The following is a 72,089-nucleotide window of genomic DNA, read 5'->3' as shown; positions in this document are numbered from 1 at the left end:
GTAGCAAGGTATTGATCCAAGAGGTGGACCTCCTCAAGGATTCTGCCCATCTGTAGCACTCTGGGGCTACAAAACCAAGTCACTCCACCTCACTCCTGGAGGTATATCGACAAACATGGCGAAGTCTTCCTCTAGACTGGAGGAAAACCTATTGATCTCTGTTGATGATACCTGTTGGTCCTGCTTCTCCTCCTTTTCCTTCTTCCTGAGAGGAAACTTGGTATTGTAGTGATCGAGCTCATCACACCTGAAGCACTTGACCTTTGACAAGTCCTTCTTCTTCTTACCTTGATCCCCTTATCCTCGACTAGTACGCCACATTTTCCTCCTCTTTCACCTACTTCAACCTGCTACTATTTCTACTAATGGAGCTCTTCAATAAGTCTCGTATCACTCCTTCGGCTGCAAATCATCCCACATACTGTCCCACCTTGGAAAGGTTTCTCTGTCCAACATGCTTTGGATGAATGCCTGCCACTCTTAGGAGACAGTATTGAGTACCAATCGCACTATCCTTTTGGCTTAAGGCACTACCCCGACAACTAACAACTGATCCTGGATATCCTGAATCCTAGTGAGGAAGGGTTCTATGCATTCCCCTTTCTGCATACTGGTGTATCTCAACTTCTCCTCCAAATAGATCTTTCGTTGCTTGGAAGTGCCTTGGTATAGTGTGGAAAGTGTATCCCACATCTTCTTGGTCGTTCCCTGGACCGCTATGTGTGATTTAATGTGATCTCGAACACCGTAAAGTATCGACCTCTTTTCCCTCGTAATTTCCTTTGTATATTCCTTCAACTCAATTGTATCCTAGGGAATAGCTACCACCGCATCAATATATGGCTTTAGGTCATATTCATCCAAAAGTAAGGACATTCTTGCCTTCTAGATGACATAGTTGGAAGCACTGCCCAACCTATCCTGATCTCATAACCAGCAGTGGCCATTTCAGATGATGTCGAAAATCTCCTCTTTCCTTTGCTCAGTTGTTGCTAGGCTATTCGCACTCCCTTCTGGAGTGAGAAAAACTACTCACAATGATTGTTGATATGCAAGGGAATTTAAACTTCTTAAGACTAGAAGTTCCCTAAGGAAAATTTTCCTTTAGTGTGTTCTCTTCTTCCACCTAATGATAGCTCTACACTAGAAAACTGCTACAAAATTGTTCTGTCCAGATAGCGATCTTCTCTGTGAAAAATATTGGTTGCTCCCTTTGCCTCTAGAAACCCTCGATTTGGAGAGATCGAATTTTTTTGTCCCTCTCACAGAAGAATCGATTCTCCTCAAGAATTCAACCTCTTGGCAAAGGTGACTACGCTGCCTCTGGGGTTTCAATGTACCACCCCTCAATGAACAACGAAACTCCCTCTTCCTTCATTACTAAGCTCTCCAGATGATAATTTATACCATGTGAAAAATCGGAAACCCGATTCCTATTATAGAAACTGGAAATAATTCTTCTAACTGTTATATTAATTCTTAACAATTTATTATTGTTTGCTACAACAAATACTAAATCAATTACACTGCAACCTACACAAATAAAATGTGGAAGAAATAAACACGGGAAGAAATACTAACTCACACATAAAATAACACAGTGATTTTTGGACCAATATCCTTGGAAAAACCCAACTCGGGAAAACTGGTGCAACAATTGATGTTTTTATTATTATGCACCGGTGAAATAAATTTGAGTACAACTGTATGTCAGAACTTGCAATCCTACAGAGAAATAATGGTAAGAAAAATCTAGTGAGGAATTTCCTCACTCCATGGGAAAATCCAAGCACTCACCTCAGCTCAAATTGAGTCTTCCAAATTTCCTTTGTGCAATCACTTCGTCACCCTAGCATAGTTGTTGTTGCTCTTAGCTTGGAACAAATTATCCTCAAGCCATATGACCAAATGTTGTCTGGGAAAATGTCTCTTCTGGTCTCTGTTCTAGTCATATTTTTTCTAAAATTTCACAGAAGGATCTCAGTTTGTTATAGTTTCATAGGCTCTTTTCTACTGGATTTTTGGAGTGTTTAGATTGCATATTTTCCGAAATAAACTACTCAAAAAAAATAACTCAATTTAATATTTCCACCAAGGTATTATGGGTTTAATTTTGTGCTCTGTAGCCTGAGATATTGCCTTTGGAAGATAGTGTCCTATAATAGCTCAACTACATTTTGGGGAATGGATAGTGCATTTTTTCAAACAATTAAAGTTACCAAAAAGTTTAATCCCACACACATGGGGAACATAAGAGTTTTGGTGTTTATATAGTTAAATGGGTATGGTGTGAGTTGTGTCCATCTCGGGACGGAAATCTCAGGGAAATTCAAACCCGCTCATTCAAAATTTGGTGAGATTTGAGATGACATGGCACACTGGCTTATGTGTCAATAGCACTGAGAGGTGCCATGTAGTAGTGACATGGAAAATAATTCTTATGTGATGTTTATATGGAGGTCCCATGTGTCATGTTGATGTGGTCAAGATATTGCACATGGTGATGATGTTGAAGTGCCATGTTTTATATTTTTCGAAGTCAACACCATCATGTTAGCACTTCCATGTGGCATGCCACCTCATTAAACCAATGGAAAAACTCAAAAATTAAAATGGACATAACTATTGATATCGGAGTCAAAATGAGGAAAATTTTATATCGTTGGAAAGGTCTCGACAAGACAAAGATAATGGAATTATAAAAAAAATGAAAAACTATGAAACCCAAATATCACTAAAAATAGGAAACCAAAAACAATTCAATGCAAATTTTCCAAAAATTTATATGGGGGACTTGTTGGGCTCCCCATGTGTTTCGTGACATGTTCTTAACCGCCTCTTGAGGATCCATTAACTTTGGTGATGTGCCCTTTTACTAACACCTATATTTTTTGGTGTAACGACAATCATGATTCCAACTTGTGGTATCAGAGCCAAAGGTCTCGAGTTCAAATCACACTTGCCTCACGCTAGGGGGAAGATTTTTAAGCATTAGATAATTCAACACTCATGTGTTTCGTGACATGTTCTTAACTACCTCTCAAGGATCCACTAACTCTGGAAACACACCTATTTACTAACACCTGTGAGTTTTGGTGTAACGGAAATCGTGATTCCATCAAGATCCTTATTTTTGAGAATAATTAAGGGGAGGTGTTGAGGCCTCAAAAACACCCTAGGATCCTTATATAATTACACTATTTATTGCATGGATATTGGCATGGTTTGTAAATGGGGGGGCATATATAAGATGCTCTTATAAGATTGATATGTAGTATTTTGAATCGGCCATGGAAAATATTGACCTAGATGAGGGTGTTTAGTAAATGATCAAATGTTATTTATTATGCAAACTAGATACACACTCTACCATGTTCCCATGTGGAAATACTATTTCATGGTTCATCCACCAAGTTGATGTAGGTAATACGATAATCAACGATACTCAAGGCATAGCCATTACATCTTTCCATTCATTTGTCATGCATAGGTATTATAAGATCCCTATAGAAGAGGTTGAACTCATTGATGATTGGATGTTGTAGTTCTTGTATGACTATAGATAAGTAATAAAGAGTCGGTGGGTTCCCAGGGTAATGTTCACGATGAGGAGAGTAGAAAATTACTCCATGAAGTTGTTAATAATTACCTATAATTTTTTGTGCCCCCTTATGTTGATTCTATGGAAAGGAAGATGCCTTAAAATTCAAGGATTCATGGGTTCATTTGATGTTCACAATCACTAAAATCAATATTATATTCAATTGGGCTACCATTCTCTTTGCTACTTTGGAGGAGGCCATATCAACAATTAAATGTATAGTACCAAGGAAACACCCTAAAATGCACATGTATTCTTACCCAACAGATGTTGTGTTTTTAGTACATGATTTCCTAGACATGGGCTAACAATGTTAACAAAGCGACCATCCTATTCATGTATATTGTCAATACATATAGGAACATAAATACTGCATTCACTATCCTAATATTGTGAACACTTTACGATTCCCTTATAGATTTTTCTAATTTGTGTCGAACACTAGTCCTATCAAAGAAATCTATGTAGGAAGTGGGTAAATTTGGAGAATGTTATGTGTTACATAATGGAACATACATTATAATTTACGAGGCATTTATATTAGACAATTTAGTTCTACAAAAAGTTGTATATCACACTTTGGTCCATGGAAATGGGAAGCCCTATCCCAAGATAAGAATTTTTCATGGCCTTTAATACCTTTCCATGTAGTATCTTACAGTTCCAAAGATGGTAAAGAGCCATAGGTATAAGGTTACATTTTGAAAAAATTCGATTCCAGGAAGAGAAATTCCATAGGCATGATCCTCTAAGAGTTTTCAACCAACACTATAAACTTTGCGAGTGCAAATAGTTATATCACAATGAAGCATGGAAGGAAGATGAAATATACAAAAGGGTCATCGATTATGATGAAATCATTTTCAAAATGTGAGAGACAACTCCAAATTGAAAAAGGATAGATTAGAAAAAGGGAACCAAGAAAAGAAAATGGCTACAAAAGAAGATATAACAAAGGTAATATCTAAAAAAAATGGTTAGAGAAATAAGTTGAAACATTGAGATTTTAGCAAGAATAGGAAGTTGCACCCAAGGAAACAGGAAAATATGGAAGAAGAAAACAAGAAGCTAAAGAACTCAAGAACAACTAGAGGAAACAAGATAAAGAAAAGAGTAAGAAGAAGTAAGAAAGAAGTAGGAGAAACAAGAAAAAGAGAGAAATAGGAAAGAGAGAGAGGGAAAAAAGGAACCACTTTAACTAAAGGTTATTTTCCTCTAGGTGAGCTAGGATCAGGTGAATTTACCCCCTCTAAATCTAATAGAGTGGCTAGCCTCAACTCTTTCATTTGCTATAAAACTAAATGAAGGACTGTGAGACAATATCATAAGAAGTTGAGAATATCAGGAACATTATCCATAACCACAAAGACACCATCCATCATGGGCACTAGGATAAAGATTTGGTTTCAATGGAAGTGGCCTTCTCAAAACTTATCGAACAAAAAATGTGATTGAATAGATAAAAGAGTATAAAGAAATGATCGAAGAACTTGAAGTAGAAGTGAAGGACTACAAGGTGGATATAAATAACAATACCGAATTTAGAGTTCGTGCCCATGAAGTATGAGATGAGATAGGAACTACTCTAAGACAACTGTAAAACTTGAAAGAATTATAGGACTTGTCCACATAGCTTATATTGAAGTTGTGAAACATAATCCACCCGCACCTTTACAGCCAATAGTTGCTGTTGGGCCTTTCGCCAAATGGGGCATCGATTTCATGCAATGTAACCCCACCTCGACCGGGGGGCATGGGTATATTATAGTCGCTGTTGACTATTTTACCAAATGGGCCGAGGCAATGCCTACATTAGATAACACTGGTGAAACAGCTGCCCTTTTCTTTTTCAATCATGTAGTCGCCAGGTTCGGCATACCACAGGCCATAGTTACAGATCATGGGTCACATTTTCACAATCACATGATGGTTGAATTAGCTGCCAAGCTAGGGCTATCTCACGACAGCTCTACCCCATATTATCCACAAGCCAACGGACAAGTTGAAGCAATCAACAAGGTCCTGAAGCGTATGCTGCAAAGGATGATCGGGGTTAATAAAAGAAGGTGGCACCTAATCCTGTACTCAGCCTTGTGGGCTTACCGAACATTGGTAAAGAACGCGACCGGGTTCACACCTTTCCAACTGGTGTATGGCCTGGAAGCAGTCTTGCCAATCCAGTGTGAAATTTCGTTTCTTAAACTCGCAATTGATCTCCTCCCCGGAACTTCGGAAGAAGAGACTCGTTTCTTGGAATTAATCCAATTGGATGAAACCCGTCGTGACGCCGCTTTGGCTAACGAAGCCCATAAGAAACGAGTCAAGGCGCAGTTCGACAAAAATGTCAAACCCCGTGTCTTCTCAGAAGGTGACTTGGTCTTGCTTTATGACCAAGAATCCGATAAATTGGGAGCAGGTAAATTTAACTCCTTATGGATGGGCCCCTATATTGTTAAACGAGTGTTAGCAAAAGGAGCCTACGAGTTAATGGATTATGATGGAATTCCATTGGCGCAACCCCGTAACGGGTTGTACCTCAAGCGTTACTATGCTTAAATAGTAACCTATATGCTTTTGTTGTATTTTGTTTTCGCTAAAGTATTTGTTTTGGTCGAGTAATCCACCTTTTTAAATTTATTGCAGATGTCAAACCTTCTAGAGACATGTGTTGGATATGCAGACGGAGCGAGTCGTAGTTCGCGGAACTTGTCCTCCGCAGCCTGGGCCATTTTTGATCCAAGCGGCGAGTTGGTAAGTTTCAGAGGTGTATGTATTGGGCAATCAACGAATAACATCGCTGAGTATAGCGCGTTGATAGAACTACTCTCTGATGCCATCACCCATGGTATACGCCGACTAATTGTCAGGCTAGACTCACAACTCGTAATACTGCAACTCAATGGTATATATTCCGTTCGCAATCCAGCTATTTATCGCATGTTCCTAAGGGTTAAGATTTTGGAAAGACAGTTTGATTCAATTCAATACCAGCATATTTCCAGAAACTTAAACACATTAACCGACTCATTAGCAAATTATGTGTTAGATAGACATTTGCGACATTTATAAAAAGAGACACATCATCAATGTTGTACATATGGATCATATAACTCAACCAGAATAAAACTCAAAAATCAAAATATATATATGTAAGCTGTTTATCGTTCATACATAATGTTCTGTAACCAAGACAAAAATTGGTCATATGACCCAAAAACTCAAAATTCTAGGGGGCACCCTAGCCTAGTGATGCTCATGATAGCACGTCACGGCCTGTGCAATCATGCGCAAGAGACGAGTCCATCGTCTAGGCACGCCAGTAGTATGCCGCTGCAACTGTAAAGATAACTCATCAATCCTCACATCGGGAATGCCGAGAGTAAGGCTCTCAACCTGCTCCTGCACAGCTGTAAGGGTCTCGGCTACGTCAAGGTCGCGGAGAATAACTCTCCCGGCAATCTCCCCTGCTGGGGCAGCAACTGGCGCTCTCGGACGAACTGCTGGACGAATAGGACCAACATCTGCATGCACACATGAGTTTGATTAAAGTCTTGATAGAATAAAGCACAAGGACATTATAAATAAGAATAGTAAACAGTGATATGGTCGAATATTTTACCAATAGCCCCCCATTGTTCGCCGTCCGGCAGTACCAAGTCCGGATCACCTTGGAAATCCATACCAACATATGGATACTCGGAATAGACCATCTCCTGATGCTAGAACCACCTGAAGAAGGTATCAGTGAAAGAAATCTGAGATTGACCAGCATGCCTAGACATGTGATCAACCCATCTCTGCATGCGTGGCTCGGTAGGAGAAGGCAAGTCGAGTGCGATATACTGAGGCTGCATCAGTGGTATTTTCTCCAAGGCAAAGGCAGTCAGAATAGAACCGAATCCAAAGTTCTTCAGCTTCCCATCCTTTACCTTGTTGAACTGACTTTTCATCTAAAGAAGTACTGCATCACACCAGTTGAATACTTTCGGTTGGAGACACTCCAAGGCGTGCTGCACATAAGATCTGTTGGCAACATGTAGAGATGCGCTACCGGCCATCCTACCAATATTATATAGAATGGACCTGAGAGACCTGTCAGTAATCTCAGGATAACAACCTTGCCATCTCTGCTCGGCTGGGATCCCTCCCTGCAATACTGGCGGACATAATCCCTCACGGAGTCATTCCCTCGGGCCGAACCAGACAAAGAAATGGGGGCACCCCGCCTCGACAAACCAGTCAAGAAGTAAATGTCTACCACGGCCAAAGGGATGGATTTGCTCCTGATTTGAAATACTTGGTTAATAGGATCCCAAGCATCAAGCATATACTGCAGTAAAGAGATATGTGCTCTCATACTAGAGATACGGAAGAACTTCAGCAAGCCACAGTTCCGCAGCGCGTTCACCGTGACAGGGTCATGGAGGGAAATCATGTCCTCCTCTTCATGTTCTCGTTCTTGCCATGTGAGGGTCATTTTGCTTAAAAGTCCCTGCAAAACAAACAAGAGAAAGAGTAAGCTCCTGGATTTGATGAGAAACTGGCAAATTTTCATCAAAAACTGTGCAATAGAACTGCTTTTCTGTGATCAACGCAATTGGCAAGTTTCCTACCTGCGTTGAAGGTCAAACTGCCTTAAGGCAGCTTGACATTCAACGCAGGTTTCGAATGGACTGCCTGCGCTGATGGCATAGCGCCCTAGAAAAACCCCAAGGGCTCATGGGAACAGGAAAACAGGCACAGAATAGAAAAAGGAAACCATGAAAAGAAAGAGCTAGAGTTTAGCTCCTACCTGGTCCAGACGGCGTCGAAAATCGTCCGCAGAATCTCCCGGAATCAGCTGGTGAAAATCAAGGAGGAAGAGGCACCTCCAAAGCTCCAACAAACCAAGTTCAAATGAAATGGTAAAATGAGAGGTAAAAACACCTTTTAATTGCTTTTTACGTAGTTCAAAGCGAAATATTAGGGTTATATTCTCATTTCCATGCAAATGTTATTCATTTCTAACTAGTTTGATGCAGCAATTGAGGATACAGTACTATCTTTGAAAAGAGCAAAGCTAGTCATGGTAAAAATCAAAATTTGACCATATAATATCGAGCAGTTTTAGCATAAAGTTCATGCTCGTTAAAAAATAAACGCAAGATCCGAGCAGTTTTAGCGCATAGTTCATGCTCGTTAAAAAATAAACATAAGATCGAGCAAGTGTTTCAATCCGCGTTTAAGCTCGTTAAAAAATGAACTATCCCGGTAAATAACCACTGTGAATGTAATATAATCAGTCGTTAAAGCCTTGGTCATGTTTGCACCGTCACCTCCACTTTTCCATTGGCCGATCGTTCACCTCCATATGTTTGTTTGCCCATTTTGAGGAACAGCTGCGAAGAGTGATTTCACCTAGCCATCCTTGTGACACTGCCGTGATTGGAAAATTCCAACCTGTACCTGGAATCAGCTGCTAACCCTGTTTATCACTCGTTCCTCAAAAGACGAGTCTTCTTTAAGCTCTTTTCAACTGACTCGTAAAATATGAAAAGATTGCCGAGTCCTTGGCCTTCTAGCTCGTTAAAGGGACAGGAAGAGCTATCCCTCCTCTAGATTTTAATCTTTTTGGACCTGAGGGATTATTGCACAAAAAGATCGAGCGCTTGTTTTATTCGGCTCGTTAAAACTATCGAAAACTCATCCCTTCTGTATTGTTTTATACTTTTTCGGACTTAAGGGATTAGATGATGAAAAAGGAATTTTGGAGTTAACTTTATGTACCTTTTCAGACTCTCTAAAAATGAAAAGGACCGAGTTATCCTTGTCGTTAGACTCGTTAAAATTATTAAATAGCGACAAACTTGTCTTTAGACGAGAACGAGTTTCACTATCGCTAGGCTCGTTAAAACATAGCGATGGGCTTGCCCGAAGGGCAGGTTATAGAACAAGAATATGTTATCCTCCTCAAGCTTGACAAAAATAAAGAGGTACTGGTCAGCAATGACTGGGGAAAAATTGGGAGAAACTAAAGAAAACTTTGATGGTAGCAAGTCGCTCTTGAACATGACACTTTTCCTCCTTACCACAATTGGGTTGGGTTGTTTCATTCACCGGTCACATCCATGGTCTCGCCATACCATCCATATTTGGGGTATTGCTACTGATCCATCGTATCAGTGTCTCCATATGTTCAAGAGAAGTCGTTCAGAAAGAGTCAACCGTGTCCCATCCACTACCATACAGTATCCTTCATCTTTCCATTCATTTGTCATGCATAGGTATTATAAGATCCCTATAGAAGAGGTTGAACTCATTGATGATTGGATGTTGTAGTTCTTGTATGACTATAGATAAGTAATAAAGAGTCGGTGGGTTCCCAAGGTAATGTTCACGATGAGGAGAGTAGAAAATTACTCCATGAAGTTGTTAATAATTACCTATAATTTTTTATGCCCCCTTATGTTGATTCTATGGAAAGGAAGATGCCTTAAAATTTAAGGATTCATGGGTTCATTTGATGTTCACAATCACTAAAATCAATATTATATTCAATTGGGCTACCATTCTCTTTGCTACTTTGGAGGAGGCCATATCAACAATTAAATGTATAGTACCAAGGAAACACCCTAAAATGCACATGTATTCTTACCCAACAGATGTTGTGTTTTTAGTACATGATTTCCTAGACATGGGCTAACAATGTTAACAAAGCGACCATCCTATTCATGTATATTGTCAATACATATAGGAACATAAATACTGCATTCACTATCCTAATATTATGAACACTTTACGATTCCCTTATAGATTTTTCTAATTTGTGTCGAACACTAGTCCTATCAAAGAAATCTATGTAGGAAGTGGGTAAATTTGGAGAATGTTATGTGTTACATAATGGAACATACATTATAATTTACGAGGCATTTATATTAGACAATTTAGTTCTACAAAAAGTTGTATATCACACTTTGGTCCATGGAAATGGGAAGCCCTATCCCAAGATAAGAAGTTTTCATGGCCTTTAATACCTTTCCATGTAGTATCTTACAGTTCCAAAGATGGTAAAGAGCCATAGGTATAAGGTTACATTTTGAAAAAATTCGATTCCAGGAAGAGAAATTCCATAGGCATGATCCTCTAAGAGTTTTCAACCAACACTATAAACTTTGCGAGTGCAAATAGTTATATCACAATGAAGCATGGAAGGAAGATGAAATATACAAAAGGGTCATCCATTATGATGAAATCATTTTCAAAATGTGAGAGACAACTCCAAATTGAAAAAGGATAGATTAGAAAAGGGGAACCAAGAAAAGAAAATGGCTACAAAAGAAGATATAACAAAGGTAATATCTAAAAAAAATGGTTAGAGAAATAAGTTGAAACATTGAGATTTTAGCAAGAATAGGAAGTTGCACCCAAGGAAACAGGAAAATATGGAAGAAGAAAACAAGAAGCTAAAGAACTCAAGAACAACTAGAGGCAACAAGATAAAGAAAAGAGTAAGAAGAAGTAAGAAAGAAGTAGGAGAAACAAGAAAAAGAGAGAAATAGGAAAGAGAGAGAGGGAAAAAAAGGAACCACTTTAACTAAAGGTTATTTTCCTCTAGGTGAGCTAGGATCAGGTGAATTTACCCCCTCTAAATCTAATAGAGTGGCTAGCCTCAACTCTTTCATTTGCTATAAAACTAAATGAAGGATTGTGAGACAATATCATAAGAAGTTGAGAATATCAGGAACATTATCCATAACCACAAAGACACCATCCATCATGGGCACTAGGATAAAGATTTGGTTTCAATGGAAGTGGCCTTCTCAAAACTTATCGAACAAAAAATGTGATTGAATAGATAAAAGAGTATAAAGAAATGATCGAAGAACTTGAAGTAGAAGTGAAGGACTACAAGGTGGATATAAATAACAATACCGAATTTAGAGTTCGTGCCCATGAAATATGAGATGAGATAGGAACTACTCTAAGACAACTGTAAAACTTGAAAGAATTATAGGACTTGTCCACATAGCTTATATTGAAGTTGTGAAACATAATCCAAACCAAGAATGTGGAGTTGTAGGGATTTTTTCTAACCATTGAAGACCTAAAAAGATCATAAGAGGAGAAACTGAAGACACCTCCAGATCTTTTGAGGACAAGAGAAAGATAAAACCACCTCAATGATGAAGTGTTATCTAATTACTAGAAGATAGAAAAAAAGCTGGAAAATAATATATTTGACTTAGTAGGTAATTTTAAATGCCTTCATATTATTGCAAAGAAGTTAATAGTGAGGTGCAGACTTCCTAACATTAGAGATATGGACATGAAGCCCGCAGAACAAGTTTTGGCTAAGTTAGAAGAACATATACACTCCAAGGAGATCTTCATAGGAATGGTTACTCTGGTCGTTAAGGGGGTATTAAAAGAAGACAGAGCAGGAACATCTAAAGATAATAGTTTTATTACATTCTCTTTTATCACACTTAGAAAATAGATGGGGCCTATGTCCTATGAAATAGCCTCATATGAAGTCTGCTTAGAAAATATGATTTTTAGATGAATATTAGGAATTGTTTCAAAACATGAAGTGTGGACAATGTGTATTTGGAATAAGACATAAGGGAGATTCCAAATGGTGTAATTGCACATGGGAAGTTAAGAAACCCCAAGAAGCATTTGCAACCTATGAATTATATATGTGCAAGAGCACCTAGTAAGAGGGACTCTTGCTTTTTGTAATCATGGGAACTATTCTAAAAAAAATTATGAGAGGCCTTCAAGGTCATTACGAGTAGTTGGTTCTCTCATAAGCTTGTTGTGTATTTCTATTAATTGTATTGTGGTCTTCATTGCTATGTAAATATATTGTTTAGGTGTTGACAAATCTTCTGTGAAATTTACGTTTTACATTTCAATTGCATTTGTGATATTATAGTTCAAGTTTGTAAATAAATGGGTTATGAATTACTCATTATTTCAAACTAGTATGTTCACCTATACCATTCATTATTCATGAGTTTACATTTTTCTTTAATAACTAATTATTTTGGAAGTGCCAACAAGAATTTATTATTTACCTCCTATTTGCTTAATTTGTATGCTCTTAACTAAGATAGATTAAAGTAGTTTGATTCCACATTTAGACTATATAACCATATATCACCCATTTTAGCAATGACTATATGACCAAAATCTAGATCGTTCTCAAATCTTAAATAGTGTAAGATGTAGTTGAGACATAATATCAATGAGCACCTATATCTCTTAGACACATTTAAAAAAAACTACCATAATATTAATATTAATATATATATATATATATATATATATATATATATATATATATATAATTCTTATCATTTTATTTTTTATAAAATATATAATAAACCTAAAATTAAAATAGATTTATATAAATTTAAGCCGACCATCCATTAACCCTAAAATACAATCCGGTTATCTTCGAATCATATGAATCAGAGAGTCTTAGAACTTATTCCCTTGAATAAAGAAGTAATGAAATTCGCCTTCGGTTTTTAGACGAAATAAAGCTCAGTTTCAAAGTTTGTTCACATGAAGCGGTTTACAGGTAACGTCTTTAATCAAATGAAAGGGAAGGTCGGTCATTCCCATAAAAGAAGAATTCGAGAGCAGTTGTCTCAGCTCGAGGCCGAGCTTGACTCTGAAGATACTAAAAATATTTCAGATACTGAACAGCGAGAGCCGGACAATACGAAAAAAATTTCAGATATGGAGGAGCGTGAAGCGTTTAATTGGGCAGATGCAGCCATTGCGTCCCTTGAAGAAAATTTCTTGACCATATCTTCGGCAGTTGTCCATTTGTATGGACAATTGAATACTGAAGTGGGGAGTGGCCAGTTTTGTATAGTTCGACAAAGTGATGCAAGAATCTCAGAACCGGTTATGTTAGTTAAAGTTGGAAGCCGTCTGCGTTGGGAAATCACCAAGGATTTGCTGGTGTGTAAACTGGATAAGTTGCGCTATCTTTTCTCCATTGTGCTTCCTAAAACTGCACAGACCACAGAGGATGATGTGTTTTTATCGAGGATTGGTATTCCTGAAACATTGAATTATGTCGTTTCATTTCCAAAGGAGGAAGAGAAATCGTCTTCTCTTGAGTATTTGGATACTTTTCTCAAACGCTATGCCCGATTCAATGGTCCATCTTCGCTGGACACAAAATCACGGTTCAAAGTCAAAGATTAGTGTCTATGTTTTGTCCCAGAAAGTTATAAGGTGAAACAGCGTTTGCATCATTGTAATTTTTAAGTATTCATATAATCTTGTAAGTAATAGAGTTATTATATGAGTGAATGTATGGATGAACAGCTGGAAACATCAAACTCATGGGAGCTTTTCTGTCAGCTGATTACAAACATAATTATTGTTGTATCTCTTTTAGACTCTTTTGCCAGAAGATTCTTCTCAGCACAGAGATGAGGCAAACCCATAAGGAAACCATGACTCTAAAGTAGAGGAACTATATATATATATATTAAGTGAATTATTGAATATTGTTGTATCTCTTTTAGACTCTTTTACCAGAAGATTCTTCTCAGCACAAAGATTTGGCAAACCTATAAGGAAACCTTGACTCTACAGTAGAGGAACAATGTGTTTTTTTTGTTTGTTTTCAGTGAATCATTGAATATGTTATACATGTTTATATTTATGCATGATTATATAACATTTTTTCTAAATAATGATTGATATTATTTTTAAAGTTTTCTTGATACATACAGATTAAGCAAATGGCTTTTGGATTAATTACATTATCATATTGTTGGTCAACTTTTCAAACCATTTAATGTGGTTCATCCTCGGGATAAAGTTAAATAAATTATTTTGATATAATTCAATAAAATAATTTTAAAATAAAATCATATATATGTTAAAAATATAAATTTTATTATTTGTTCGATAAATTTTTTTGATATAATTTAATAAAATAATTTTAAAATAAAATCATATATATTTTAAAAATATAATTTTTATTTTTTGTTAGATTATGTGAGTCTTAAGATGATTGGCATGTCTAACTTGTGGTTATGGCTTGAGTAGCAAGGATCTAGGAGCATCTAAGCTCTTAAAATCATGTGGGTTTCACACCCAACTTGGGCCACACCCAAGTTTCAAACCAATGCCCTTTATATAACAGAGTGCCTTTGTAGAATACCCTCTACGTCACATGAGCCTTATTTTTATTACTTTTATATAAATATGATAAAATGTTTTTAAAGAGAACATTTATATTTTAAAAATACATATTTAATTTATTTTAGATTGTTGTGATACATTATATTATTTTTTGTCTTTTTAATTTTACTTTGTTTTTCTACTTTATTTTTTTTGGATTTTCTTTTGCAACTTTATTTTCCTTTATATGTTATCGCTATATCATTTCATTTTATTTTATTCTAGAAGGAAAAGACCCTTAATTTTATTCATCGTGAAACAAGAAACAAAATTACATTCAATATATGTTGGAAGCATTCCATAAGATAAGCCTCTCACCTTATGAGCTAAAGAGAGAAAACTAAATAAATAAATAAAATAAAAAAATTAGATATGAAACTAGGAAGTTAAGTGTGATAATAATCATTTAACTTCCCTTTCTTGCCATTTTTTTTGCACTTTTTGCCTCCCCCAGGTAGGATCGACTAGAATCATAGTCAACTAGCATCCAAATGTCTTCGTTGGGGATTCTTTCTCTGAGTCCGAGCTCTCTGAAGCATGTGCTCTCTATGTGCGCCCCATCCCATAATCTTTTTTGTTCTGATGCATGAATCTCTTGTGGTTCGATATCCTTGGATTAGAGGGTTGTCATCCTTTTGATTTACGGAACTACCCCTTTTTCTTTTTTGGGATATTTTGTTCTTGTTGACATGTATTATGCAAGTCTCATGTTTGATAACATGATTGGCATCTAAAAGTTGCATTCTTAAAATCCAAATCTTGGCTCCATTAAACATTTTTGTGTTTCATCTAAATGTGATTAGGAAGATCTTTGTTGAGGTCTATTTTTGCATAGATTGTTGTAAAGGTAAATAGAATTTTATTTGTTCTTTTGAAATCCATCTTTTTGAATTTTCCCAAGGCATTTCCAATCACTTATAGAACCTTGTAGTGCTAGAAAAGGAAGGGGAGGTTTGGTATCCTCACCCATACTGGCATTGTTGAGACCACCATTGTTGTGGTATCAAAATCTAGGAACCAAGGGGTAATGAAAAGCTTGACTCTTCACCAAAACTAGGGTCCATCATTCAATATCTTCTCCAAGCCTTCTTGAGTTTCATATTGGGCGGTAAAAAAACCATTGGAAAATAAATAGATATCACACTTTTATCATGTACTATGTTTTTTAATATATATAGGTGTGTTTTTTCCTTTAAAAAATTAACAAAGGTAGAAAAAATAGAAAATTGTTTTTTTCTTTTTATATGAACAAAGTGAAGAAAATGAAATTTAAACCTTCCTTTGAAGAGAAAAATTGTTGTTTTGATCAAATTTACTTTTCCTAAATACAAAATGATTTGAAAATTTTCAAGTTAATATACTGAATAATTTATCTTGAAAGTTATCAATTAGAAAACTTCATTAAAATTAATGTTTTCACTGACTTGATGGGGATGTAAGGTCATAGATTTAATAGATTCCGGTAGTTAGGGGGCACCCAGCACCCGACCAACCTTCAAGATAATTAAGAGGGGTGGCATATCCTGCCACCCCCATGCATGCATTTGTGTGAATTAAACCTAATCCATTTAATGATGTCTCTGGTTCTAAAGAGTTCAATGAGGTTGGTACAACAAACAAAATGGTTATTTAATTATGGCTCCTCATTTTCCCTGTAGCAAGGAAAAATTCCTCTCTCTCAGTTGAGTCTGTTCTTTCCATGGTGGATTGTTTGGAAATTCTTTGTCTAGGATGGATGTAGTTTGTCTCATGTTATGAGTTAGTGTTCCCATCTTTTTATTCCTCTACAAGTTTTCAATGGATCCTCTTACTTTCTTTTGAAGTTGAAGGGAGTTTGTCTAGTCGTTGATGAATTAAAAATATGGAAAGATGAGAATCAAAGTTTCATCTAGATCTTTCAAGGATAACAAAAAGAGAATACTAGCTCACTGACATCATTATACTAGCCAATTGCCACAAGATTGCAAAAAAGTTGGAAAATTGATATATTTGATTTAGTAGGTAGTTGTATGATCCATATTTATGCAGGAATAAAATGAAATACATATTTAAATAGAAACACAGAGCTACAATAAAAACTAAGCTTCAATTCATTAATAACAAAATATTGAGAATTGTTTACATGCAGAATAGAAATAAACTAGCTCAGGGGATGGTAGTTTATCTTTGAGGAGAGATGTGATGGTTACATGCCTCTAAACTATGTTACAATGAGGCTTGAAGACTTTTATTATTATTGAGAAACAAGGGAAAACCCTAAACATCTAAAAACCTAAGTCTAGGAGATGAAACGCCAAAAATTTGTGGGCACGGTTGGGGTTAGTTGGTACATCACCTTCTTGGGATCATTACTTTGGCATACAATTTTTGTTTGATGTGTACAATACCTTGTTAGAAATATCTATCCAAAGACTGCAACTTTTGATTGAAAACTCCTATATAAAACTATGAGGTTCCCGCTTTCCAAAAAAACGTCGTTTAGGGCCTCAAAATGACTCTAGAATTTTAGAACCCGAAAAAAAGCCAAAAATAGTAAATTGTGCTACAATTAAGGAAACTAAAAGAAACAATGTTGGGGGTCCACATGGATCAGTACTCCCCCATTAGGAAGCAATGGTCCCCATTGTGTTTAGTGCCTCCATGAGATGGGAAAACTTCTGCTGAACTTGGTCCCTGATGAGCCACTTACTCTGGTATAGGAGTTGACCAGCTTTGACAAACTAATATTATAGTTGGATCCTCTAGGGGTAAGTGTTCTTAATCTATGTGTCCATGATCCAATAATTTGTGGCATGTTCCATGTAGTTTGGTTTAAGCTTTGTTGGTGTTAGCTATTCGACAATGCTTGATGTGTCCAACAATGGTGGAAAGTATGACTGAAGTTGGTCCACATTGAACACTATGTGTAGGCCAAGGAATGGGGGATTGTACATGTGCGAATTTTCCCTATGCAGGCACATGAGGCATGGTAACATCAATTGGACACAATGGTTGAAATCCCATATCCACTTGAAAGGGTCTACAACCCATCAAGCTGTGGAGAGCTTTGTTGTATTTATGTTACACATAGGGAAGGCTCTCATCCTATGTTCATAGATGTTTGGAGTTTTATATGTGCAGTATGTGCACGATCATCCTGTTCACAATCTTCGTCTGACCATCAGTCTGTGGATGGAGTGCATTTGACTTGTTGAGCTTGGTGTCCAATAATGAACAAACGCTTAACCAGAATGTGCTCAAGAACTTGCTATCTCGATCTAATATAATGGTCTATGGGATCCCAAAATGTACCCATACTCATTCAAAGAAGAGTTTGGCGGTGTCCTCAGCTGTGATATTCTTCTTGCAGGCTGCTAATATGGGTATCTTAGAAAATATGTGCATTGCCACAAATACATAGTCATTACCATGCTTGCTCGAAGGGAGGAAAGACAGATAGTCTATGGAGATGTATTCCCAAGGCTAAAGAGGAATAGGTAGAGAGGTTTACAAACCTTGTTTCTTTATGGTTGACTTAGCGATGGCATAGGGAGTGTAGGATCTGATATATTTTCCAACATCCTATCAGATTTTTTGCCAATAAAAATACTTATATAGTACTGCCACAGTTTTCTCCATGCCAAAGTGTCTTATGATATGACTATAGTGTGCCTCTGAAATCATCTTGGCACGCTTGCTTGAGGAAACACAAAAGTGGCCCAGGTAGCATAATAATGCATCCTAGAGGTGGAAGTATAGAACTTGCTTTTGATCCACTAGAATCCGGTATGTGGTGGTAAAATTTGGATCATTTTTGTATAACTGTGTCCATCTAGAGGTCTCAGGTCTCGTGGCCACAAGGGTTGAGAACAGTGGTTAGTGTTGCAACTAGGGGCTGACTGAGGTAATTTATAGCAACTTCCCTCGTGTTTGTACAAATTGAAGAGGTCGATGATTTGTGTGGATGATCATCTCCTTCCCCAAAATGTAATGTTTCCATTGTCGACAAGCCTGTACGATCAAATGCATCTCTTTATCATAGGTGGGGTATTTTCGGATTGTATCAACAAGTGTTTCACTCTATTTTTGGGTATTTTGGGATTGTATTTGCTTGTTGACCTTTGGGCAGCTGTCGAGCTCCTGTTACCTATTCGTTCAGCCTGTGAGCCAACATGTTGGACTAGTTGCATGCTTTGACTTCACTGGCTAGTTGGTCCAACGCGATCACCCAACTCTGTGGGAAGGTCTTCATGCTCTCTTGCCCATACAAGCAACATGCAAAAAGGACCAAGTATTGATATGACTTCCGCAATATCTTCGTCTTCTAAATCTGGTTGGGTGTCATTCCAAATTTGGTTGGTTGCTTTACCCAGTTTTTCAAGATATCCATGGAATTGGCGTTGCTATTGGGTATGCTGAAGGGTGTCTCCATGGTGATCATTGGCTTCAGCAAGTGGTACATTAGCTGATAATCATGTGCCCTGAAGGTAGAAACCTTTGTCCCATTGGCACTGCTCAATGTCATCGTCTCTTGATTAGTGTGCAATATGACCCAATGTATCATGTCCATGCATGGGAACATAGGATACCTGAATGCAATCTGGTACAAGCCGAACTTGTGAATGTTCGCATAGACTTGGCGGTCTTCAAGATCAAATGTGACTGTTATAGCTCCAAATCTCACTCTTATGGTTTGTGATGCTGTACTCATGGCCTAGGGCAACCCCTCCTTCCAGACCTGGTCCTAAAATTTAAAAAACAGTGTTTTATCCCTTATACGCGACATTGCCCTGAGTTAAACGTGTGTATACGCGGGTCTGTGTATATCCAACCCGCGTGTATGTATTAAAACACTTAAAAAAATATAAAATTCCTTCTTTTCGGACGGAGATCGTAGGTTTTACCTGTTGATCACCTGTTAGTGCCCGTGGCCCAACTGTTCCCAACCAACTCCTAACTAAAAAACTACTTTGGAGATGGTATAAAAAGACCTCAAAGGGAAGGCCTAAGGGAGAGAATGGAGAGAAAGGTTATTATGCTGAGATTTTTCCCTTGACTAGGTCTGAAGTCCCTTGTGCCTTCTGCACTTCCCCCATTTTGTACAGGAAACCTTTGTTTCCTTGTGTGTTGATGTTCATCCACCATTTATGACATCATGGAGAGAGTCATGGAAGGAGTTTTGTTAGAGGCTTGAGGCTGGAACGGATCCGGAAGGAAGCTTTTCTTGGAGCCTGCTGAAGGTGACTCAGGTGAACATATTCCTTTTTATGTACTTTATTTGTTTATAATAAAAGAAACACATGTCTTGGTTCCCGAAATGAATTTTCTTTATGTTAATGATATTCATGTTTTGAATTCATGTGTAAATGGTTGTTTGGATTTCATAACTAACTACCTTTCTTTATAACATGAAGATGGTTTCTTTATAAGTTTTTGTCCATGTACTGCTGTGTTCTTTGAATTGTTTGTTTTGCAGGACAAAAGAGAAGAAGGGAACTCCAAGAAGGGTTTGGACCCTAAAGGCCTTCTCAAACGTAGGACTGAAGGTACACACCCTTATCATAGAATTTGCTTATAATAGCATAATGGTTGTATGAATGCATGTTTCTTTGAATATACAACTTTCAGTTTGCTAGGGTTTCACCCAAAAAGCCCTAGGGGAGTAATTCCCTCTACCAGAATTGGCGACTCCATTGGGGACAACACTCTTGTTGTTCCTAGTTTGGGTGTTTTTCAAGCCAATCAAGGCTCAGCTGCCTTGTCTGCTTGCTGTTACTGTCTGGTCTGTTCTTGAACTTTAAGCTTTGCCAGTCTCTTCAGTTTGTCTTTTTTATTTTTTTTGAAGCTTTTCATATACGCTGTTTTTCTTAGATACAGAGGCGTATATACGCTTGTTTCTTTGAGTGAACCCACGTATATGCAGGTTTCATCAAACACAGTCACGTATACACACAATCTGTACTATAGTACAGTCGCGTATATATTCTAATTTTCAAGATTTGTAAATCTTTTTGGCCTCTGAAGGTTTGTCTGGTGGTTTGAGTCAGTCTGAAACAGTCATTTTCCAGTATCAGTTATTTGTTTTACAGTGAGCATCTCGTTCTGAATTCTCTCTGATTATAAGGAGTGTTGGTCTTGTTTTTTGTTGATTGCAAGCGTCATCGTTTTTGGCTAAAGCACGCAAGATTTCTTGCTAGGAATCTTGGCTGCTCTGTTTCATCAGGGTAGGAAGATTGAATTCAATCTTTGTGTTAATCTTGCTTTTGGTGACTTTTTGTTTGCTTGACAAAATTGCTTTTTGTGACCATCTGCTTCTTTGTTTCATGAAAGTTGTTGTTTGACACTTTCTTGGAATTTGTCTTTTTGATCTTTTTGGTTTTCATTGCCAAGGCTTTCATTGCTGCTTTTGATTGTTAAGAGCGATTTCAAACACATTTATTTTTGTTGGGTTTTCATCCATTAAGTGGTGTTGATTCGCAAAAGTGTTTAATTGCCTATTCTTCAATCACAAGTTTCAGTGTTGTTGAGAGCATTTTTTGAAAAGACTTTTTTGTTTGTTGCTTTGAAGAAAATCTTTGGAAAATCTTAGTTTTGCTTTCTTGAACTTGCTTTTCATTTGGTTTCATTTTAGAGAAGTGAAAGTGCTTTATGTTTTGTCTTAGAACTTGTTTTTAGTGTTTAGACGAAATGAATGGAAACATCTCATATTCCATCTAGGCATCTTAAGTGGCAAGATAAAGTTTGATAAGCAAGCAACTTTCATTTTTGTTTTTAGAGTAGTTTTGAATCTTGCATCCACATATAGTTGTTGCATTAGGATAGATTTTCATCCCCTTTTAGGCATACATAGCTTTGTTAGCTTTTGTGAGTGTGAAGTGTGAATTAACGAAAAGAAAAGGAAAATTTGTTTTATTAGAAGTACCTCTGAACCCTATAGAAATTGCTCTTCATTGAAAAGCGATAAAGTGCAAGTGCATGTAGTTAAGTTTTTATTAATTTCTTTTGCGTCAAAAAACACCACTAGTTTCACTTCCGTTACCTTGTGACTTAAAGAACAGCCTAATAAAATCAAGCGCTAACTAAAATTCATTAGAACTTTTTGTTTTAGTCAGTTACACCAACAAGATTAGGATTTTAGGGCCTTGGATTAGGCAAGTGGAGAGTTAACTCTCCAAGGCCATATAAACGTCAAACGTAGGAGTCTGAATAACGAGAGAAAATCCAATAGCGTTAGGAAGATCAGGAAAGCTCCGGATCTGGGAGTTAAGCACGAGGGTCTGTGAAGACAGGGAAGAGAGATACCCCCTCTCCTACTTGTTTGAACTTACCTCACGACTGTTTTGCCTGGCTTCTACGACGAGTTGGTATCCATAGTTGCTTCTCCTAGGGAACTACACAGGTGGCTGCGGAGGGGAATCCCGTGGCACCTGAGGTTGATGTTGCATCACTCTCGATAGTACTACTGGAGGGCACCCTTGCGAAGCTTGGGGGCTTGCACCGGCGCAGGCTGTTGTTAGGAGGTCAGCGTAACTTCCTCTGATACCTTCGTTGATAGGACTGGGCCCTCATCATCCCAGACTATCTTCGAAAGGTCCCTTATTTCACTTTCTCGTATTTTGGTGTCCGGTCTTAATCACCCGGAGCGGAAATACTTGGAAGTTGTTTGATTGGCCGTATCTTTAGGGACTTTATAGTGTGTGCTCTGTGCTCCTATTTGGCTTAGCTTTCAATTTTTTGAGTCTTTAGTTAGATCATAACAAAAAATTCAAAGTGGCTGACCGATCTCCAAGACAGTCTCGAAGAATTCATGGTCTCTCGCCACCAAGTTTAGAGCCTTCTCCTAGAAGGTGCAGAGGCAATACTACCGGTGGGTTCCGTCCCACGCCGGTTGACGCATCGGGGATTGATCCTCCTCTCGGGGGCATTAGCGGCCAAGCAAGGCCTGACACTTCTGAGCAAGAGAGGGACACTCCAGTCCTTTCTTGAGTTCTCTTTCAAGCGGAGAATAACATAGAGGTAGAAGAACTTTCAGAGTCATTAGTGGCTCCAAATTCTCCACTACCATCTAGTCATCCAGACGTATTACAATACGTTGGGACTCCGACGCATAGACCGTCAAGTCCAGGTTACGCTACGCGCTTACCATCAATGACCACTACTGGAAGCATGGCTTCTACGAGTGCTACGACTATGCAAACCCCAACATCGGTGCAAGGGGGAGGAACCATTTCCATCCCCTCCGCTTCCTTGTTCGGATCTTTTGCTAGCACATCTTTAGTTGGGTCTACCTCCATTCCGTCCACGAGTGGAAATGCCCAAACCAATGCTTTTGGTACTGGATTCTTCCCTTTTGGCACCCAATCACAGGGTATTCCATCGGTTCCGTTTAGTGCCGCTACGTCCATGATGGGCGGATCGGCTTCATTCCAGGGTTTTCCTTTCAGAAGTGGTCATATACCACATTCCAACCCGACGGTAGGATCCATGCCTTTTTCTTCTATAAGACAAAGCAGTAATCCTTCCCAAGGTTGGAATAACCCTGGGGTTAGTAGCGCGGGAACTGGGAATCCGTTTATTGGCCAACAAGGGAATAGGCCGTACTCCACGGTTAGCATGTTTCAAAGTATTCCTCCCCTTGCTTCGGCTTGGAATCTGTATCAGGGGTTATCAACTCCCTACAATCCTTTAGGAGGAAACTTTGCTGGTTATGGAGGTTATACGGCCGGAGTTGGTCAAACTCCGAATTTTGCTGGACCTCAAGGCTTGCCTTTTGGTTCGGCCGGTTCTACTGGTTACTTCGGGCAGCCTGGTGCCTCCCAAATTCCAGGACAATCTTTTCAGAGCTTTGGGAGTTCTGCCCAGTCTGGGTAGAATCCCCAAGGTCCTCCTAGGCTTCCGTTTCTGGCAACGTTAAACCTGCCAAATCTCACTAAGTTAACAAATGACCCAATCAAGTTGAATCTGGCCTGGCCTCCGGTCCCAACCAAACTCCCTTCAGACATTCCAAAATTCGAAGGGAAGAGTGGTGAAGACCCAGGCGACCATGTAACCACATTCCATTTGTGGTGCTCATCTAACTCCCTTATCGATGACTCGATTAGGTTGAGACTCTTTCAGCGCACCTTGACTGGTAATGCGGCCAAATGGTATATAGAGTTTCCAGGGCGCAACTTTACATCGTTCGCTGACTTATCCAATATTTTCTTAAATCACTTCCAGTTGCCTGTCCGCTATGATGCCGGAACTGAACTTCTGGCCAACTTTCGTCAAGATAAGGCAACCCACATTTCTGACCATATTCAGGAATGGAGACGGAGAAAGAGGCTCATTAAAACCGAAATCCCTCCGGAGTACCGTCTCGAGTGGTTTTTGAGGTCTTTACAACCCGAGATCTCTAAAGATGTCTCCATGTCTGGGGTCTATTCTGAGGAGCAAGCCATTTTTAGGGCCCAGCAATTAGAATTGATCTACTCTCAATCTGGGATCCTACAAAAGTACTTGCCAAATGCTCCTGGATCTAAGGTTGATGTAGCTAAGTCGAAGCTAGGTCCGCACGCGGATGGTATCGTCGGGTTAGTAGACACAACTACCGTGAACTTGTTGAATCAATTGCAACAGTTGTCCTTGCAAACTGCTTCTAACAACCAAGTCACATCGTCTAATCCCCCCGCTTCCCAAACTTCTTCAATAAATGCCGTCCAATCTGATAATCCCAAAGGAAATCAAAATTCCAATGGGAAAAAGAAAGGACGAGGTAAGAAAAAGAACCAGGATGGGAAGCCCGATGCAAATAAATCCGGCAACAACGCTGGTGGTGGTCGAAATGAGTTGAGAAAGAAAGTCAAGTTTCCATGCAAGTTGTGCAGTGGAGACCATCTAAATCATCTCTGCCCCAAGATTGAAGACGCTCAGCACTTGTTAGGACAGCAAGGGACTTCTAGTTCTCAAGCTGTGTTAACCAACCCGTTTCCCCAAGGGCAGCAACTTCTTGCTGGCGCGAGTTCGAACCCTGGAACCTCCACTGGGGGCAACCAGGAAGGGCAAAAATCGTCAAATGTTTTCATGATGGGTTCTAACGTCCATGTGGCTACTTGGTCACGTGATTATGGTGAAGCCGAAACTTCCAAGGACAAGACTGTTCCCGGAAGTACTGACCTTCATATTGAGCGACCCCCTGTCGAGACTATACCTCGGATACCGAAAGGTTCCGCTAAACACGCGATGATTAATCCTAATGCTAGGGCCGCTCAGAATTACTCCATTGTGGAGGATCTGGCTCAGAGTCCATGCGCCATGTCCGCTTTAGAGGTTCTCCAGTCGTGTCCAGCTCAGAGAAGCGCTTTACTCTCCGTGATTGGAGCAGTCGATCCAGCTAACTCTTTAGTGCTCACTTTTGACATGTTAAATGTCAAAAAGCGACTCCCTCATCATATGGCTTTTCAAATAAAGTCCACATACCGGAAAATCAATATTTTTCGCACCGTAGTAGATGAAGGAGCTTCCACATGCGTTATGTCGATGTCATGCTGGAAGGCTATTGGATCACCTTCGGCTGTTCCTTCACCCACCGTCTTGACTGCATTTGACGGTCATTCTCACAAGCCGCATGGGATTATCCCGGCCTTTCCTATATGTGTTGGGGGAAAGGTCGTCAATATTGAAGTAGAGGTCATAGACGCTAACCTAGACTATAATCTCCTATTAGGAAGGAACTGGGTATACGAGATGGATGGCGTTGTTTCGACTCTGTTTCGTGTTATTTTCTTTCCTCATGAGGGGAAAATCGTTAAGGTTGATCAATTGGACTATTGTCCAGTTGATCCTCAAGCAAGCTCGGCCCAACATCGGTGCAAGGGGGAGGAACCATTTCCATCCCCTCTGCTTCCTTGTTCGGATCTTTTGCTAGCACATCTTTAGTTGGGTCTACCTCCATTCCGTCCACGAGTGGAAATGCCCAAACCAATGCTTTTGGTATTGGATTCTTCCCTTTTGGCACCCAATCACAGGGTATTCCATCGGTTCCGTTTAGTGCCGCTACGTCCATGATGGGCGGATCAGCTTCATTCCAGGGTTTTCCTTTCGGAAGTGGTCATATACCACATTCCAACCCGATGGTAGGATCCATGCCTTTTTCTTCTATAGGACAAAGCAACAATCCTTCCCAAGGTTGGAATAACCCTGGGGTTAGTAGCGCGGGAACTGGGAATCCGTTTATTGGCCAACAAGGGAATAGGCCGTACTCCACGGTTAGCATGTTTCAAAGTATTCCTCCCCTTGCTTCGGCTTGGAATCCGTATCAGGGGTTATCAACTCCCTACAATCCTTTACGAGGAAACTTTGCTGGTTATGGAGGTTATACGGCCGGAGTTGGTCAAACTCCGAATTTTGCTGGACCTCAAGGCTTGCCTTTTGGTTCGGCCGGTTCTACTAGTTACTTCGGGCAGCCTGGTGCCTCCCAAATTCCAGGACAATCTTTTCAGAGCTTTGGGAGTTCTGCCCAGTCTGGGTGGAATCCCCAAGGTCCTCCTAGGCTTCCGTTTCTAGCAACGTTAAACCTGCCAGATCTCACTAAGTTAACAAATGACCCAATCAACTACGATCCGGCCTGGCCTTCGGTCCCAACCAAACTTCCTTCAGACATTCCAAAATTCGAAGGGAAGAGTGGTGAAGACCCAGGCGACCATGTAACCACATTCCATTTGTGGTGCTCATCTAACTCCCTTATCAATGACTCGATTAGGTTGAGACTCTTTCAGCGCACCTTGACTGGTAATGCGGCCAAATGGTATATAGAGTTTCCAGGGCGCAGCTTTACATCGTTCGCTGACTTAGCCAATATTTTCTTAAATCACTTCCAGTTGCCTGTCCGCTATGATGCCGGAACTGAACACCCAAAGAGAAGGGAGATTGGATCGAGGGACAAACGGAAGACACCGGTAAGTCTATTGATCTCTCTTCTTTCACATTTCATAAAGGAAGAAACCAGTATAGCTGTACTCGTTTGTTGCTAAGGCACTGTCACACCTTAGGTGGATAGGATCGTCCTACATAGGCATTTTTCCCCACAACAAATTGGCGACTCCACTGGGGAGATCTGTTTAAGTCATTTTATTTGTGTTTCTATCATTGTTTCTTTCATAGACTTGACAACAACAATCGAACTGCATCTTTCCCGGATGCAAAGTAGAAAGTTGCTGCTTTGATCCAATTGCTGGACTTGTCTATGATCTAAACAATGGATTCACAAATGATTTGATGATCCTTGTGATAGATCTTAGTAGCTTTCAAAGCATCCCTTTGATTACACCTTGCTTGTTGCTTTTATTTGTCCTGAAACAGTTGATTAAGTAGAAAACTGTGACCCAGAACCTGAGGGAAACGAGAGTTTCTCCTTCAGCGCAGAGCTAGTGAAGGGATTCTGCATTTCAACGTAGGTCCTGTGAAGGTTACCTGCGCTGAATGTCAAAACCCCTGTGTTGAGGTTGCGCTGAACCAGTTTGTCCTTGTGCAGCTGGGGTTCTCTGCTCTGTTTTGCCTTGTTTTGATCTCTGATTTTTGTGGCCTGTAACCAGCATAGGTACCAGTCTAATAACCCTTTTTCTCTGCTTACATTCCGCCTCCTTTTGTACAAAAAGACTGTGAGTGTTTTTATGTGTTTGTGGCATCATTTACAGTCTTCCTTTGCATGAGTGAAATAGTCATCCTGTAGCCCTTGATTCAGATCTGTTGGTTGTGATCTTAGAAGAGAGTTCATTGGTTGTTTGCAGATTGATTATAAATTTGCTTTTGCTTATTGGTTTGAGTTTGTCTCTTTTAAGTGTTAAAACAAGTATTCATTTCGAAAATCGTTAAGTGTTGTAATCTCTTCTATCTTCTCTGATTTCGAAAAAGTAAACTTGTTTGTATTGATCATTTAAAAGCAAATTCAAAGTTGTACAAAAAGCTTTCTTTGTAGGCATCAATACTAAGAAAGCGGAAAACAAACACCTACATTGTGCATTTGCATTTGATAGTTTGCATGTTGGATTTAGGAAAAGTGCATTAGAGTGTGCTGATTGCTCTTTGAGAAAAGATGGTGTCTTTCTTTTCCCTTAGTAGCTAGGATTTTCAAAGTTGAAAAGATATAAAGCTTGCTTATCATCTTTAGACTGCATTTAGGAATTTGTATCATACATCTCGTGGTGAACCTTGAAAGGCAAACTTTAAAAATATCAACCTAAAATAAATTGAATGAACTTAACAACGCTTTGTAACATAACGCACAACATAGAGGTCTAGGCTAGAGACGTGTTCCGGCGTCGTTAAGCCTGGTGACTGTCGATCTCGTATAAGGTGGGTGATTCCTCCTGAGGGACGATAGCGCCAGTACGGATTGTGCTCCCACGTACCGTCACGTATATATTGGGAGACCCCTATAGGCATAAAACCTTTATCCTTAGGAAGCTGTGTCGGCCGCCCTACTGATCGCAATGCACTGAACACAACATTCAGGAAGATCGACCGCCCGTACCCTAAAAAGTATTCTGCGGTTTTGCGAAAAGTTTGGCACACCCTCTGCCTAAAACTCCAGAGCAGTTCCTTTTGGCCTTTTTCAGACTCTATAACAGAAAAAGTCCATCCGAGCATTTGTCACTTCGGGCTCGTTAAAACATCAAAGGAGACTAGAGTCATCTTTAGCTTTTTCTCGACTCTTTAAAAGTGAAAAAGCAAGTTGTGTCTAAAAGCGTCTAAAAATTCATTTAATTCGGAAACACACTTTCCCCTTTTGTATTTTGGTTGATCGAGTAATCCGTAATTGTGGAAGAAAGTCAATTGAAACCCCGTCGTTCGCGGAGGCTTACGAGTCAACCGTCTTTGTCTCCAGAATCGAAAACAGTACGGACAAAGCGAACTCGTTTAACCGGTTCGAAATCTCCTATCAAAGTTAGAACAAGTGTTCCGACAACATCTGAGATTCCGGTTACTCCAAACATTTCTGGAAACCCTGCCTCTATAGAAGAAGTTCAACAGCCACAGAGGGACAGTAACACTGATCCTAGTCTGGGGGCAAATACTTGTGCTACTGAACCAGTTCCGTCTGTAACCGGTTCAGAGAGTCTTGCTCCTCAAAAAACTGTCGCTGTCGATTCAACCCCTTCTTCGGCACCAGAAATATTTTACGGACCTGACGGTCTTCCTCTTCCACCGGGTTTGATTACGATAGAGGAAATTGCAGAAGATCCGCAAGCAAGTACTCCAACCCATTTTGGAGTCGGGGTCACTCTATTTCCTTCATCAGAAGTTAATCCACCACAAGTGGAAGTTCCTGTAGAATCGCTAGGCAATCTATTGGATAGACTCAAAATGTCTGAACAACCGTCAACATCTAGGACTGTGTCGAACGACACAGCGACAGCAGAAGCCCCTGCCGTCACTCCAACGATGTTTGCCGGCATACCATCTGTCCCGACTAGCTCACAACCGCTAGAAGGAGTCCACCAAGGGACTATTTCGACAGTGTGGTCTGTTCCAGTTTGTTCATCCAGAATAATATCCGGCAACTCTTATGTTGAGACTCGCCAGATTGATCCATATGGAGGTCAGTTTGGGCAATCCAGTCCCCAAGGACAAACAATTCCCTTGAGTTCCGGATTGCTACTGTATGGGGGGCAGTATGCCCTTTCATTACCCCCTCGGGGAGGGTATCCATACGGGAGTTCACAACAGTATTCAGGTTATACTGGAATTACATCGAGTGGTTGGGTACCTATGCTACCTCAACAACCAAGGGTTGTATATTCTATGCAACAGTGTGTACCTATGTCGAACATCCCGACCACACCGGCTATTGTAACAGTGTCACAAGTTCAAGCGATGCCTGTTGTATGTCAACCTTAGATTTCTCAGGTTGTAATGCAACAGCCCCTTGACCCTGGGTCACAACCACAATCGCCAACTGATGGGGCGACACAGGTCCAAACGGGTACAATTACCCCACACCTTGGTCCAACAGTTAGTATAGCACAACAAAACATGGCTTCACAACCATGGCTGGTGCACTACCAACAACCGCAATTCCAGCAAGTGTACCAAGGTTCTGAGCAGCAAATCTTTGCGAATAGTGGACAACCATATATTCAAAACGGTCAAAACCAACCGCTTTACAGTGGTCAAGTCCACCAACCGTATCAGTCATACCAACATCAATTACATTATGCTGGTATGCAAAGGCCCACTGCTCAAGCGATTCCATCATACCCTGGGTATGCTTCACCTAACCTGAATCGACAGTTACCATTCGTGGCAACTTTAGAGTTACCCGATTTACACCGGTTAACCAACGATCCGATTGCTTACGCCCCTTGGTGGCCAGCAATTCCTCACAAACTTCCATCTGACATTCCTAAATTCAATGGAAATCCAGGTGAAGATCCATCGAATCACGTGATGAATTTTCATCTGTGGTGTTCATCAAACACCCTGAATGATGATTCGATAAGGCTTCCCCTTTTCCAGAGGACGTTAACGGGTCCAGCGGCAAAATGGTATATTGAATTACCTAGAGCCTCGTTCGACAATTTTAGCTCCCTAGCCACGACTTTCTTAACCCATTTTCAATTACCGATAAGGTATGAAACGGGAACAAAAATATTAACCAACTTCAAGCAGACGACTGCCACTCATATATCCGATCATATACATGATTGGCGTCGTCGCCGTAGGATGGTGAAAACGTATGTTCCCGATCAGCTATTAGCTGAATGGTTTATCAAGTCGTTACTTCCTGCTATAACAGAAGATGTGGCAAAGGGGGGGGTCGTAACAAAGGAGCAAGTTATTGCTCATGCACAGTATCTAGACTTAGTTTATACTCAGTCTGGCACGCTCTACGAAAAAATACCAGACGCCCCTAGACCGGAATTCTCAATTCCTCCTCCTCCTAAATCAAATAGTGACTCTCATGCCGACGATGGTGTGATTGGCACGACAAACGCGAAATCGACAAAGGCTTCATCTAAGAAAGCCCGTAAGAATTCGGATCAAAATGCAAAAGAAGAAATTCTTGCTTTGGAAGTAAATGTCGTATTAGCAGATAAAGGCAAAGAAACCAAACAGCCAGGGAGCAAGAAGAAGCAAAACAAAGGGAAGAAGAAGAAACAGGGTGAGTCATCTCCTGGAAAAAATTCTTCAAACCCTCCTGGAAATAGGAAATATCCATGTCAAATATGTGATGAGGAGGATCATTGGACAAAGGATTGTCCCTATAAAGCTGAGCTTAAAAGGTTCTTCAAAAGTTCACAAACCTCAGCTGTGTTAACTGATCCATTTCCCAATCCAGGTCAAAATCTGGTTGATAGTGGAAATGCTTCCCCGTCGCAAGTGCTTATGTTGTCGGTTTCAAAACAGCAGAATGATGCTTTGATTTCGACAAGGAACAAAGATTACGGGAATCCGCAGCTGTCGAACGACAAAGGTAAAGATCAACCAAGTAGTTCGACAACAACTTCGACAGAAGTTGTACCACCCATCATTCCTGAATTAACAATAAAATCGCCAAAGGGAGTAGTACACAAGTCGACATTTAATCCTCGTGCCAGAGCGGCGCAGCATTATAACATAGTGGAAGATTTGGCCCAATCGCCATCCGCTATGTCGACTCTTGAAGTACTACAAAATTGCCCATCCCAAAGGCAGGCTTTGTTATCGGCTATTGGTGGGGTTGATCCTAAGGATTCCAATCTTGTATCTTTTGATCACAAAGGATACGATCCTCAGTTACCAGCTCAACTAGCTTTCCTTATTCAAGTGAAAGCCCTCAAAAAAACTGTTCACCGAACAATTATTGATGAGGGGGCATCTACATGTATTATGTCGATGAGTTGCTGGAAAACTTTAGGATCTCCAACCTTGTTGCGATCTTCGACGACATTAAAAGCTTTCGACGGAAGGACTTATACCCCGTACGGTATCCTTAATAACTTGAAGGTTGAACTGGGAGGAAAAACAGTGGAAATAGATGTTGAAGTCATCGATGGGAATCTTGACTACAACATCCTACTGGGAAGACCATGGATCTATGCCATGGCAGCTGTTGTGTCAACTTATTTTAGGAAGATCGCATTCCCGTTTGAAGGAGGGATTACGATCGTCGACCAACAAAACTTCCTCCCTAATGGTTCACAAGTTACAAGAAGCATTCCCATGATCCATGGAAGCAACCATTCGCTTCAAGACATCGGAGTAGGCCTACTGAAAGACCCCACATTAATGGGAACTTTCGCACTTCCACCTCCATTCTATATAGGAGAAGTAGCATTCGTAAGAGCCTGCAACATGATATCTTCCATGAAGATCTCAGGAGACGATGTCGAAATGGATCATGCAATGGTTTTGCCCCCAAGCCCTATAGAAATATTGTAGCAATCAATGTTTCGAGCATGGGAGGAGAACCCAAATCAACGCTCATCAAGCGTTTGGGTAGATAGGTCTAGAGAATATGGTACCTCGTTAGATCCTTGGTCGAAAGTACATGGGACTGACGAAGGAATTCTACAATCAATGTTGATTGAGGGGGCACCATGGAATGATTTCCACCATCGTTCCCTTCTTCCGGAATATGAAGAAGATACTCAACATGACCTTTATCACCCTTTAGTTTTTGAATTCCTATCAAATACTATAAATACGGTGGATTCCGAGCAAAACTTATCCAATATTGAAGAGACTATAGCCATAAATATCTCGACTAAAACAAATGTTGTAGAGAATATTTATGTCGGCAAAGGTTGTTCCCCTTCAGAACTGGAAATATATAATGCTCTTTTTCGCTCTGGATGTGAAATCTTTTCATTTATGGATGGATTTTCCGGGTATAATCAAATAAATATCCGCCCACAGGACCAGTCAAAGACTGCATTCATCTATCCGTGGGGCACATTCGCTTATCGAAAATTACCCTTTGGTTTAAAGAACGCAGGGGCAACGTTTCAGAGGGCAATGAATTATGCCTTCCATGACATCAAGAACATCGTTCAACCTTATCTCGACAACCTTCCAGCTCATTCGCGAAAGCGGACTGATCATCCGCAGCATTTAAGAGCGATATTTCTACGTTGCCGACACTACAAGATAAGACTCAATCCGCACAAATGTGTGTTTTGCGTCGGTTCTGGTCGCTTACTTGGCTTTGTAGTCTCTAAGGATGGGATTCGTCTCGACCCTTGTAAGGTTCAGGCAATCATTAATTTGCCTCCACCTTCAAATTTGCTTCAGATTCAGAAACTCCAAGGGAAAGCAAACTTTCTGAGGAGGTTCATTCCAAATTACGCAGAACTTGCTAAAGGTTATACTCGTCTTTTGAAAAAGGATGTACCTTTTGTCTGGGATCAAGTGGCGCAAGCTTCCTTTGATGCTCTGAAAGGTTCTCTAGTAAAAGCATCATTAATATATGCCCCGGCTATCAAAGAGATTTTAACCTGTATCTGGCTGCAGCGGATACGACCATTGCGATGGTTTTAGTTCAAGAAGTCAATGGAATTGAAAATCCTATATATTATTTAAGTAAAAACTTGAATGATACAGAAAGCAAATATTCTTATGTTGAAAAGCTAGCACTCGCTGCTGTTCAAGCGATACAAAGATTTCGACATTATATCCTCTTCCGGAAAACTACCATTCTATCAGATTGCAACCCCATGACTTATATATTGTCGCGACAGTTGCTGGGGGGCAAGTATTCAAAATGGATAGCGATCCTTCAAGAGTTTGATCTGGAATTTGTAAAATCCAAATCAAAGAAAGCTTTAGTTTTCGCAGAATTATTGTGCGATCTCCCATCGTCGTCCAACGATGAAACATCAGAAGAATCAATCGTGGACGAAAGTTTGTTTCTGATATTTGCAAGCAATGAGTGGTATGGGGATATAATAATTTATCTCCAAACCCAAAAATTCAGGCCTGACACCTCTCACTCAGAACAGAAGCGTATATGATACCAAGCGAAAGACTACATGATCGTCGGTGATACACTTTACCGTCGGGGTCTCGATACAGTTTTGAGGAGGTGTCTCACCCATGAAGAGGCCAAAAAAGCCCTGAATAAGTGTCATTCAGGCGCGTGTGGGGGGCATCAATCTGGATATGCTACAGCACAGAAAATCTTACGAGCAGGATACTTCTGGCCAACCATGTTCAAAGATTGCATAACCGCAGTCAGAAGTTGCCATGCTTGTCAAATTTTCGATAGCAAAACCAGAAGACCACCCGCACCTTTACAGCCAATAGTTGCTGTTGGGCCTTTCGCCAAATGGGGCATCGATTTCATGCAATGTAACCCCACCTCGACCGGGGGGCATGGGTATATTATAGTCGCTGTTGACTATTTTACCAAATGGGCCGAGGCAATGCCTACATTAGATAACACTGGTGAAACAGCTGCCCTTTTCTTTTTCAATCATGTAGTCGCCAGGTTCGGCGTACCACAGGCCATAGTTACAGATCATGGGTCACATTTTCGCAATCACATGATGGTTGAATTAGCTGCCAAGCTAGGGCTATCTCACGATAGCTCTACCCCATATTATCCACAAGCCAACGGACAAGTTGAAGCAATCAACAAGGTCCTGAAGCGTATGCTGCAAAGGATGATCGGGGTTAATAAAAGAAGGTGGCACCTAATCCTGTACTCAGCCTTGTGGGCTTACCGAACATCGGTAAAGAACGCGACCGGGTTCACACCTTTCCAACTGGTGTATGGCCTAGAAGCAGTCTTGCCAATCCAGTGTGAAATTTCGTCTCTTAAACTCGCAATTGATCTCCTCCCCGGAACTTCGGAAGAAGAGACTCGTTTCTTGGAATTAATCCAATTGGATGAAACCCGTCGTGACGCCGCTTTGGCTAACGAAGCCCATAAGAAACGAGTCAAGGCGCAGTTCGACAAAAATGTCAAACCCCGTGTCTTCTCAGAAGGTGACTTGGTCTTGCTTTATGACCAAGAATCCGATAAATTGGGAGCAGGTAAATTTAACTCCTTATGGATGGGCCCCTATATTGTTAAACGAGTGTTAGCAAAAGGAGCCTACGAGTTAATGGATTATGATGGAATTCCATTGGCGCAACCCCGTAACGGGTTGTACCTCAAGCGTTACTATGCTTAAATAGTAACCTGTATGCTTTTGTTGTATTTTGTTTTCGCTAAAGTATTTGTTTTGGTCGAGTAATCCACCTTTTTAAATTTATTGCAGATGTCAAACCTTCTGGAGACATGTGTTGGATATGCAGACGGAGCGAGTCGTAGTTCGCGGAACTTGTCCTCCGCAGCCTGGGCCATTTTTGATCCAAGCGGCGAGTTAGTAAGTTTCAGAGGTGTATGTATTGGGCAATCAACGAATAACATCGCTGAGTATAGCGCGTTGATAGAACTACTCTCTGATGCCATCACCCATGGTATACGCCGACTAATTGTCAGGCTAGACTCACAACTCGTAATACTGCAACTCAATGGTATATATTCCGTTCGCAATCCAGCTATTTATCGCATGTTCCTAAGGGTTAAGATTTTGGAAAGACAGTTTGATTCAATTCAATACTAGCATATTTCCAGAAACTTAAACACATTAACCGACTCATTAGCAAATTATGTGTTAGATAGACATTTGCGACATTTATAAAAAGAGACACATCATCAATGTTGTACATATGGATCATATAACTCAACCAGAATAAAACTCAAAAATCAAAATATATATATGTAAGCTGTTTATCGTTCATACATAATGTTCTGTAACCAAGACAAAAATTGGTCATATGACCCAAAAACTCAAAATTCTAGGGGGCACCCTAGCCTAGTGATGCTCATGATAGCACGTCACGGCCTGTGCAATCATGCGCAAGAGACGAGTCCATCGTCTAGGCACGCCAGTAGTATGCCGCTGCAACTGTAAAGATAACTCATCAATCCTCACATCGGGAATGCCGAGAGTAAGGCTCTCAACCTGCTCCTGCACAGCTGTAAGGGTCTCGGCTACGTCAAGGTCGCGGAGAATAACTCTCCCGGCAATCTCCCCTGCTGGGGCAGCAACTGGCGCTCTCGGACTGCTGGACGAATAGGACCAACATCTGCATGCACACATGAGTTTGATTAAAGTCTTGATAGAATAAAGCACAAGGACATTATAAATAAGAATAGTAAACAGTGATATGGTCGAATATTTTACCAATAGCCCCCCATTGTTCGCCGTCCGGCAGTACCAAGTCCGGATCACCTTGGAAATCCATACCAACATATGGATACTCGGAATAGACCATCTCCTGATGCTAGAACCACCTGAAGAAGGTATCAGTGAAAGAAATCTGAGATTGACCAGCATGCCTAGACATGTGATCAACCCATCTCTGCATGCGTGGCTCGGTAGGAGAAGGCAAGTCGAGTGCGATATACTGAGGCTGCATCAGTGGTATTTTCTCCAAGGCAAAGGCAGTCAGAATAGAACCGAATCCAAAGTTCTTCAGCTTCCCATCCTTTACCTTGTTGAACTGACTTTTCATCTAAAGAAGTACTGCATCACACCAGTTGAATACTTTCGGTTGGAGACACTCCAAGGCGTGCTGCACATAAGATCTGTTGGCAACATGTAGAGATGCGCTACCGGCCATCCTACCAATATTATATAGAATGGACCTGAGAGACCTGTCAGTAATCTCACGGATAACAACCTTGCCATCTCTGCTCGGCTGGGATCCCTCCCTGCAATACTGGCGGACATAATCCCTCACGGAGTCATTCCCTCGGGCCGAACCAGACAAAGAAATGGGGGCACCCCGCCTCGACAAACCAGTCAAGAAGTAAATGTCTACCACGGTCAAAGGGATGGATTTGCTCCTGATCTGAAATACTTGGTTAATAGGATCCCAAGCATCAAGCATATACTGCAGTAAAGAGATATGTGCTCTCATACTAGAGATACGGAAGAACTTCAGCAAGCCACAGTTCCGCAGCGCGTTCACTGTGACAGGGTCATGGAGGGAAATCATGTCCTCCTCTTCATGTTCTCGTTCTTGCCATGTGAGGGTCATTTTGCTTAAAAGTCCCTGCAAAACAAACAAGAGAAAGAGTAAGCTCCTGGATTTGATGAGAAACTGGCAAATTTTCATCAAAAACTGTGCAATAGAACTGCTTTTCTATGATCAACGCAATTGGCAAGTGTCCTACCTGCTTTGAAGGTCAAACTGCCTTAAGGCAGCTTGACATTCAACGCAGGTTTCGAATGGACTGCCTGCGCTGATGGCAGAGCGCCCTAGAAAAACCCCAAGGGCTCATGGGAACAGGAAAACAGGCACAGAATAGAAAAAGGAAACCATGAAAAGAAAGAGCTAGAGTTTAGCTCCTACCTGGTCCAGACGGCGCCGAAAATCGTCCGCAGAATCTCCCGGAATCAGCTGGTGAAAATCAAGGAGGAAGAGGCACCTCCAAAGCTCCAACAAACAAAGTTCAAATGAAATGGTAAAATGAGAGGTAAAAACACCTTTTAATTTCTTTTTACGTAGTTCAAAGCGAAATATTAGGGTTATATTCTCATTTCCATGCAAATGTTATTCATTTCTAACTAGTTTGATGCAGCAATTGAGGATACAGTACTATCTTTGAAAAGAGCAAAGCTAGTCATAGTAAAAATCAAAATTTGACCATATAATATCGAGCAGTTTTAGCATAAAGTTCATGCTCGTTAAAAAATAAACGCAAGATCCGAGCAGTTTTAGCGCATAGTTCATGCTCGTTAAAAAATAAACATAAGATCGAGCAAGTGTTTCAATCCGCGTTTAAGCTCGTTAAAAAATGAACTATCCCGTTAAATAACCACTGTGAATGTAATATAATCAGTCGTTAAAGCCTTGGTCATGTTTGCACCGTCACCTCCACTTTTCCATTGGCCAATCGTTCACCTCCATATGTTTGTTTGCCCATTTTGAGGAACAGCTGCGAAGAGTGATTTCACCTAGCCATCCTTGTGACACTGCCGTGATTGGAAAATTCCAACCTGTACCTGGAATCAGCTGCTAACCCTGTTTATCACTCGTTCCTCAAAAGACGAGTCTTCTTTAAGCTCTTTTCAACTGACTCGTAAAATATGAAAAGATTGCCGAGTCCTTGGCCTTCTAGCTCGTTAAAGGGACAGGAAGAGCTATCCCTCCTCTAGATTTTAATCTTTTTGGACCTGAGGGATTATTGCACAAAAAGATCGAGCGCTTGTTTTATTCGGCTCGTTAAAACTATCGAAAACTCATCCCTTCTGTATTGTTTTATACTTTTTCGGACTTAAGGGATTAGATGATGAAAAAGGAATTTTGGAGTTAACTTTATGTACCTTTTCAGACTCTCTAAAAATGAAAAGGACCGAGTTATCCTTGTCGTTAGACTCGTTAAAATTATTAAATAGCGACAAACTTGTCTTTAGACGAGAACGAGTTTCACTATCGCTAGGCTCGTTAAAACATAGCGATGGGCTTGCCCGAAGGGCAGGTTATAGAACAAGAATATGTTATCCTCCTCAAGCTTGACAAAAATAAAGAGGTACTGGTCAGCAATGACTGGGGAAAAATTGGGAGAAACTAAAGAAAACTTTGATGGTAGCAAGTCGCTCTTGAACATGACACTTTTCCTCCTTACCACAATTGGGTTGGGTTGTTTCATTCACCGGTCACATCCATGGTCTCGCCATACCATCCATATTTGGGGTAATGCTACTGATCCATCGTATCAGTGTCTCCCTATGTTCAAGAGAAGTCGTTCAGAAAGAGTCAACCGTGTCCCATCCACTACCATACAGTATCCTTCATCCATTCATGACCGCCACCCTGAATCATATGTCACAGGTCGTTTTCACCTCCATTAAAATCATTAGCTCTGTTCCGTGTCACTGATGTGGGATTCATTAAGGCCCTCCTGTGACGGATCGCTTCTTGTCGACATCAGCTCATTATCCAGGAAGTTGATCTAGGAACAACCCCTTCAGTACTTTGAAGCTTGCATGCCACAATGGCAAGTTTCTCACTTCCGGCGACAGGTATACATCAATGACCTTCGACCGAAAGATTTTGCGTGGTGTTCGACGCCAAGTCCTTTATTCACACCACGTGAATTGTACTGCAGTACCTTGAGGGTCATTATCATTATCGGTGATTCCTCTCACGCTTGTTAACGGTTTACATCATTGACCGGTAATCAAGCGATGTCTTTCCATGTTCGACTTCAGAACAATTCTCACATGGATCGACTTGTACTCAGAGTGAAGATCGAACGAGTTTGAAGACCCCGGATCTAGTTTCATCCATCCGGGCTGCGATATATATTCAGGAAAGATAAAAACATTGACATGTACATCATTGCAGCAGATAATCATCCTACTCAAAGGATGATAATTTCATCAAAATTATCAGTCTACCATCAGACGGTTGTCTGTTCTATGTACAGAAAAATGTATTTATAAAGCTGAGCATGGGAATGCCCACCTCAGCTAGATCATGAAAGCAGAATGAAAAATAATGTATTGTATTGTATCTTATTACAGGTCTCCTCCCAGCATTGGATGAACTTCGGATCCCCCTGATAAAGCATTTCGCCCGATAAACAGCCTCATACTTTAGGGGGCAACTGTTATAGACATTTTTGTGCCTTACAACATTGAGCATGAAATGTCCATAATCTAAGGGATCCAAAGTCCCTAAACATGTTGTTCCTACCCCTAGAGGAACAAGGCTAACAAACCACAGCAATTCACAAAAGTTCTCCACCTGAAACTGCTCAGAAACAAGTCAATTCAGGATCATTTCAGTGGCTACACTAGCTGTCTGCGCTGAATGTCAAAGCCAACACTGGCTACCTGCGTTGAATGTCAACTGGAACAAAGGCTACCTGCGCTGAACGAGAGTGGACAAGTGGCAGGCTCATTTCTCAAGGTGTCAAAACCCAGGAAGCTTCCAAAATGACACTTGCCTCAGGGAATTCGACTGGTGATGAGTAAGAGGTTCCAAATCTCCAAGTGGAAGCAAGAACCTCCAAGTGGACTCAAGAACTGACAGAGGGAGAGGACACTAGTCAGATCTCAAGCTGACTCATCCTCTCTCCAAACATCTATATATGGATCTCTCCTCCATGAGATCTAGAGGCTGGAATTTTGTTATTGCAAAGAATTGTTGTTGGTTTGAGACTGGAATCATTGGGTGCTTAATGCTTTGAAGGGGCTGAAGATAGGAATTCCATTTGCTGGGAAGGAGATGCTGGATTGGAGCCCTCTGGGTTGTATCTCTTCCTGAACCTTGTTATTCATCAATAAAGTTCTTGGTTTCTCCTATATGCTGATGTATTTTGATGTATGAATGTATTAGTGTATTTGGTTTATTTCTAATCCTAAACTAGTTATGAATGTGAACATCTGTCTTTGTGTAGTGTTCTTCTCTTGTCTCAAGTAGCTGTTCTCTTGTCGCAAGTAGTTGTTCTCTTGTGATCTTGCAGGAAGTTGTAGCTGGATAAGCAAGAAGGCAAGTAGCTGTGAACACCCAAAGAGGAGGGAGATTGGATCGAGGGACAAACGGAAGACACCAGTAAGTCTATTGATCTCTCTTCTTTCACATTTCATAAAGGAAGAAACCAGTATAGCTGTACTCGTTTGTTGCTAAGGCACTGTCACACCTTAGGTGGATAGGATCGTCCTGCATAGGCATTTTTCCCCACAACATACCGTGAACTTGTTGAATCAATTGCAGCAATTGTCCTTGCAAACTGCTTCTAACAACCAATTCACATCGTCTAATCCCCCCGCTTCCCAAACTTCTTCAATAAATGCCGTCCAATCTGATAATCCCAAAGGAAATCAAAATTCCAATGGGAAAAAGAAAGGATGAGGTAAGAAAAAGAACCAGGATGGGAAGCCCGATGCAAATAAATCCAGCAACAACGCTGGTGGTGGTAGAAATGAGTCGAGAAAGAAAGTCAAGTTTCCATGCAAGTTGTGCAGTGGAGACCATCTAACTCATCTCTGCCCCAAGATTGAAGAGGCTCAGTGCTTGTTAGGACAACAAGGGAATTCTAGTTCTCAAGCTGTGTTAACCAACCCGTTTCCCCAAGGGCAGCAACTTCTTGCTGGCGCGAGTTCAAACCCTGGAACCTCTACTGGGGGCAACCAGGAAGGGGAAAAATCGTCAAATGTTTTCATGATGGGTTCTAACGTCCATGTGGCTACTCGGTCATGTGATTATGGTGAAGCCGAAACTTCCAAGGACAAGACTGTTCCCGGAAGTACTGACCTTCATATTGAGCGACCCCCTGTCGAGACTATACCTCGGATACCGAAAGGTTCCGCTAAACGCGCGATGATTAATCCTAATGCTAGGGCCGCCTAGAATTACTCCATTGTGGAGGATCTAGCTCAGAGTCCGTGCGCCATGTCCACTTTAGAGGTTCTCTAGTCGTGTCCAGCTCAGAGAAGCGCTTTACTCTCCGCGATAGGAGCAGTCGATCCAGCTAACTCTTTAGTGCTCACTTTTGACATGTTAAATGTCAAAAAGTGACTCCCTCATCATATGGCTTTTCAAATAAAGTCTACATACCGGAAAATCAATATTTTTCGCACCGTAGTAGATGAAGGAGCTTCCACATGTGTTATGTCGATGTCATGCTAGAAGGCCATTGGATCACCTTTGGCTGTTCCTTCACCCACCGCCTTGATTGCATTTGACGGTCATTCTCACAAGCCGCATGGGATTATCCCGGCCTTTCCTATATGTGTTGGGGGAAAGGTCGTCAATATTGAAGTAGAGGTCATAGATGCTAACCTAGACTATAATCTCCTATTAGGAAGGAACTGGGTATACGAGATGGATGTCGTTGTTTCGACTCTGTTTCGTGTTATTTGCTTTCCTCATGAGGGTAAATCATTAAGGTTGATCAATTGGACTATTGTCCAGTTGATCCTCAAGCAAGCTTTGACTCTACTGTCCCTTTAGTGGATAACCCTCGCCCGCCGACTGAGAATTTAGGAGTAGGGATGTATTCCTCATTGATGGGTACATTTGATCTTCCCTCTCCTTTCGCTAAGATTAATGTTATTTCATCATCTAAGGAGTCTCCTTGAGAAGAGTTCTTCCGAACTCATGATTTTTCAGAGCCTTGGACCTTACCTTCACCTACGACCACATTAGTTGAAGGACAATTAAATGGAATGGCATTCCCTATATCTGCAGCTGAGCTTAAATATCAGTCTATCATAGACTCTGCAGACAACCATTCTACTCCTTTTTCCGAAGAGGAGTTAGATGGTCATGTGGCCCTGGCTTGGAGCCTTGATTCTACCTCTGCCTTGGACTGCTTAGATTCGGTTTTGCCTTTTGAAGAAGCAATCCTCGAAGTAATGATGGGTATAGATCGACCTTGGGAAGACTTACACCATCGTTCATATTTTCTTCCTCCATTGTGTTAGAGTCGGTCTTGTTGCCCTCCATCAGCGATCAAAGCTCTTTGCATTTGCATTAGTAGGTGTCTCATCAGTGTCAATTTTTGCATCCCATTAGGCATGCCATAACCCTGATGGAGGAGCTGGTGTCTTTGTCCCCCTCTTGGCATTGCTGGATCAGGTCATTTCAGTCCTTAGTCACTTTCAAGCTTGTCTTGTCTTTTCTTGAGGTCAAATTCCTAGGTCTAGGGTTTTGGTCAAGATGGTTTACAAGGTCATGTCTCTGAAGGTCAATAAGTTCCCAGCAAGCCAGAGGGATGGTTTTAAAGGTGTTTCTTCGCAAATTTCAATCTTGTACAGTTAATCTTTACCTTGGATTTAAAAACTCTGTTTTTAAAGCCAAGGTCATTTTTCAAATTTTTGTAAAAAGTAATGAAATTTCAAAGAACTTCCAGAGACAGCATGTACCCTGGATCCCTTGCCAAGATCCCTCAGATGATGTCCCTGCAAAAAATATCAAGCAAAAGCATTAAATGAGTCAATTTCAGGATAAAGGAAACCAAAATGGTCAATTTTATAAAGTGTCAAAGAGAAACATTATAAAGTGGGTTTGAGCATGAAATTATTTCAAATCAAAGCTATAAAAGCCCAATCTCCCTCCATCGACCCTCATTGTGCATCCAAGTTGTTTGCAAGAGCGATTGAGCAAAAGATTGAGTGAATTTGGGAGCTGGACAGGCGCGCGACCCATCAGACCAAGCGCGCGACCCGTCAGCAGCGTTCCGGCAGTGCATTTTTTCAACGGGCGCGACCCGTTGGGTGAGGTGCGCGACCCGTCAGCGCCCTCCTTTCCAAACTGACTGTAAATTTATCCAAGGACCCTCCAAAATCGCCAAATTGCCAAGGTAGGCTCTCCAAACTTAAGAATGGTTACTTGTTATGATCAATGGGAATCTTAATGGTATTTTTAAAGATCTCCTTGTGCAAGAGAAAAAGCTCCATGTTGCTGTAGTTTGAAATTGTAAAAATGCTTAGGGTTTTATGTTGTTTTAAGAGTATTCCCTTGTAATCATTTTTTTCCCCATTCCCATTTCTTTTTCCTTGATATTCCATGTAAATTTCCCTTGCTAAATTGTAAAGAAAATCCAAACCCTTCCCTTCTTCCCTAAAAAATAAAAAAAAATCAAGTCCTAACCCTCCCTCTCATTATACCCATGTAAATAAATTTGTATAATGATGCATATGCAATGATTTTGCAATGTTTTTTCCCTAAAATCCCTGTTTTATGTTTTTATTCCCATTTTCCCTTTAAAATTATCCCTCCCCTAACATTCCCCTCATGCTCCTTGTCCCCTTGAAACAGCATATAGATCAGCATTTTGCAAGGCAGAAACAGCAGTACATTTTGTCCACTTTGCTCCTTAAACAATGTCAGAAACCGAAACCTATGAGCAGAGTGATGACCAGTCATCAGCTTCAGAGATTGAGATACAGAGGAGGCCTCATAAGGGTGGAAAGGGCGGTCATCATAAGCGAGAGGAGCCCACCTCTCTGACAGATTTACAGGCTTGTCCTATGGCAGTCTCATGTTTCCAGTACATGTCTTGCTATGAGTTTTGCGAGAGGATCTCTCGGATTCAGCATCACAAGGAGCATGGCACTAAATAGCTCAAAACCAACACAAATTCCAAGAAATTTTGAACATTTTGGGTCAATTTTGGTTTTTTCAGGCAATTTACAGGTTTTCTCCATTAACGGGTCTCACCCCCCGCGCGACCCTTCATCCCGGCAACTCCATTTTGAAAAAACTCAGCATTTCCAGACTTTTCATGAGAAGTTACATATGCTCATCAATGGACTTGAGATTTTATGAAGTTTTGGGCCTCCAGAAAGTAAAAAAAGGAGCAAAAAATGACTTTCTGCCACATTTTTGAGACACAGTAAGCAGTCTTGGGAGATTGCAATTTTGGAGGGGCAAATGACCACCAAATTCAGAAATTCTAGTTGGGTTGGAAAGTAGACTCACAGACCTTTCCAACAAGCCTACGCTTACTCAATTTGGACACCGAGAAGTGCCCCAAATGTGGTCCCAAAGGCGCGCGACCCGTCAGGCAAACTTCTCCAGATTTCAGTGTACAGCTCAGAAAAACGCAGTTTGACCCTGTTTGACTTTTTGGGGTGGATTATTATCCTCTTTGATGTAATTAATGTACTTTTATGACACTTTTACTCTTATGTACCTCTTCTAGAAGATTCATTCATGAAAAAGGTGAAAATTAAATGAATGAATTGGTTTCCTAGCTTATAGAGGCAAGTTGTTTTGACTGCCTAGTTTGTAGTGCTTAGTTTAGAAGTGGTTGAAACAGCTCCTAGGATAGTGAGCTCGACCCATGGAGGCAGGGAAAGAGGTTAGATGATCTATATTATGTACTTTCTTTCTCATTTTCATGGTTGGACTCTTGAGGGAGAAGCTATCATTGTATTATTCACTGTATCTCTGCAATTTTTGGCTAAGGAAGACCAGGGTTTTGCAGTCCTCTTTGGGATTCTTGTGGTTACATGTATTGATGGTGTGTTTCTCTATGTACCTGTAAGTGTGTTATGTGAATCATTTCCTTTCTTTTCCTTCTGCACATTAAGCAAACGAAGTGTTAAAGTAAGAATTCATGACTGTCATGCTCTGCTTTTAAGTTTGTTTAATTTCAATGTTTTCTACTGTTTAAGGAGAATTCAAAGTTATTGTTTGCTCTCCTTAGCTCCTCACCTGTAATTCTTGACCATTCACCTCAATCAAAGGCATCAATACTGTCTCCTATCTCGCCCCAAAGAACCCCCTGCAGAAACTGTGTCCAATCCTCGCACCCAAAATTGCCTTCCCCTCAATTTGCCACCAAAAACCCTAAAAACCCTAAATCAACCTTTTTGATCAGTTTACTAGCCTAAAATCAGTGTTACCCTATTGCTCATCTCATCCATTGAAGATCTCACCGAGATAGACCGGAGAGAGCCCTCTCCCGCCCCGTAGGGCTAGCTACGAGGCGAAGTGGTTTGATGTTGCCTTGAGGTTCACCTTTCTCAGCCTGAGGTGAAATTTCAAGCACTAACATATTGGCGACCATACTGGGGAGAACAAAATTGTTTGTGGGTTGATGTGTCTGTCTCTTGATGTGTTTGTCTCATAAGTCTTAGACGGAGCCTGAAGTTATGCCAGGTAGCCTTCGAAACGCTTTTGCTTTGCATTAGCGGAAGTAGATAAACGCTGCTTCAGTCAATCTTCGTGAGCTTGTGAATACAACACTTCATTTGCATTTCACCCCAGTACATGTATCAAGTTTAGATCTGATTGTTGATAGTGGACAACGATCAGACACTTGAAAGGCTAAAATCATTCAATTGGCGACTCTAAATCATTTGTGAGATCAGATCCAAAGACTCCACTGGAGGATGATCCCGACCAGCAGAAACATGAAAGGAGAATATGGCAAGATCAGGTACTCAAGTTGGAATTTCATCCAAGACATTTTGTTCTTTGTCATAAATTATTTCTTCTCTTTTCCCAAGAATGTCAAAACTTCTTTGAAAAGTATACTGTGTTTGAGAAGAGATCGTCGGCCTGTAGTTGATTCTTTCCTTTTGAAGATTGTGAATACCAAAGATTTGCATACCTTTGAGCTTGATCAAGACCTTTCTTCTAAATTTTGTGATGATCATCTTCAGATTGATGAATCTCAAGAGACCAAGACTGATTCTATACCTACTGTACATACCCCTACACCTTGTAAAATTCCAGATCGGTATAAACCTCTTGTTTTACCTTCTGTTCTTCATGCTTTCCCCAAAAATTATGATCTATACTTGCCGAGGTTTGACGGTGAATGTAAGAATGTCAATGCTGAGCAACATGTGTAGAATTTTGAGAATTTTCTAGATCTTTTTGAAGTTGATGAAGAAGATGTTAGTATTAGGCTTTTTGCTCTTCCTTTGCAAGCCAAAGTGAAGAGTTGGTTCAAAGCCCTACCTGATGCGAGCATTTCAGATTTCCAGCAGTTTGTCAAAGTTTTCCTTGACAGGTGGATGATCGGGCAGAACCTTTTCTTGATTGTAGAAGAGTATAACCAGCTGAAAAGATTGCCAGGGGAGACAGTACAATAGTTTTCAGCCAGATTTAACCAAATTTATTATTCGATGCCAGTTGATATAAGACCTACTCCTAGATCTACTCTCTTGCACTATCCGGGTGCCTTTGATCCGGAGATGGAGTTTCAGCTGAGAGAAAGGGATATTGAAACACTTCATGAGATGCAAAATAGTGCAGTAAATATAGAGGCGCATCTGCTGATCCGACAGGCAAGGTTGAAAGAAGAAGAGATGAAAAACATAGATCCGGCTAAATCAAAATCTTTAGAGGTGAAGCTTGACATTTTGGTAAGTGCAGTGGAAAAGATGATGGACAAGGTCACCACATGAAATGATTATGATGTTCAAGATCATGGCTCGCTGATTGAAGAAGAACAAGTTGCTGATCCAAAACATTTTGTTTCTTACCCTAGTTGTTATAGATCTGATGATGATTGTTTTGTAGATCACCTTGGTGAAGAAAGAATTATTGATATGACCTGCATGCTTGATGATGTCTTTTATACTGATGATTTGCCTCAGTATGATCAGTATGACGATGATTATGTTCTCCAAACAGAAGCTAATCTTGTAGATAAACTAGCAGTTAGTTTGTGGGAGGAAGAGGATCACTTACAGCAGCTCGAGTACAATGATCAAATGATGCATATCAGCTATGACAATGATGAGGAAAGTGCAGCAAAGTCTGAAGTAAGTGAAGGATATTTTCCTTTTTGTTTTGATTCATGTCAGTTCATTAGAGACAACTTCCATGAAATTAGAAATCAGCTGTCAACAAGTCTTGATTTGAATCATCTTGAGAGCAAAGGAAATTTTGTTCAAGACTTCTCATATTCAGATTTGCAACCCCCGGAAGCCATTGATTGCCAAGTTGCAGCTGAAGACTTGGAAGTGGACACACAAGATTTAATGATTCAAGGTGACTCCGTACCATTCTGTTTTAAATCATTTCAGTTTTTGAAGGGTAGATTGCATAGTAAATCTTCAAATGAACAGCCTATAACAAATCAGCAATCTCTCAGTGTTAATGTTGAGGATGAGACAGATAACAAAATTCTTGAGCAGCCTGTAGCATCAGATTTGCAGCCACCAAATGAAATTGAAGGGCAGATTACATATTAAGGTATGGCAGCCGAAATACATGATTTGATGATGCAGGAAGATTCTATGCCCTTTTGTTTCGAAGCATTTCAGTTTATAAGGCAGAATCTTCGTAAAATCTCTCAAGAAAAAGATGAACAGCTAGAAGGATGTCATACATTTTCAAAGGATACATTACAGCAGTCTTTTCAAGTTTTTCATGATCCAATAGCTGATGTTTTGGATGAGGTTTGCAGTCAAAGTCTATTTCCATTGATTACAGGTGAGCTTGAAACGTGTATTGATACAAATTTGATCCGGCAGCAGATTTCTTTGTCATTTTCAGCATAGGTCTCGTCACAAGGCTCAGATCAAAGGTTGCATTCATGGTATGAGGAAACGAGAAGTAATCCATTAGATGAGCTAAATTCTAGTGTGCTTGAATTTCAAGATCCTTATGCAGTGTTTTTGGAGGCGGATAGAGAATTCATATCATTCAACGGATCTGTTTCTAAGTTATCATGGGAGTTGTCGTTTATTAGTTCTCTCTTGTTGGTCATAAGCGAGAACTTGTGGAGAATTCGAACAGCAGATAGGATACTTGCTTGGTTACATTGGTTGTTTCATTTCACTTGATCAGGTGATGTATGAAACTGTTAGAGTAGGTTGTGATGAATAAGCTCCCCTTTGAGCATCATTTTCAGTTTGTCGGTTGTGTTTAAGTATCGAGTCAGTTTTTAGTTGAGTGAGAGTCAATTTGTGTTGTCAACTCATCAGTTTTTAGTCATGCATTTCAGCTTGAGTTTTTGACTCCATTGCCCAATAATTGTAAGGCACTGGTCTGCTCTCCCAGAGGTCTAAGGTTCTTGGTACCTCCAAGGAGCTACCATCCCCATTGGAGCCAATGTTAGAGTCGGTCTTGTTGCCCTCCATCAACGATCAAAGCTCTTTGCATTTGCATTAGTAGGTGTCTCATCAGTGTCAATTTTTGCATCCCATTAGGCATGCCATAACCCTGATGGAGGAGCTGGTGTCTTTGTCCCCCTCTTGGCATTGCTGGATCAGGTCATTTCAGTCCTTAGTCACTTTCAAGCTTGTCTTGTCTTGTCTTGAGGTCAAATTCCTAGGTCTAGGGTTTTGGTCAAGATGGTTTACAAGGTCATGTCTCTGAAGGTCAATAAGTGCCCAGCAAGCCAGAGGGATGATTTTAAAGGTGTTTCTTCGCAAATTTCAATCTTGTACAGTTAATCTTTACCTTGGATTTAAAAACTCTGTTTTTAAAGCCAAGGTCATTTTTCAAATTTTTGTAAAAAGTAATGAAATTTCAAAGAACTTCCAGTGACAGCATGTACCCTGGCTCCCTTGCCAAGATCCCTCAGATGATGTCCCTGCAAAAAATATCAAGCAAAAGCATTAAATGAGTCAATTTCAGGATAAAGGAAACCAAAATGGTCAATTCTATAAAGTGTCAAAGAGAAACATTATAAAGTGGGTTTGAGCATGAAATTATTTCAAATCAGAGCTATAAACGCCCAATCTCCCTCCATCGACCCTCATTGTGCATCTAAGTTGTTTGCAAGAGCGATTGAGCAAAAGATTGAGTGACTTTGGGAGCTGGACAGGCGCGCGACCCATCAGACCAGGCACGCGACCCGTCAGAGGTGCGTGACTCGTCAGCAGCGTTCCGGTAGTGCATTTTTTCAACGGGCGCGACCCGTCAGTGGCGCGCGACCCGTTGGGTGAGGCGCGCGACCCGTCAGCGCCCTCCTTTCCAAACCGACTGTAAATTTATCCAAGGACCCTCCGAAATCGCCAAATTGCCAAGGTAGGCTCTCCCAACTTAAGAATGGTTGCTTGTTATGATCAATGGGAATCTTAATGGTATTTTTAAAGATATCCTTGTGCAAGAGAAAAAGCTCCATGTTGCTGTAGTTTGAAATTGTAAAAATGCTTAGGGTTTTATGCTGTTTTAAGAGTATTCCCTTGTAATCATTTTTTTCCCCATTCCCATTTCTTTTTCCTTGATATTCCATGTAAATTTCCCTTGCTAAATTGTAAAGAAAATCCAAACCCTTCCCTTCTTCCCTAAAAAATAAAAAAAAAATCAAGTCCTAACCCTCCCTCTCATTATACCCATGTAAATAAATTTGTATAATGATGCATATGCAATGATTTTGCAATGTTTTTTCCCTAAAATCCCTGTTTTATGTTTTTATTCCCATTTTCCCTTTAAAATTATCCCTCCCCTAACATTCCCCTCATGCTCCTTGTCCCCTTGAAACAGCATATAGATCAACATTTTGCAAGGCAGAAACAACAGTACATTTTGTCCACTTTGCTCCTTAAACAATGTTAGAAACCGAAACCTATGAGCAGAGTGATGACCAGTCATCAGCTTCAGAGATTGAGATACATAGGAGGCCTCATAAGGGTGGAAAGGGCGGTCATCATAAGTGAGAGGAGCCCACCTCTCTGACAGATTTACAGGCTTGTCCTATGGCAGTCTCATGTTTCCAGTACATGTCTTGCTATGAGTTTTGCGAGAGGATCTCTCGGATTCAGCATCACAAGGAGCATGGCACTAAATAGCTCAGCCCCAACACAAATTCCAAGAAATTTTGAACATTTTGGGTCAATTTTGGTTTTTTCAGGCAATTTACAGGTTTTGTCCATTAATGGGCCTCACCCCCCGCGTGACCCTTCATCCCGGCAACTCCATTTTGCAAAAACTCAGCATTTCCAGATTTTTCATGAGAAGTTACATATGCTCATCAATGGACTTGAGATTTTATGAAGTTTTGGGCCTCCAGAAAGTAAAAAAAGGAGCAAAAAATGACTTTCTGCCACATTTTTGAGACACAGAAAGCAGTCTTGGGAGATTGCAATTTTGGAGGGGCAAATGACCACCAAATTCAGAAATTCCAGCTGGGTTGGAAAGTAGACTCACAGACCTTTCCAACAAGCCTACTCTTGCTCAATTTGGACACCGAGAAGTGCCCCAAATGTGGTCCCAAAGGCGCGCGACCCGTCAGGCAAACTTCTCCATATTTCAGTGTACAGCTCAGAAAAACGCAGTTTGACCCTGTTTGACTTTTTGGGGTGGATTATTATCCTATTTGATGTAATTAATGTAATTTTATGATACTTTTACTCTTATTTACCTCTTCTAGAAGATTCATTCATGAAAAAGGTGAAAATTAAATGAATGAATTGGTTTCCTAGCTTATAGAGGCAAGTTGTTTTGACTGCCTAGTTTGTAGTGCTTAGTTTAGAAGTGGTTGAAACAGCTCCTAGGATAGTGAGCTCGACCCATGGAGGCAGGGAAAGAGGTTAGATGATCTATATTATGTACTTTCTTTCTCATTTTCATGGTTGGACTCTTGAGGGAGAAGCTATCATTGTATTATTCACTGTATCTCTGCAATTTTTGGCTAAGGAAGACCAGGGTTTTGCAGTCCTCTTTGGGATTCTTGTGGTTACATGTATTGATGGTGTGTTTCTCTATGTACCTGTAAGTGTGTTATGTGAATCATTTCCTTTCTTTTCCTTCTGTACATTAGGCAAACGAAGTGTTAAAGTAAGAATTCATGACTGTCATGCTCTGCTTTTAAGTTTGTTTAATTTCAATGTTTTCTACTGTTTAAGGAGAATTCAAAGTTATTGCTTGCTATCCTTAGCTCCTCACCTGTCATTCCTGACCATTCACCTCAATCAAAGGCATCAATACTGTCTCCTATCTCGCCCCAAAGAACCCCCTACAGAAACTGTGTCCAATCCCCGCACCCAAAATTGCCTTCCCCTCAATTTGCCACCAAAAACCCTAAAAACCCTAAATCAACCTTTTTGATCAGTTTACTAGCCTAAAATTAGTGTTACCCTATTGGTCATCTCATCCTTGAAGATCTCACCGAGATAGACCGGAGAGAGCCCTCTCCCGCCCCGTAGGGCTAGCTACGAGGCGAAGTGGTTTGATGTTGCCTTGAGGTTTACCTTTCTCAGCCTGAGGTGAAATTTCATGCGCTAACACATTGCAGGAAGTAGAATCTAGATTCTCCGAGCTCTTCACTAGTGATGTTTGTACGGTGTCGAACCCTTTGGCTCCACCTCACGTTCGTGCCGAAGGTAATATGTCGGTAATTTCAAAAACGATACCTATAAACATCTCTAGGGACCCTAACGTCATCGAGAATATCTTCATCGGAATTGAGTGTTTCCCTGAAGAAATTCAAATTTACACCGACCTATTCGAGGAATATCGCGATGTATTTGCTTGGTCTTATGAGGAAATTCCTGGCATTGATCCTTCTATAGTTCAACATGAGATCAAGACATACGAAAACGCAAAACTGGTTCGTCAAAGGCTTCGGCGGGTTAAACCTAGGAAAGCAGCGGCTATCAAAGCTGAGGTTGAGAAGCTGCTAAGGGCGGGTTTTATATACCCTGTTCTTCTTACTGATTGGGTTTCTAATCCAGTCCCTGTGGAAAAAAAGCAAGGAACAATCCGAGTATGCATCGATTTTAGGGACCTAAACAAGGCTTGTCCGAAAGACAATTACCCCACACCATTCATTGATCAGATTATCGAAGAGTGTGCGGGTAATGAAAATTTTTCCTTCATGGATGGTTTTTCGGGTTATAATCAAATCTCTATCCGTCCTGAAGATCAACATAAGACAACTTTTATATGTCCTTGGGGTACCTTTACATATAGAAAGATACCTTTTGGTCTTAAAAATGCTGGAGCCACTTTTCAGCGGGCCATGTCATATGCTTTCCACGATATCAAACATGTCATCGAGGCATACTTGGATGATCTCACTACTCATTCTCGAAAGAGAACTGATCATCCTAGTCATCTTCGATTGGTTTTGAACGTTGTCGTTTTTATAAAATCCGGTTGAATCCCAACAAGTGCGTTTTCGCGGTTACATCCGGTCGGTTGTTAGGGTTCATAGTGTCCAATGAATGGATTCGGGTTGATCCCTTCAAGGTTGAGGCAATAGTTCAGTTGCCTCCCCCGTCCTCAATTCGTCAACTTCAAAGCCTTCAAGGGAAGGCTAATTTCTTAAGACGGTTTATAGCAAACTATGCCGAGATCACTAAAGGGTTCATGTGTTTGCTACGAAAAGGAGTTCCATTTCATGGGACGACTTTGCGCAGCGGTCGTTTGTGCTTTGAAAAAGGCATTAGTCTCTGCCCCGCTTTTGAGTCCACCGGATTATAGTAGAGACTTCCTTTTATATCTCGCTGCAGCAGAATCAACCATTGGTATGGTTCTAGTTCAGGAGGACGATGCTCTTGCCGAGCACGTGATTTATTATTTAAGCCGAGGCTTAATAGGTCCTGAACTCCGCTATTCTCCGGTTGAGAAGTTGGCCTTGGCAGCTGTCCACGTTGTCCAAAGGCTCCGTCATTATATTTTGCTACGCAAAACTTTTGTCTTTGCGGCGGTCAATCCATTTCAATTTGTCCTTAGTAGGCGAGTGATTGGGGGAAAATATAATAGATGGATAGTCATTTTACAAGAATTCGATCTCGAGTTCTTGTCTGCCAAGTCTAAGAAATCTATGGTTTTCGCGGAGCTAATTTCTGAGATTCCTTGTGGAGAGGATACGGTTTATGAGGAAAGTTTTCCCGACGAACATTTATTCCTCATCTCTTCACTCGACCCTTGGTATGGAGATATCATTGTTTAACTCCAGAATTCAAAGTTTCCCTCTACTTTCTCCAAGGATGAACGTCGCAAATTACGTCACCTGGCTAAAAATTATGTTATCATTGGTGACACATTATACCGTCGAGGGATTGATTCAATCCTTCGGCATTGTTTAACCTTAGAGGAAGCAGAGTCTGTGCTCAATGATTGCCACAATGGAGCTTGTGGCGGTCATCTATCAGGGCTTGCTACAGCCCAGCGCATCTTACGTGCCGGCTATTTTTGGCCTTCACTCTTTAAGGACTGTGTGGAAGCGGTAAAACGCTGTTACCCGTGTCAAATATTTACTCGCAAGATGCGCGCGCATCCAGCTCCCCTTTTTCCCATTGTCACCGTCGGTCCCTTTACTAAGTGGGGTATTGATTTTACAACTTGTAGTCCGCCTTCATCGGCGAATCACAAGTACATTATCATGGCTGTAGACTACTTTACGAAGTGGGCCGAGGCCATGCCTACTTATAAGAACGATAGTGACACGGCAGCTTTGTTTCTTTTCAATCAGGTTATCTCAAGATTCGGTATCCCAAGAGAGATTGTCACTGACCATGGCAGTCATTTCCAGAATCAACTAATGTCCGAATTGGCTCTTAAATTAGGTTTCTGTCAGGAGCATTCATCCCCTTATTATCCTCAGGCCAATGGACAGGTCGAGGCGGTCAATAAAACTCTTAAGACGATACTCCAATGGACAATCGATAAGAATCGATCCAATTGGCACATTATGTTGTATTCGGCTCTTTGGGCATACCGAACCTCCATCAAAACGGCTACTGGTTTTACTCCTTTTCAGTTGGTTTATGGGATGGAATCTATCTTTCCGGTCGAATGTGAAATTCCATCTCTAAAGTTGGCTGTTGAGCTTCTTCCTAAGACTTCGAGTCTCGAGGAGTGCCTAGTTCACTTGGAACATCTCGATGAGCAGCGTCGAGATGCCGCCACGATGAATGAGGCCCATAAGAAAAGGATTAAAACGCAGTATGATAAGTCTGTCCGTCCTCGAGTCTTTTCTGAAGGTGACCTTGTCCTGGTCTATGACCAAGATAAGGACGCCTTGGGGGTAGGCAAATTTAAGCCTATGTGGTACGGTCCTTTCATTATTAAACGAGTTTTAGAAAAAGGATCGTATGAGTTAATTGATTTCGAGGGAAAGAAGCTGGCGGAGCCCCGAAATGGGCTCTACCTAAAGAAGTACTTTGCTTAGTTTTGGCCAGGCAATGGCTTCTTTGTATTTTATGTATATGTGTACATATATCATCGAGAGTTTTCTGATATCAGCACTTTTTGGGTCTGCTTTGGCAGGTGTTGATGGATGATTTGGTTTATTTTGGGTTCGCCGATGGTGCTAGTCGGCACACTCGGAATCTTGCTTCCGCAGCTTGGGTACTCTATTATCCAACTGGTCAATTGATGGCATCAAGAGGCGTGTGCATCGGTCCTGCTTCAAACAATATGGCCGAGTATACTGCTGTTATTAATTTATTATCCGAGGCAATCTCTCATGAGATCGACTCGTTGGTAGTTTATCTTGATTCTCAATTGATAGTGTCTCAATTAAATAATATTTATCAGGTACGGGATCCATCTTTATATTGCCAGTATTTAAGGGTGAGGTCGTTGCAAAGATTATTTACTTATATTAATTATTTGCATATTCCAAGATCTCATAATTGGTTAGCTGATTCTATCGCTAATCAAGCATTAGACTGGCATATTAATCATTCATCACAATAAAATCAAGCATCAAAAAGTCAAACTGTATATATATATATATCGTAAAGCATCTCGAGTGTACATATGTGTGTCCAAAAAATATACAAAATTGGGACTCAAATGCCCATAATCATGTCCGGCATATCTAATGCCTCGGCTCAGGATGAGCGTCTAAATATGTCACTATAGCATTGGCCACGCGCCGAAAGATGCGAACCCAGTCATGTGGCATCCCAACCACATGACGCTGCATATCCTCAGGAAGGTCCTCTATGACGGCCATCGGTACTCGGCAACTCAGTCTCGCCAAGTGTCGCTGGACGTTGTTTAGAGTCTGTTCTGTATCAGCAGCCGCCTCTTTGGCTCCTCAGCCACGCCGTCCATGCCGCGGGAATCCATCTGGTCATACAGGCCCAATGTCTGGAACATGATCATCATATCAGTCATTTGAATCTCATCAAAAAATATTTTTCAAAATTCATCATTATATTTGAAAAATCCAAAAAATCATAAAATCAAAAAATCTTACCAATCTCGCCCCATGCTGCATTCGGTGGTAACACTAAATCAGGATCTCCTCGGAAATCCAGTCCAACATAGGGGTAGTCATCCACGGCGATGATCTGCTGATCCCACCAGGTGAAGAAGTCATCATCGAAGGCAGTCCTTGGGACCTCCCCACCCCCCAGACGTTTCATCAGATCAGCCCATCGGCCCATGCATGGATCGCGTGGGGTGCTGATGGAAACTGCTACCCTGGGGCGGAGTGCGGGAATCTTCTCGAAAAAGAAAGTACACAAGATGCTTCCATATCCAAAGTTTTTAGTCTCCCCTCCTGATAGAAGTGAGCTGGCTCTTCATGTTGGCCAGAAGAGGAGTACACCAGTCGAACACAGTAGTGAGACAGTCAACTGCCACGCTCATGTTTTGCCGTGATGCCTGATGCAGAGAGGATGATCCGTTCACCCTAGCCATGGTGAACAGGATTATCCTAGGGGACAAACTTGCCACATGTGTGATGGAAATCTAGCTCCCAACCTTCCTGGGATGTCCAGAGAAGTATATCTGTACATAGTCCTCTATCGAGAGGGCACTCCGTGACCTGCCGCGGGACTGTACTACCTCTCCCCTTCGGGAAAGGCCCATGATAAAATAGATATCCTCCACTTCTACCCTGAGCGGCATCTGATCGATCATAAAATCTTCCTCATCGACATCCCAATAATCAATGAGCATCTCAAGCAATCGTGTGTTCGCTTTCATATTTGGCAATTTGAAAAATTTAAGCAAACCGCATCCCCGGAGTGCATCTAATGCTTCTGGACTGTTCATAACTTCATTGTCTACCGCTGCATGTTCTCTCTCACGCCACGTGATAGGCATCCTGAGAAAAAATCAAGTTTAAACCGTTAGTTTTTGTTTAAAAATGATCCGCGGCGTATACGTGGGTCCCTGTGCACACAGTCGCGTATAGGGCTCGCGTATACGCGGGTTCAATATTACCAACCCGTGTATACGCCGCGAGCGAATTTTTGACAAAAGTTTAACGGTGAAACATCAATCATAAATCTTAAAACCTGTCACAATCAATTGCAAGCTAAGTATAAGGGTTACTTGGAGGTATTCGACGAATTTGAACGGTTGAATATGGTTGTGGGAAGTTTTCTCCTTTTGCTCCAAATCTTTTGCTCTCAAACTCAAATGGTAAAAATGGTGAGTCCAAAATGTTTTTTATAAGTTTTGAAAATGCAAAAAATTTTCAAAATTTTATTTTGTTTGGCCTCATGTGACTTTTAACTTGGGAGCTTGGAATGTCGAGATTGGCTTGTTTTTCAGGACATTTTGGACGTTTTTCGACGGTTCGAGACAGTTCCATGACTGCTGACCCGTCATGGCAGGTATCGTGTTCTCACTGGCATATAGGTTAGGGACACCATTTTTCCGTTGCATTATGCATACTAGCCTCCATTTGACCGATACATCTGCCATAGGGTCGATCCCATCATGTTATGGTTCGTAAGCCATCTTCACTCGCCGATTCTTTAAATCATGACACGATGGTAGAGCCATCCTTTACATGGGCATCCTAGTTAGCACCTCACTAACATTTGTTGCCCATGCTACTCTGATTTGAGTAGGCTCGGGAGTCCTCTGTAGTCCCGCCATGACTTAAGCGTTGAAGACTCATTCCTCTTAGCTTCTCCGCTTTGTTCTGGCCTTTTACCCTAGAGGATCCTTTGTGTTGAGTTGTACTATTGCATTGCATGTTGACCAGTTGCACCTTTTGGCCTGGAGCCGGCTTCACTTGGACTCGTGTTTAAGCCAACTTTTGACCATGACGTCTGCAAAATCAACCTTGCATACCTTTGACTTCTGCAGCTTGACACACCTTGACCCGTGGAAGGAACATACCTTTGAGTGTCACTGACCAGTTTTCACCTCCCTGCATTGAGCATAGGAACGTTCCTTTCCCGGGAACTAGATCATCTGTTTCACCAACACTCGTTCTTTCCACTGTACCATAGCATTCTTTTATTCTTTTTCCAGCTTAATAGAAAAAGAAAAAAAAATTAAATATTCCAAAAAGAGTGGGAACGGGACATTATTTCCATTTATTGTTGGCAGCTAGAGTCAGTCATGTCGCCCTTGAACAAAGCACTCAAAACAAAGTCTCCTCCACATGGGCGGGATTTAGTTTGACTTAGGTACGCCATAACCTTGTTATTGAGTCGGTTCTCCCTCGATTGGTTATCTCTTCCAATCATATGGAGGGTTCGTTCGTGCCTCCTGCATGGCGAACTTATACAGAGTCATCATATGCTTCCATACAGTCACATTGAGTCGTGCTTTTGTTCAAGGGAAGTTAGCCTGAGTCGGCTTCTCTGCGGTGTCTCTTGACTCATTTTTCAGTCAGCCATCCCTGGTTGTTAGTGTCATGCCTATCATCACATCAGTTATATTGGTCCTTTACTCGTGCCGGTTTGAGAAGGTCCCCATTGACTTCTTGCTGGTGGGTCTTTTCCTTATCGACGACGACACTTTGCTCTGAGGACAGGCCTAGAGCCACACCCTGGCCCTATTTTCATTATTGATAGGTCACCTTGTGCTCAGCATCGATCAGTATCATGGGTCTTTGACTGGGTGGTTTCCCTTGTGTTCGACATCAGCTTACATTATCACACATTGGGATTCGTGCAGTACCTTGGTTTCCATTTGACCCTATTGGTGGATACCTCGCCTCTGTGTCAGCTTTCATTATTGGTTGGTTCAGAGGGTTTCTGTCGTGCGCTAGCCACATGTTGTGTACGCCAGAAACGTACTTCGGTTGGGTTACTACATCTTTTTCGTCCGATTCCTTCCACATTATTGGCCTACGGGTTACACTCGTGCTAGATTGATGGAGGATGCTTTAATGCCTTCCTTCTAGCGGATCTTTCCCTATCGACTCCCACTCATTGCTCTGGGGCAAAGATCTAGAGTCCATTTGGCAGTACCTTGGGGTTTGCAGTCATTAGTGGCAGATCCTTCGCTATCGACAGTGGGAAACCACCATTGTCTCCTGATCGATAGATTCTTACAGGTGTTCGACTCCAGCTCATCTATTCACACTTGTTAGATTGTACTGGGTACCTTGACGCTCATTATCATTATCGGTGAGTAGTCTCGCGTTTGTTAACGGTATACATCAATGACCGGTAATCAAACGATTTCTCACATGGTCGACTTCAGATCATTTATTCCCATGGTGTAGAAATGTACCACGGCGGTCGGTGAAGACCTCAGGTTGTATCAGCATTCATTGGTTCACTTGACAGTTGCTCCTGTTGCTGCTAGTTGATACCACTCCACTTTATATGTTGCAGTCAGTCATGGCGACATTCTATATTCTGGCACCTGAGTTTGCAGTGTAGTACCATCCTATTCCATCATGTTCAGTTGGTACCTTTTGGGATCAGTTTTTCATATCAGTGATCCGTTGCATCTTTCAGCATCATTGACAGTCTTATATGTGATATTCAGACATGTACTTGTTCATTATGATCAGATGATCCATTATGTATCTTTCAGTCATTTATACTTGTATACTTAGTGGATCCGCTTGTACTTGATATGTGGACATGCTTTACTTTTTTTTAGCATGGGTATGCCCGCCTCAGACAGTGTTTCTTTCTGATCTCCTTTGGTGGCTTGGCAGGCTGAATTCTGGTGAAGTCCTCCTCGGTTTTTGACAGACTTCCTTTCCATGTACTCGCATAATATATTTTGGCCATCATGTACCCCTTCTGACCTCATATATTAGGGGGCATCTGTTATAGCTCCAAATCTCACTCTTATGGTTTTTGATGCTGTACTCATGGCCTAGGGCAACCCCTCCTTCCAGACCTGGTCCTAAAATTTAAAAAACAACGTTTTATCCCTTATACGTGACATTGCCCTGAGTTAAACGCGTGTATACGCGGGTCTGTGTATATCCAACCCGCGTGTATGTATTAAAACACTTAAAAAAATATAAAATTCCTTCTTTTCAGGCGGAGATCGCGGGTTTTACCTGCTGATCACCTGTTAGTGCCCGTGGACCAACTGTTCCCAACCAACTCCTAACTAAAAAACTACTTTGGAGATGGTATTAAAAGACCTCAAAGGGAAGGCCTAAGGGAGAGAATGGAGAGAAAGGTTATTATGCTGAGATTTTTCCCTTGACCAGGTCTGAAGTCCCTTGTGCCTTCTGCACTTCCCCCATTTTGTACAGGAAACCTTTGTTTCCTTGTGTGTTGATGTTCATCCACCATTTATGACATCATGGAGAGAGTCATGGAAGGAGTTTTGTTAGAGGCTTGAGGCTGGAACGAATCCGGAAGGAAGCTTTGCTTGGAGCCTGCTGAAGGTGACTTAGGTGAACATATTCCTTTTTATGTACTTTATTTGTCTATAATAAAAGAAACACATGTCTTGGTTCCCGAAATGAATTTTCTTTATGTTAATGATATTCATGTTTTGAATTCATGTGTAAATGGTTGTTTGGATTTCATAACTAACTACCTTTCTTTATAACATGAAGATGGTTTCTTTATAAGTTTTTGTCCATGTACTGTTGTGTTCTTTGAATTGTTTGTTTTGTCGGACAAAAGAGAAGAAGGGAACTCCAAGAAGGGTTTGGACCCTAAAGGCCTTCTCAAACATAGGACTGAAGGTACGCACCTTTATCATAGAATTTGCTTATAATAGCATAATGGTTGTATGAATGCATGCTTCTTTGAATAGACAACTTTCAGTCTGCTAGGGTTTCACCCAAAAAGCCCTAGGGGAGTAATTCCCTCTACCAGTGACTAAGAATGAATCATTGACCTCTTTCCATTTCAGATTGATGTCTTTGTCTACGATCAACTTGGTGTCTTCATAGATCGGCAAACTCGTACACACTCGCTCAATTGTTGCTCCAGTTGTGCTTCCATCGATGTCCTTTGATCCTGCTCTCTTAGAGGCCATTGATCTTGAACTGCTGAGAGATGGATGAACACTTGCTATAGCTGGAGACATGGTGAAATGCATGGCAAGAAATCTGTTAGTTAAAAACAAAGCAAACTTGAGGGATGGCATGCAACATACCCAGGAACTGATTCGCGACGATTGCGGAATTTTCAATGGGAAGCTAGGAGACTAACTGTCAGAACTACGCAAAAGGAAGTCTAGACTATCAAGAGGCTATTTGACTGCTAGAATTGCACAATGCGCAATCCATACTGGCTTGCTGGGTGCTGAGATTGCGCAATGTGCAATTTCAGCTAGCAAGTGTTGTAGGCCGAGGGACTACATTGCGCAATTTTCTAGGCTAGCAACCACTCCCTCTCAGAATTGTGCAAGGCGAGACTAGAGGGAAGTCACTGGCTAGTGTTGTAGCATTTTTTGGTTTTGATAAGTTATAATTAATTAGTCAAAAAAAAAATTCAAAAAATGTTAAGCTAAGATATGGACAAAAAGAATATTGAATAAAAAATGTTAGGAAATATCTTGATAACATGTCCATATCAAATAAAATGTTAGGATAGATGCCCTAAAAAATGAAGGCAAAAATAAAATGTTAGGTTAGAAAGAAAAGCAAAAAGCAATAAACTCTGAAAGTGTGCAAGTCCAAGTGCCATTACTTTTACTTTACTATGTAAAATAATGGTTGTGTGCAGCTTATCATAAATGCCCAACCCATGATAGTCAAATAGTTTAATCTTGACTAGTTCATGCTTTAAAGTTCATGTTTATAGTTAGAGAATAAATATCTATCCAAACTGTTTAATATTGGCAGATCAGTAGTTAGGTAGAGAATAAAAGGAGCTCATCAGTTTAATCTGAGCCCTTGGATGTTATAAGGTTAGAATTAGATAGTTTGATTTTCAAAAGAAAAAAGATATAAGGTTAGAATTAGATAGTTTGATTTTCAAAAGAAAAAAGAAAGAAAAGGGTCCGCTAGCCTAAATGCACCCAATTAAGTGAAGAGAAAATGTTAGCGTAATTAAAAGGGTAGGTAGAAGAAAAGTTGCAGAAGTACATTTACCATGCTTGATCATGTATTTCAGTGTGTAGGAGAAGTTATGAAAGTGAAAAGAGGTTCACAATTGGATTTGGTTAACTTCCCCTCATTCATTTCATTCCTCACTACATATTTACTAATGTCCCCTTTTCCCTTCATTTTCACATTTGTCCCTTGGTTTCACACATTTCCCTAGCAATTCACCTTTCAAACTCATTCTCCTACCTAAAAACCCCTTTTCCTGAGTGTGAAACCCATTTCCCTTTGAAAAAGTCACTTTCCCTTGTAAAACCCCTATTTTTCCATAAAAACCCATAATACCCCTTATCCTAAGGTTTTGTCCCCCCTCCGCTTCATTTAACTTTAACTCCGCTTTTACCATTTTCACGACAAAACCTTTAAAACCCACAAAACCCCTTTACTCTAAGTTTTGTCTCCTCCCGCATTCTATTAACCCTGCTACATTAATCGTGGTTAAACAGACCCCGCATTTAACCCTCGGTGTGGTTAATAAACCCTTCTCGACACCTGTTTAACTTGAAAATCCTTTGTATTTTTCCCCGATCCCACTTTTATTAAACCCATCGCAATCTATCTAACCTGCACTTTATTCATAAAATAATTACAAATCCTTTGTAATTAACCCCTGGGCCCTGCTAATATTTGCGCATGTCCCCTCCGTGCATCTCAACCACACGACAGTCGTCCGATCATCCCCTCCCAGATCCAACCACTCATAGCCATATCGCACGCTCGCGATCTCCAATCTTTAAAGGCCCGAGAGCACGCGAGATTCGTGGTTTTGCTCGGGCCCCTTGTGGTTATGTGTCATTCCCATGTTAACTTGCGTGCCCTCGGATAAAAACCACCCCATGGCAAAAAGCGGTGCGATGAGCCTCCAAAACCACTCCCCGCATATGACAAAACCATCCACTATTCACTTTGCGCCAAATTTCAAAAAGTTAACTGTTTAACTGTTTAAACGACAAAACCCTCACTTTCGCTCCTTTCGCTCGTTTTTCACTGAAACCCGTCTAAACCCTGCCTGCGCCACCTTAAGCCTCTACAACTCAATTCGACCTTTGATTACCATTTAAACATTGCCAAGACTTCATCCAAACACATGCGCCATGCCTAAAGCCATTTATCTCTTCCCTGCCAACCTATGTTTTCTTAACAATTGTTATATTTTGCAGGTGATTAGCAGAAGACTAGGAGACTGGATAAACAGTTTTGACACTAGTTAAAAACCTGTTTACTCCAAGATTCTCAGGAAATCTATTCAAAAGGCTTCATTTATCAGAAGTTTGTGTACAAATAGAAGATCAAGTTTAAACTAGAGACAGAGTAGAAAGAAGTGATTTTACACAGTGAATGTTAAAATAAACAATTTACACAGTAAAAGTTAAAACAGATGAGGCAGATAAAGAAATACAGATGAAAGACCAAATGGTGAAAGTGTGTCAGATGAAAGGTCATAAGTAAAAATGACATCCAGCGTGAAGATCAAACAGACAGGCAGCATAAAGGGAAAAATATCAAAGAACAAAGCCAACATAACCTAAATAACGGGGACAACAAGCAACAATTCAATAGCTGTCTCTATCTTCTTGCATGAAGATATTTCATTTTCCTAGAATAAATCCTTAAACAGTTTAGGATATTTTCTTAGTTCTACTATTGTATAAATAACTCTCTTCTTGAGTTATTAAGGGTTCAAACATTGAAACAAGTTCAACATTGAACCAAGTTCACTGTTCACCATTGGACCAGGTTGACCATTGAAAGAGAGTTCACTCTTGAAGAAGCATTTGTAAACCTTTGATGTACTAGCTTTTCTGGACCCTTAATACAAAGCAGAGGATTCTGAATTCAGTTTTACACAGTTTGTGTTTCCTGTAAGTTTTTCTAGTGTTACACAGTATGTTTTTCTTCATATTCTTATGTCTTACAGAGATACTGTCTCAATCTATTCCTATAAGCTTTTGAAGTGATAATCATTAAAGAGAATGGATTAATGAACTATCCGTTTGATTAGTTCCCTCTGAATCAATAAATCATCAGCATCTTGTTGTAAGCATAATCATATTCTCTTGATTCTTCTGAACATCGGTCAAAGGTTTTCATACTTATGATTGTTAATTTTATGTCTGGAAACTGTAATAATCATATTATTTTTGTTTTTGCTCACCACTATTCAAGATTTATCACTGTGTGAAGTTTTATAGCAACCCTTTACTTTGGGATTAATAGTATTCAAAAGGTTAGGCATTATAGTGTTACATTTGTTTTATTCATTGGTATTCCAAATTAAAACAAGAACCCCTAAAACAATTATCTTAGATGCTCTGGCATTGATAGCTGACCACTGTTATCTCAGAGGTACAATAGCCAAAATTATGCATTTTCTGGGAGCAAGGTAGAGCCTTCCCTCTTAGAATTGCGCAATGTTGTTTTGGTGAGGCAGAGTTCAGGCCAAGGTTGCCAAACCTTTGGTGATGATGTTGAAGTGCCATGTTTTATATTTTTCGAATTCAACACTATCATGTTAGCACTTCCATGTGGCATGCCACCTCATTAAACCAATGGAAAAACTCAAAAATTAAAATGGCCATAACTATTGATATCAGAGTCAAAATGAGGAAAATTTTATATTGCTAGGAAGGTCTCGACAAGACAAAGATAATGGAATTATAAAAAAAATGAAAAACTACGAAACCCAAATATCACTAAAAATAGGAAACCAAAAACAATTCAAGGCAAATTTTCCAAAAGTTTATATGGGGGACTTGTTGGGCATTGGATAATCCAATGCTGCCCATGTGTTTTGTGACATGTTCTTAACTGCCTCTTGAGGATCCATTAACTTTGGTGATGTTCCCTTTTACTAACACCTGTATTTTTTGGTGTAACGACATTCATGATTACAACTTGTGTTGTTAGAGCCAAAGGTCTCAAGTTCAAATCGCACTTGGCTCATGCTAGGGGGAAGATTCTTAAGCATTGGATAATTCAAAACTCCTCACGTGTTTCGTGAAATGTTCTTAACTGCCTCTCAAGGATCCACTAACTCTAGAAACACACCTGTTTACTAACACCTGCGAGTTTTGGTGTAATAGAAATCGTGATTCCATCAAGACTCTTATTTTTAAGAATAATTAAGGGGAGGTGTTGAGGCCTCAAAAACACCCTAGGATCCTTATATAATTACACTATTTATTGCATGGATATTGGCATGGTTTGTAAATGGGGGGACATATATAAGATGCTCTTATAAGATTGATATCTAGTATTTTGAATCCTCCATGGAAACCTAGATGAGGGTGTTTAGTAAATGATCAAATGTTCTTTATTATGCAAACTAGATACACACTCTACCATGTTCCCATGTGGAAATACTATTTCATGGTTCATCCACCAAGTTTATGTAGGTAATATGATAATCAACGATACTCAAGGCATACCCATTACATCATTCCATTCCTTTGTCATGCATAGGTATTACAAGATCCCTATAGAAGAGGTTGAACTCATTGATGATTGGATGTTGTAGTTCTTGTATGACTATAGATAAGTAATAAAGAGTTGGTGGGTTCCCAAGGTAATTTTCATGATGAGGAGAGTAGAAAACTACTCCATGAAGTTGTTAATAATTACCTATAATTTTTTTGTGCCCCCTTATGTTGATTCTATGGAAAGGAAGATGCCTTAAAATTCAAGGATTCATGGGTTCCTTTGATGTTCACAGTCACTAAAATCAATATTATATTCAATTGGGCTACCATTCTCTTTGCTACTTTGGAGGAGGCCATATCAACAATTAAATGTATAGTACCAAGGAAACACCCTAAAATGCACATGTATTCTTACCCAACGGATGTTGTGTTTTTAGTACATGATTTCCTAGACATGGGCTAACAATGTTAACCAAGCAACCATCGTATTCATACATATTGTCAATACATATAGGAACATAAATACCGCATTCACTATCCTAATATCTGTGAACTCTTTATGATTCCCTTATGGATTTTTCTAATTTGTGTCGAACACTAGTCCTATCAAAGAAATCTATGTAGGAAGTGGGTAAATTTGGAGATTGTTATGTGTTACATAATGGAACATACATTATAATTTACGAGGCATTTATATTAGACAATTTAGTTCTACAAAAAGTTGGATATCACACCTTGGTCCATGGAAATGGGAAGCCCTATCCCAAGATAAGAAGTTTTCATGGCTTTTAATACCTTTCCATGTAGTATCTTACAGTTCCAAAGATGGTAAAGAGCCATAGGTATAAGTTTACATTTTGAAAAAATTCGATTTCAGGAAGAGAAATTCCATAGGCATGATCCTCTAAGAGTTTTCAACCAATGCTATAAACTTTGCGAGTAAAAATAGTTATATTACAATGAAGAATGGAAGGAAGATGAAATATACAAAAGGGCCATCAATTATGATGAAATCATTTTCAAAATGTGAGAGACAACTCCAAATTGAAAAAGGATAGATTAGAAAAGGGGAACCAAGAAAAGAAAATGGCTACAAAAGAAGATATAACAAAGGTAATATCTAAAAAAAATGGTTAGAGAAATAAGTTGAAACATTGAGATTTTAGCAAGAATAGGAAGTTGCATCCAAGGAAACAGCCAAATATGGAAGAAGAAAACAAGAAGCTAAAGAACTCAAGAACAACAAGAGGCAACAAGATAAAGAAAAGAGTAAGAAGAAGTAAGAAAGAAGTAGGAGAAACAAGAAAAGGAGAGAAATAGGAAAGAGAGAGTGGGAAAAAAAGGAACCACTTTAATTAAAGCTTATTTTCCTCTAGGTGAGCTAGGATCAGGTGAATTTACCCCTCTAAATCTAATAGAGTGGCTAGCCTCAACTCTTTCATTTTTTATAAAACTAAAGGAAGGGTTGTGAGACAATATCATAAGAAGTTGACATATCAGGAAAATTATCCATAACCACAAAGACACCATCCATCATGGGAACTAGGATAAAGATTTGGTTTCAATGGAAGTGGCCTTCTCAAAACTTATCAAACAAAAAATGTGATTGAATAGATAAAAGAGTATAAAGAAACGATCGAAGAACTTGAAGTAGAAGTGAAGGACTACAAGGTGGATATAAATAACAATACCGAATTTAGAGCTTGTGCCCATGAAGTATGAGAGGAGATAGGAACTACTCTAAGACAACTGTAAAACTTGAAAGAATTATAAGACTTGTCCGCATAGCTTATATTGAAGTTGTCAAACATAATCCAAACCAAGAATGTGGAGTTGTACGGATTTTGTCTAACCATTGAAGACCTAAAAAGATCATAAGAGGAGAAACCGAAGACACCTCGAGATCTTTTGAGGACAAGAGAAAGATAAAACTAGTTCAATGATGAAGTGTTATCTAATGAATAGAAGATAGAAAAAAGCTGGAAAATGATATATTTGACTTAGTAGGTAATTTTACATGGCTTCATATTATTGCAAAGAAGTTAATAGAGAGGTGTAGACTTCCTAACATTAGAGATATGGACATCAAGCCCGCAAAACAAGTTTTGGCTAAGTTAGAAGAATATATACACTCCAAGGAGATCTTCATAGGAATGGCTACTCTAGTCGTTAAGGGGGTATTAAAAGAAGACACAGCAGGACCATCTAAAGATAATAGTTTTATTACATTCTTTTTTATCACACTTAGAAAATAGATGGGGCCCATGTCCTATGAAATAGCCTCATATGAAGTCTGCTTAGAAAATATGATTTTTAGATGAATATTAGGAATTGTTTCAAAACATGAAGTGTGGACAATGTGTATTTGGAATAAGACATAAGGGAGATTCCAAATGGTGTAATTGCACATGGGAAATTAAGAAACCCCAAGAAGCAGTTGCAACTTATGAATTATATATGTGCAAGAGAACCTAGTAAGAGGGACTCTTGCTTTTTGTAATCATGGGAACTATTCTAAAAAAAAATTATGAGAGGCCTTCAAGGTCATTAAGAGTAGTTGGTTCTCTCATAAGCTTGTTGTGTATTTCTATTAATTGTATTTTGGTCTTCATTGCTATTTAAATATATTGTTTAGGTGTTGACAAATCTTTTGTGAAATTTTATGTTTTACATTTCAATTGCATTTGTGATATTATAGTTCAAGTTTGTAAATAAATGGGTTATGAATGACTCATTATTTCAAACTAGTATGTTCACCTATACCATTCATTATTCATGAGTTTACATTTCTCTTTAATAACTAATTATTTTGGAAGTGCCAACAAGAATTTATTATTTACCTCCTATTTGCTTAATTTGTATGCTCCTAACTAAGATAGATTAGAGTAGTTTGATTCCACATTTAGACTATATAACCATATATCACCCATTTTACAATGACTATATCACCAAAATCTAGATCATTCTCAAATCTCAAATAGTGTAAGATGTAGTTGAGACATAATATCAACAAGCACCTATATCTCTTGAAACACATTTTAAAGAAAACTACCATAATATTAATTAATTAATTAATTAATTATATATATATATATATATATATATATATATATATATATATATATATAGATATATATATATATATATATATATATATATATATATATATATATATATATATATATATATTACATTATATATAATTCTTATCATTTTAATTTTTATAAGATATATAATAAATCCAAAATTAAATTAGATTTATATAAATTTAATCCGACTTACAAAGTTCACTGTTTGTGGGACCATCCATTAACCCTAAGATACAATCTGGTTATCTTCGAATCATATGAATTAGGAGTCTTAGAACTTATTCCCATGAATAAACAAGTAATTAAATTGGCCTTCGGTTTTTAGACGAAAGAAAGCTCAGTTTAAAAGTTTGTTCACATGATGCGGTTTACAGGTAACGTATTTAATCAAATGAAAGGGAAGGTCGGTCATTCTCATAAAAGAAGAATTCGAGAGCAGTTGTCTCAGCTTGAGGCCGAGCTTGACTCTGAAGATACTAAAAATATTTCAGATACTGAACAGCGAGAGCCGGACAATACGAAAAAAGTTTCAAATATGGAGGAGCGTGAGGTATATAATTGGGCAGATGCAGCCATTGCGTCCCTTTAAGAAAATTTCTTGACAAGTGATGAGTGGCCAGTTTTGTGTAGTCACATGAGGCATGGTAACATCAATTGGACACAATGGTTGAAATCCCATATCCACTTGAAAGGGTCTACAACCCATTAAGTTGTGGAGAGCTTTGTTGTATTTATGTTACACATAGGGAAGGCTCTCATCCTATGTTCATAGATGTTTGGATTTTTATATGTGCAGTATGTGCATGATTATCCTGTTGACAATCTTTGTCTGACCATCAGTTTGTGGAAGGAGTGCATTTGACTTGTTGAGCTTGGTGTCCAATAATGAACAAAGGCTTAACCAGAATTTGCTCAAGGACCCGCTATCTTGATCTAATATAATGGTCTGTGGGATCCGGAAATGTACCCATACTCGTTCAAAGAAGAGTTTGGCAACGTCCTCAGCTGTGATATTCTTCTTGCAGATTGCTAATATGGGTATCTTAGAAAATATGTCCATTGCCACAATTACACAATCATTACCATGCTTGTTCGAAGGGAGGCAAGACAAATAGTCTATGGAGATGTATTCCCAAGGCTAAAGAGGAATAGGCAGAGAGGTTTACAAACCTTGTTTTTTTATGGTTGACTTAGCGATGGCATACGGAGTGTAGGATATGATATATTTTCCAACATCCTATCATAATTTTTTGCCAATAAAAATACTTATGTAGTACTGCCACAGTTTTCTCCATGCCAAAGTGTCTTGTGACATGACTATAGTGCACCTCTGAAATTATATTGGCACGCTTGCTTAAAGAAACACAAAAGTGGCCCGGGTAGCATAATAATGCATCCTGGAGGTGGAAGTATAGAACTTGCTTTCGATCCACTAGTATCTGGTATGTGGTGGTAAGATTTGGATCATTTTTGTATAGTTGTATCCATCTAGAGGTCTCGTGGCTACAAGCGTTGAGAACAGTGGTCAGTGTTGCAACTAGGGGCTGACTGAGGCAATTTGCAGCATGATTGGTGTTTCCCTTCTAATATTTAATGTTCAAATGGAATTGTTTCAGATATGTGGACCACTTCTGATGGTGATCATTCTGCAACTTCCCTCGTGTCTATACAAATTGAAGAGGTCGATGATTTGTGTGGATGATCATCTCCTTCCCCAGAATGTAATGTTTCCATTGTTGACAAGCCTGCCCGATCAAATACATCTCTTTATCATAGGTGGGGTATTTCAAATTGTATCAATAAGTGTTTCATTCTATTTTCGGGTATTTTGGGATTGTATCTGCTTTCTGACCTTTGGGCGGCTTTCGAGCTCCTGTACCTATTCCTTCAGCCTGTGAGCCAACATGTTGGACCAATTGCATGCTTTGACTTCATTGGCTAGTTGGTCCAACGCGATCACCTAACTTTGTGGGAAGGTCTTCGTGCTCTCTTGCCCATACATGTGACATGCAAAAAGGACCAAGTATTGATATGCCTTCCACAAAATCTTCCTCTTGTAAATCTGGTTGGGTGTCATTCTGAATTTGGTTTGTTCCTTTACCCAGTTTTTCAATATATCCATGGAGTTGGCATTGCTACTGGGTATGTTGAAGGGTGTCTCCATGGTGATCATTGGGTTCGAAAAGTGGTACATCAGCTGATAATCATGTGCCCTGAAGGTAGCAACCTTCGTCCCGCTGAAACTGCTCAATTTCATCGTCTCTGAATCAATTTGCAATATGACCCAATGTATCATGTTCGTGCATGGGAATGTAGGATACCTGCATGCAATTTGGTACAAGCCGAACTTGTGAATGTTCACATAGACTTGGAAGTCTTCAAGATCTTCCACAAATGTGACTAAGAATGAATCATTGAACTCTTTCCATTTCAGCTTGATGTCTTTTTCTACAATCATCTTGGTGTCTTCATAGATCGGCAAACTCGTAGACACTTGCTCAATTGTTGCTCCAGTTGTGCTTCCATCGGTGTCCTTTGATCCCACTCTCTTAGAGGCTGTTAGCGCTCGAATTTGGCCTCAGGCTGAAGAAGGCAAAATCCAAGGCAACATCAAAACACTTAGCCTCGTAGCTAGCCCTACAAGGACAGGAGAGGGCTCTCTCCGGGTCTATCTCTGTAAAAGGTCTTCAAAGGGCTGAGGTGACCAATAAAGAACACTAATTTTAGGCTAGTAAACTGATAGGGAAAGTTTGATTTCAAATTTTTATGGTTTTGTTGGAAAACTGAGCACGACAATTTTGGGTGCGGGGATGAGACACAATTGCTGCAGAGGTCTTTTTGGGGCAAGGTAGGAGATTGTCTTGATGCCTTTGAAGGAAATGAATGGATAGATATGACCGGTGAGGAGCTAAGGAGAGCAAGAAACCATCGAGAGTTCTCCTTAAACAGATGAAAACATAGATATTAAGCAAACTTAAAGGCAGAGCATAGAAACCATGAATTCTACCTTAACACTTCATTTACTTAATTTGCAGAAGAGAAGAGTAGGAAAATGATACACATAACAAACTTACAAGTACATGAGAGAAACACACCATCAACACAAATCACCACAAGAATCCCAAATAGTGCTGCAAAATCCTGGTCTTTCCTTTGCCAAAATTGCAGAGATACAAAGAGTAATACAGTTTAAGCTTATCCCTCAAGAGTCCAACCATGAAAATGACTAAGAAAGTACATAATATAGGAAAGATAATACATTTCCTTGCCTCTAGGGGTCGATCTCATCATCCTAGGAGCTGTTTCAACCAATTCTAAACTGAGCGCTACAATCTAGGCAATTAAAACAACTTGCCTCTATAAGCTAGGAAACCAATTCATTCATTAATTTTTTGCTATTTTATGAATGAATCTTCTAGAATAGGTAAATAAGTGTCATGTCAACATAAAATTACATTAATTACATCAAGGAGGATGAAAAATCCCACCAAAATTCAAAACTGGTCAAATGCTGCGTTTTCCTGAGCTGAAGGTGAAAAATTGAGAAAATGTCCTGATGCGTAGCGCGCCTTTGAGCCCACTTTTGGGGAACTTCCTGGCATCCAAATGAGGCACAAGTGGGCTTTTTGGAAAGTTCTGGATGTCAACTCTCCAACCCAAGTGGAATTTCTCAATTTGGTGGCCATTTTCCCCTCCAAAAATGCAATCTCCCAAGACTGCTTCCTGTGTGTCCAAAAAGTGGCAGAAGGTCATTTTTTGCTTTTTTTTTTTGACCTTTTGGGGGCCCAAACCTCAATGAAATGTCTTGGAAGTGGCTGAGAAAGTGTAATTTGTCATGAAAAATCCAAAAATGCAGAGTTTTTGTGAAATGGACCTCCCCATCTTCAGGGTAGCGCACGGCGCGCTACGCGTTGAGGGCAAAAACATGTTTTTAGCAAAAAAAAATTCAAAATTGACCAAAATTGCTCCAAATTTTCTGAATTTTGAGCTGGGGGTGTATCATTGAGCACCATGCTCCTTTAAGGTGGCTTCAGCCAAAATATGAAGTGGATCAGGCCTTTTCCTCTGTTTTAGTGCCTTGGCCAATCGTCCTTTGAGTACCTTCATTTTTGCTTTGCACACATGCATGCGGGCCCAATAATGATTCTTCATGTGGCAGAGCATATCTTTGTCCCTGT

Source organism: Pinus tabuliformis, chromosome 2_2 (genome assembly GCF_031772625.1).
Source record: "Pinus tabuliformis cultivar Carrire ecotype Pingquan chromosome 2_2, CPIR1, whole genome shotgun sequence".
Lineage (NCBI taxonomy): Eukaryota > Viridiplantae > Streptophyta > Pinopsida > Pinales > Pinaceae > Pinus > Pinus tabuliformis.
The sequence above is the reverse complement of the archived record's forward strand: the minus strand, read 5'-3'. Positions refer to the sequence as shown.